This window comes from Molossus molossus, unplaced genomic scaffold (assembly GCF_014108415.1).
Source record: "Molossus molossus isolate mMolMol1 unplaced genomic scaffold, mMolMol1.p scaffold_m16_p_1, whole genome shotgun sequence".
Lineage (NCBI taxonomy): Eukaryota > Metazoa > Chordata > Mammalia > Chiroptera > Molossidae > Molossus > Molossus molossus.
Genome location: NW_023425344.1, coordinates 33,376,236 through 33,448,324, shown reverse-complemented (window position 1 = coordinate 33,448,324; position 72,089 = coordinate 33,376,236). Strand labels below are relative to the sequence as shown.

The 72,089-nt window shown below is 34.0% G+C and overlaps 1 protein-coding gene across 1 annotated transcript; it reads left to right on the top strand.

The window, feature by feature from the left end:
* The first annotated feature begins 19,563 nt into the window (after nucleotides 1-19,563).
* Nucleotides 19,564-69,067, top strand: GABRG1 (gamma-aminobutyric acid type A receptor subunit gamma1). Its single transcript, XM_036261652.1, has 9 exons — nucleotides 19,564-19,809; nucleotides 35,275-35,423; nucleotides 45,729-45,796; nucleotides 57,193-57,413; nucleotides 58,389-58,471; nucleotides 58,729-58,866; nucleotides 58,985-59,137; nucleotides 61,062-61,273; nucleotides 68,593-69,067. Exons 1-9 carry the CDS (start codon nucleotides 19,706-19,708, stop codon nucleotides 68,860-68,862), a joined length of 1,398 nt encoding a protein of 465 aa, XP_036117545.1. The 5' UTR covers nucleotides 19,564-19,705; the 3' UTR covers nucleotides 68,863-69,067.
* The last annotated feature ends 3,022 nt before the right edge of the window (nucleotides 69,068-72,089 follow it).

The following is a 72,089-nucleotide window of genomic DNA, read 5'->3' as shown; positions in this document are numbered from 1 at the left end:
CAGCTCCCTTCATTTCTGTAACTTTTGGGGAGATATTTCAGTGTATGCTTAAAGGCAAGAACTCTAAAACCCGACTGCCTTCTTTCAAATATGATTCAATCACTGGGCACTGTGACTTTGAGTCTCTTGCAGAACCTAATCTCTCTTCTTCATAATATAGAACATTCATTTTAGGGTTGTGATGACTGTTTAATCATAATCTTATAAAGCAATGGTGCCTGGCAAAAATTAAGTCCCCAGTAAATATTTGCTTTGATTTTAGATCCAAATTCATCTATTTCTTTCTTTCTCTTTAATTGTTGTCAGTATTACAGATGTCCCCCACTACCCCTGTGCCTTTCATCTGTTTCTGAATGCCAAGTCCTGAACGTGCTGGAAATAAAAGAGTTTTGGAATTTATTTGGCAAGAAAATCAGACCTAACCTCACCTGTGCTTATTTAGAAACAAGCTCTTTCTTGAACTGAAATAATACTATTATGTTATTTGCGAATTAAAGTGTATATTTACATTTCTTTGCTAAAATAGAAATCTTTTAAATACTGAAATGGTGTCCCAAATCCAATTAGGGATGTTCCATAATATACTACATATATTATCATATTACCTTTCTGTAAAGTGAACAATTCTGAAGTTAAAAGCACATCTGGCTCCAGGATCTCAGGAAAGAAGCCACTGGTAGATGTACACTTACACCTTGGCCTCAGTGTCGCCTTCTTGTCAAAGCCTTCCTGAATTCCAAAACTGACTTAGACATAGTTCTTATTGCTACTATTGTGCCTTGAATTTAATCCATCACAACACTTTTAAACTATTTTATTTGCCTGTAAAGTGTGTGATTTAAAAAAAAAATTTTTCTTTATGGATTTTAAAGAGAGAGAGAAAGGAAGAGGGAGAGAGAGATAGAAACATGGATGAGTGAGAACATTGATTGGCTGCCTCCTGCATGCCCCTCATTGGGGATTTGGCCCACAACCTGGGTGTGTGCCCTGACCGGGAATCGAACTGGTGACCTCTTGGTGCATGGGTTGATGCTCAATCACTGAGCCACATCATCCGGGCAAGTGTGTGATCTTTTATCCAACATAGTACCTGGGACCTGGTAGGGATTTAGTTACTATCCATTGCAGACTATCTGAATAAACCTGTTGAGTAGAACATCTTTATACCAAAACCAAATAGTCATCTTGACACTTAGTGCTTTTCTAGGTATAAAATTTGATGCTAGGATTGCAACAATGAATGAAGCACAGAATCTGCCCTTGAGTCACTTATAACATAGTAGTTGAAATAAAAACATTGGCATGTGATTCACTTTCAAGAGATTTATGCTCTGATTGTGGAATGCACAGCATGCTGTGGGTGGGTTAGGAAGTGTCTTGGAATTCTGGCACTATTTTCTAGAAAATAAGTCATTTGAGCTGAGGGTTGAAGGCAGTTGTTAGCTCTACCAAGAGAAAGTGCTCTGAACAGAGAGAGCTAATGAGCAAAACACAAACACCTGAAACTGCTAAATGAATTTGCATCAGAAACAAGAGGAATTCCAGAGACAAGCAATAGTAGGAAAGGAGATTAATGAGTCAGAGTCCATTGACATCTCTTAGAGATTATTTAATAATATTGCTTTTCATTTGTAACTGAGAAATCCAAAGAGCAAGTACACTGTGCTTGAGAAGAATAAACTCTTATTCTAGACTTCCTGATGAGGGTCTCATAACTTGACATTTTCTTCAAACTTAACTTTTAGCTAACCATAGTTATTTTATGATCTAGTTCTAAACTTAGGTTTCCTTATCTGAAAATTACACTGTTCAATCTCTGCCTCTTACAAGAACGACAAGACAGGAAGTACATAATAATTTTTGTCTAAATAAGTGACTATAAAAAATGCAGGCAAAAAGAATGTCTACATCATTATCAAGAACATTGTGGCCATAATTTTGTTAGCAATATTGAGGTGGTGTTTAAAAAGTTCAAATCACTGGCCTTTATCCTGAATAAAGGATAAGACTAGTATTTACTAGACAATATTTAATATGAAGAATTGGACTAGTCACCTTTATTGTAATAAAAAGGAGGAAAATATGAGCAGATCTAGATCTCTGAAAAAAATCATTTACATTGTTGACTTTTACAACCCCTGTATACAGTGTTCAACCTTCTCCTATTCAAAATACAGCTATTTGCCCAATATTGACATGAGGTATTTGAGTTAGAGTCAAACAATAAAAATATATAGGGGTAAACACTGGATCCTATTATAGCTTCTGGCCTCAGACTTCTAACCTGGAATTGTAGGCCTCTGGTTCATTACTTCAAAATTGTGCACTGAAAATATGGATTTTTTTGGTATGTTTAGAAACAATTTATTTTTGCAAAGACAACAAAGAATGGTATTTTGCTATATGACATCTAGGCATAATGTTGGCTTTTAGGATTTAAAAATAATCCAGTCAGAGAAAGAGAAGTATCACATGACCGAATGAACAACATAAACTGACAAACAAAATAGGTCCAGAGACAGGGAAGCTTGAGACAGGGATCTCAGTCTGAAGTGGGAAAGGGGTAGACAGAGAGAAACAAAGAACCTACATGCATAGATGCATGACCGATGGACACAGACAACAGTGTGGGGAAGGCAGTGGGGGAGCAGGAGCAGAGAGGAGGGTGTCAATAGGAGAAAAAGGGGGGACGTCTGTAATACTTTCAACAATAAAGATAAATTAAAAAAATAAAAATGAATAAATAAGAAGAACCACCGTAAGTCACAGGCCATGCCCCCATGATACCACTAATAGCCAAAAGAAACTGGTTGTATTGAGCTATAATAGAAAACTGGACAAATACAGAAACTTACACTATCTATATTTTTGTGATGGTAACTTCAGTGTGTGCTTGTGTATTACTCAATATTAAAATGAGGTTATAGCTATAAAGTGCTGAAAGGAGAAGGTAAATGGGGTACTTATTTCACTGAAACAACAGAGGAAGGATCATTTATTTGGACGTTACCTTCAAAGAATTAGTTATCAAAAGTGTGGGGTAACAACCATGAAATTAGTTTCACTACCAGGTTTTTTTCTTTTAAATGTTACTGAGTCAGTAGAATATATGTTCCACAAGGGCAGTGACTTTGTGTATGTGTATTACACAAGGAATCTCGGCCCTGCACACCCTGGAAACGGGCAGGCGGTAAAAAAGAAAACCAAACTTTGCACAAATGAGCCAAGAATGACAGAAAATGGGGCATTTAATAGAGAGAAAGGAGGAGAGTACTTAGATGTTTTTAATAATTGTCATACTTAATGAGGTGGGTATTAGTTTCTTCATTTTACAAATGATAAAATTAAAGCAGATCTGGAAAGTATCTTACCTAAAATATGTGTAAATGTATTTATATACACATATTATATACATATTATACATAAATATGTGTGGACATAGGCATGCGTTTGTCTGTATATTTATCACCTACTTACCGCTTACCTGTCCATAGGCCTACCATCATGTCTAAAAGATAGTAGATGCTAACAGATGCAAATATCCTGTCCTCTTATTAAGGGTCCTATATTTACTATGCAGTTTAAATAAAATCTTCAAGTGAACTAATAACATCTTGAAATATACTACTGTAAGGTCACAATGTGATTTAAACAGGAAAACTGCCTCCTCCTCTCCCCACCTCCCTTCCTCTCTCCCTCCCTCACCTTTCTCTCTCATTTTTATAATGATCATTGATTAGTCTAGCTTTCTTTTCCAATGACTCAGACAAATATTTTTGTGTCTCAAAAATTATAGCCACTTTACTTATTCAGTACTTTTATTCATTTCATGAAAAAAAACGAGCATTTCTTATATTTCACACAAATTACATTGTAATATATTTTTCACATTATTTGAATTTGTGTCAAGGGATGTGTAAAGGCCAAGAGCTTAAGAGATAGATGCAGTGAATCAGAGAGCTAAGGAGATATAACATTAAAAGTAATATATTCATTTGATTGTGCTAACCTTTCCCCACAGACTTTGAATAAAATTACTTCTGGAATGAAATGAGTGTTCAGAGGCGTTAGGTTGTTGAGAAAATGAGGTCAGTATATAAATGGTGGTTAAATGCATCCATATAAATGATGACTTAAAATTTCAGGTATGCTTGGAGGAAGTATTCATCAAGTCACATAGAAGATTTTATTCTAAAACACAGGCATCTTCACATTTTCTATTTTGGGATTATTTAGTAAGGCCTATTGAAATATCTCATATCATTTTCAGAACTTATTCTTTATAAAACATTCAACTACCTTACTATCATTTGTGCTCATTTGGAAGAGGTTTATGGTCCTTTTGCTAAATACTGGTCCAAGAAGTGGAATCTGATTTATCTTTATTTTCCAAATAATGAAAATATTACAAATTATCAGAAGAGAGACAAATCCATTAGATAAAGTGTCTTACTCAGAATGATTATAAACTGCTTATTAATACAGCACTGGACAGAAACTATACAAATTTAAGTTTTTTATGTAATGCAATGCTTTGAAACATTTTTTATAGAGTTAACTTAAGTCACGGCAAATTATTTTTTAGCCACTCTCATACTCAAACATTTTCAGGTCAAGTTATGGTGCTCATTAAAGCTATCCCTATATATTTAGCTCTTTTTCCAAGTAAGATGTGGCTAGGTGACTTGCTTTGGCTAATGGAATGTGTTTTGGGTTTGTTTGTTTTTTCTCAAAAAAATTCAGTGCATGGTGAATCATATCTTACCCCTCCTGCTACAGTAACCTTGGGAACATGTCAAGGTACAGTCTGTCTGTCTGAGACTCTAAATGATTATAATAAGCAGAACTCCTCTGCTGACCTCATTGACACATGGAATATAAAGAAGTGAACTAGTTGCCCAATTCTATAGTTTGTTTCTATAATATAATTTAGCCTTTTATAAGTGACATATTGTTATTTGGAAAAAAAAAAACGTTGGTATAAATGACTTTTACATATATTTAAAAACATAACAACAGTTGCACATTAAAATTATTAGTAGTTTTATGTAAAAAAATAAAATGATGCAAAAGTGATTAATAATTGTGAATTACAACTATGCAAATTAAAATACAGTCTTCTAGTTAGCTGATTAAATTCAACCTGACAGTAATTGTACATCTACTATAGGACAGGGACGTAGGAGGACTCAATCTGCACACTTCTCCTTTAGTTATTGACAGGCAAGACTCTCGTTTATTTTCAGCAAGAATGCAGAATTTGATTTAAACAAAAAAGTATTCACAGTGCAAAACTTGAATTATTGCATTCCCAGATTATTGTATTAAGAAAAAGTCAACCATTGTTTTCAGTGTTATATTTTTTAATTAAAGCATAAAGTCCTAATTATCAGTGATCTAATTCCCCTAGTTAAAATAGCCAGGATGAGTTTGTGTGTGTTGATTTCTCAAAACTTAATAGAAATCCTAAATCATATGTGTATATGTTCAATAAAATGCTTAGTATATGTCAGTATTGATATATGATATATGTTATGTTTTCTGATATGTACATATTTAAATATATGTTGTTTAACACATATACACTAAATGCTCAATGAAGTGCCATATACTATGATTAAATATAGCTGTTGCTCTTCTAAAAATGCTCATTTTTTCCATGACATTCTGATTTTACAGATTTATGAAAGAGGTTTTATTAACCATTTTATATATTTTAATATTCAAAATAGTGCCTGATACATAGAAATGACAGAAAGTACCAACTAAACCTGACTGGAGTTTAACTTCTTTCCATATCATAAATTTCCCCCAAATGATAGCAGCCATTTATATGCAGAAAATACCCAAAGTGACAGACTCCTGCCGGCTTTCCCCCGCCACCATTTTCACTCTAATCGTCATCATTTCACAGAAATCACCATAGTAACTTTGACTGACTTATTGCAGCCAGTCCCACTGCTTCCTGATAATTCTACATGAAATCCTTCGAGTAACCCTCCTGTCTCCACTCTGCACAAACAAAACGAAACAAACCCAATGCCAGGCCTCTGCACTCCTAAACCGGCCTCGGATCTTTGTAGAACTTCTGCGTAAAGCACGGTGTGGACCAAACAGCCTCTTCACCAGTGTGCAGGCTGCTGAGCATCCAGCAAGTCCTCACTCTCCCACGCACAGCTGAGTTCCACGGGAAGCAGCGCGTTTCCCTCATTCAACCCCTGCCCAGCCTTGATCCCATAAACCTCCTTTGGTGTTTATTATTTCAGTCTTTTTTTAAAAAATTTTATTTAGGTCTAATAATTATCCCCAAACTTCTAGGAAATTCATTATGTTTATGAGTGAAAAGGCAGGTTTACTTCTGTAAATGCCTAATGTAGGTTTGCATTGAAGTGGTATGAGCTGATTTCCCAGTCAAGACTCATTCCAGAATCGGGAGGCTGGGGAGCTGTCCCGTTCTCTATGTGACCTCAGTGAAACCTGGGGTTCCTTTTGGAGTGCCTGGATGGAGCACGGGAAGACTGGTTATGTGCCTTCTTCATTGCCAGAATGAGTGCGGTGTTATTCTTGGGACAGCGGCTATTCGGGGAGTTCCACATTCCCAGAGGCTCTCTTCTACATATTCTTTTAGCTCCCCACACCCCCACTTCACACACTCAACCCATTTAGACAGTTGTGTTCTTGTAATGCATTTAACTTCAGGGTGTGGTGTATCCATTAAATAGTAACTCTGAGAATTGGCTGCGTTATTTTCTTTTTAATTCTCACCCGAGGATATGTTTTATTGATTTTTAGAGAAAGAGAGAGAGAGAAACATCCATGTAAGAGAGAAACATCCATCCCCTGCTCTGTAGGGGCCCCCACCTAGGATCAAACCCACAACCTAGGTATGTGCCCTGGTTGGAATTGAACCCTCAGGCTTACAGTGTACTGGATGATGCTTCAACCAACTGAGCCACCCAGCCAGGGCTTGACTGAGTTCCTCTTGATCACTTATTTCTTGACCTCATTTTTGGAATATCATGAAATTCCTGCAGTGGCTTCCTCTTCTATGTATTTTACATTGTGGTCGGTTTTCTTCAATTTGCTTTCTTCATTATTATGATCCTAAAAATTACCTATGTTCTAAAAGCTTCCTTTCCAAAATATGTGGGCTAGCCCTGGCCAGTTTGGCTCAGCGGTTAGAGCATCAGCCAGCAGACAAAAAGGTTGCAGGTTTGATTCCCTGTCAACAGCACATGTCTAGGTTGCAGGTTTGACCCCAGGACCCTGTCAGGTCGTGTGGGAGGCCACCAACTGATGTGTCCTCATCACATTGATGTTTCTCTCTCTCTCTCTCTCTCTCCCTCCCTCCCTTCCGCTCTATCTAAAAATCAATGGAAAAATATCCTCTAGTGAGAATTAACAAAAAATCACCTGGGCTATTTGTGGTGCACTTTTGTTTTCCTTGGTTATTAGGAAGTTTTAGTTAACAAAAACAAAATTTATGCCATTTCATAATGTATAGGGAAGGAGGGGATATATAGGTTTTCTTAATCTTCTGTCTTGATCCAATTATTGGAATAACAAATCTCAATTTGTAAAATAGTGCACAGTCCTAGCACACAAAAGTAGTATTTGGTTTCTTGGATATTGTAGATTAGCCCACTTGAAACTCTATTCCAACCTCCTTCTAAGTACTAAAACTATGTTTCCTGGATTTCCTAGGAGCTAGGATCTGGGATCTGATTTTAGCTTTACCAACCAGATGAATTAGTATGAGATTTGAACTTGGAAATTAGCCAAATAGGGTGAGAATTGTTCAAAGGTTGATTTTTTTTTTTTGGCTACTGGGGAATTAGTGACATGGGTCTGAATCCAACATTCCAGAGAGGGATTCCTAATTCCTAGTTATAACTGCAAGTCAGTGTGTTCTTGGAGCTAATAATTGCAGCGATGATTTTCTTATCCTTCAATTTCCTGATTGTGACTGAAATTTAGGCAGTCATTCCCAAAGGGCTTAGCCTTGAGTCTGTTCCTAAATTCCTTTCTATTTAACATCTTTAAAAATGTTAGAACAGTGCCTGGCACAAGTTAAGCACTCAAGAATCTTAGGGGATGATTACTAATTGAATTGTTGTCTTCTGCTTACTATATAGATAGCCTCCATCAAAGTAAAAGCTCTTTTTGACTTAATCTTCTATACAAAATTTCTCTAGATGACTATATAAGCACAAACAAAATATATGAAACAATCAAAAGGTGTGTTTTTCCTTCATAAGTATAAACTATAAAACCTATGTGAATTTAAATTGTACATTTGAAACATACAACACAGATTTTATTCTATTTCCTTCTGAGTGAATAACTTCAGAAGAATGTTTATCTTCTATATCCATAAAAGTTCAACTATATTTACGTGTATTTGATACCATTGTAATTAACCTAGTTATGAATAACTGGAAAGGAGCAAGGGCATGTCTAAATAGCATAGGCACGTCACCTGGGCAGCTCTCCCAGGAAGCTGCAGTTTGACACTCCCCAGGGAGCCACCAGTCTGTTTCCCGCAGAGCGCTGGGAGAAGAGACTGGGCGTGGGGAGGATAGACATATGCCCGGTAAAGTTTGGGTGAAATACAGAAGATACTTGCCTGTCAGTCACACCTGGGAATGGGTCTTTGGCCAGAGTACACCTTGCCACTGTAAGGGGGAGAATATTTGGAATCTTTAATCCCCTGAACAAAGAAGTTTGTTCCCTTGCTTTCTCAGCCCTCTTGTGCTTCCAGGATTCTCGTTGCACAGGGCATGCGCTCTTGGCTCCCCTGCATGCGCCGCAAGGCCCGCAGCCGTGTGGACCCCACACAACGGACTAATGGACTGCAGTTAGCCTGACCCAGCTCCACCATGGAATGGAATCTCTGGGCACTGGCTTTGCTCTTAGCTCTACTGAATCTCCAGCTGCACTTCTTCCAGGACTGGACTAAGGGAATGGGACCTTGCAAACCCAGGGATATTATCCCATGAAAATAAAAATCACTCATCCTCCCCTGCCAGTCTCAGAAATTCTTTTTCTCAAGATATAAGGACCCTACCCCCAGCACCCTGTGAGGAAGAAGATACCCCACTTCCACCAATAACATACTCATCAGGATATACGATTATTATAAAGGGCACTAATAGAGAAGAATTAAATATGTATGATCACATAGAAGCCAAGAGTACAAAGGAATTATCAAGTAAAACACAACCTATAACTCTTTTAAATAATAACAAACCTGTTACAGCAATTAAAAATTTTTTCATTAATATTTTAAAGATTTCTGTTTTTAACAGAAAATGCTTATTGTATAACTTGACACTCATTAATTCATGAATATAATAATAATTTAATTTGATTAAAAATATTTTTTGCAATCAGTTGAAGAGTGATATATGGAATTCAAAATATACCACACTTGAGAAAAAAATCATAAATATTGAATGAACTTTCTTGTTTAATTTACTTCTTTAGCAGTTGCAACTAGGTAGACATTAAAAAGAAAGTATTGCCCTGGCCAGCGAGGCAGAGGTTAGAGCATCAGCCCGTGCACCAGAGGGTTACAGGTTCGATTCCAGGGCCCTAGTCGGGGACGTGGGGGAGTCATGTGGGAGGCAACCAATAGATGTGTCTCTGTCACATCAATGTTTCTCTCTCTTTCTCTCCCTCCCCATTTACCTTCACTCTCTCTAAAAAAATCAATGAGGCCCTGGTCAGTTTGGCTCAGCGGTTAGAGCATCGGCCTGCAGTCCCAAGAGACCCAGGTTCGGTTCCGATAAGGGCACGTACCTTGGTTGAGTTACAGTTTGTCCCCGGCTCTTCTTGGGTTGTGTGGGTGGCGACCACTCGATGTGTCCCTTTCACGTCGATGTTTCTCTCTCTCTCTCCCTCCCACTCTATCTGAACAAAATATTGAAAAATGCCCTCGGGTGAGGATAAAAAAATAAAAGTCAATAAAAAAAAATATCGTCCAGTGAAGATTAATAATAACAACAAAAGACAGTATTACCTCTGCTGTCTATTTCTGTAACCATGCCCACCTCAACTCTGGCGATTAAATGCTTTGACTTGGTCTCTGCCTCTCCGGGATTTTCTCATGTCCGTTGAATACAGAGATACCTGGAATCTCATTATCCTCAATGAATTTTGGAAACTCATTTTGATGACAATGGGGTCTACAGGTCATAGCCACCCCGGAGCTCTTCAGGCCTTCTGGGGCTCTCCTGACGAATACATTAAGGTGATGAAAGTAAACTTGGACAAATGTGGAGACAGATCGGAATTGGTGATCAGGACCAATCCATGCTACCATGCATTTCTTTCTAAAACTTTGGATACTTCCTTTTCGGTATCACAGATTTTTTAACATTATTATTTGCTACCTTTGAGTAAAGGTTTAATCAACCATTAGAGCAAACTCTCTTAACTCCATGATTAAACATATTGAATCCAGAATCTTTGCTTTGAACATGAACTCATTTCAACACATTTTGATAATATATTATTCTAATCCTTATACTGTGATCCACCTTCTTAGAATTCATTCCCATAAAAAAAAATTCTCAGATGTCCATCAATAAAACAACTCCTGGTGCACATAGCACCTCCTCGTGGGCGAAGAGGAAACCTGCGGATGAAAAATGGTTTCCTGATACATACAAATAGTTGTTGCTTCTTTGTTGGACCAAGAGCTACAGTGAGACAAATGAGGATGGAAAAATGCAAGTAGAAGGAAGCTCTTTCTCCGTGGACTTTAATGGCCATAGGAAACTATGTTATTCTTTAACTGTTAGTCAGACCTACGTAAACAGACACATTGTGGGGCTGTAAACTGGATGAGTGGCAGTTAGGTGTTGGATAGGAGTCATTCAAACATGCCCTGGGGGCTACTCTTTCAATACCACTCCTGTTAGTGAGACATTTTAAAATAAAATATATTGGGCTATACATGAAGCAAATGAGTAATTGATATAATAAAACTCCATCAAGACCTTTAGGTTTTTATTAAATGTCAGGCTTTGATAAATCTTCAAGTGCTGGACCTCTTTCCTGTAAATGCCTCATATCCTAAACAGGACTATATTCCTTTGAAACATGGCTGCTTACGGGTCATTCTTCAAACCCCTTTCTCACCTTTGGCATTTTTATGGGCCGGCCCTTTAAAATAAAATGTGAAAGGTCTCCAGAACAATAATGCCCTGGTATGTAGTCACCAGTGTTGGTTAACCTGAGTGGGGGAAGATGTTCCTGGCAAAATATGATCAATTTCCTTTAAAGCAGAAATCATGACTCATCTATCATCTAAAAGACAATATCACATAACAGTTCATAAAATGAGCTTTGAGATCTGATTCTTTAGACTGAAATCCCAGCTCTGCAACTTACTTGCTCTGTGACCTAGGAACCTCATCTGTAAAGTAAGGAATGATAATGGAAACTGCATCACAGGATTGGGGTAGGCTTTTAATAAGTTAGGATATCGAAATCAATTAAGATGCCCAATGTTTAGGAAACTGTGAGGACTATATAATGGTTAGTTCTTGATATTTTGTTTCTTTGTCATGCCTTTTTATTGTCATTTTGATCATCAAAATGTAATAACAATAAAATCAATAACTAATAATTCTATATCACTTAATAGTTCACAAAGAGTTATACTAAGGTTATTTTGTTTACTATTTATACTCAGTTTGGTAGAAATAAATGTCTGTCCATTTTGTAACTGATAAATCTAAGGTTGAGACAGATGTGGTTTGCCAAAGATCAAAAAAAATAATTATTTCAGACAAGGTTTAAATTTATGCTGCCTGACTCTACATTCCTTCCTGTTTCACATATAACTTAATTGCATGATTCACAAGCTTATGAGCATTTATCCACCTCATTCTAAATCCTTGCCAATTATTCAGGGTTATTATGTGTTAAGCACTTTTATATTATTAATAATATTATACCAACTCAGCAAACTTTATATCAATATTCTGTATGTTTACAGAGGAAAAAAGGTAAGCTTATAGAAATGAAAGATACTGATCAAAGTTGTAGAGCTAGTAAATGTACAAACATATTAGTTCATTCCTTAATTCATTTATTCATTCACCAAATGGCTACGATAGGAAGCATACCAGACATTGAGTACAGTATAGAAAAAGAAAGGGACAAATTATCTTATTATCAAGGAGTCACAGTCTAGATAAGAGATAAAAACTGAATAAATGTTTTTGGAAAAAAAAAAAAATGTTTGCCCTAGCCAATTTGGCACAGCAGTTGGAGCCTCGGCCTGCGGACCAGAAAGTCCTGGGTTTGGTTCCCACTAGGGGCATGTACCAAAAAAAAAAAAAAAAAAAAAAGTTTAAGAATAAAAAATATATAATTTATTTTGTAGAAAGCTCAATACAATGCAAGTTTTGTTTATTATGGTTCATTATAGTATATAGAAGAGTGCTTGAAACCCTAGTTCTCAGTGTCTATTTCTTTTTAAAAATGTTTATATTGATTTATTTTTTTGAGAGAAGAAGGGAGAGGGAGATAGAAACATCTATGAGAGAAATGAGAGGAACGGCTGCCTCCTCCTGGGGATCAAACCCACAACACAGGCATGTGCCCTGATGGAATCTAACAGGTGACCTCCTAGTGCATGGGAAAGTGCTCAATCCTCTGAGCCACATGGGCCAGGCTTAGTGACTATTTCTTGAATTAAATAAAGCAGTGAAATATAAAATATAACAAGTATCAGAAAGGAAAAATATGGAATGCTATTAGATGGCATAATTGAGGACTGAATTTGAATTGGGGCTTCTTTGAAGTTGTGCCAGTGAATTTGAGACTAAAAGGACACAAAGAAATAATAATATCAAAGGTGAAGTGTGAGGTATAGAGAAATCATTTGCAAAACCCCTTTCAATGAGTCATGGCAATGAAAAAATGGAAGGAATGTCATTGCAGCTGAAACACATTGAGGAAAAGAAAGAGCTGCCAAGGTGGAGCATGGATGGGGGATGGGAGGGGCCGGATGCTGGAATGTCTCAAAGGCCATGATAATAATATTACATTTTTCACCTATGGTAATAGGAAATCATTGAATCGTTTGAGCAGAACATGATCATATTTCCACTTTTAAAGACCATTGTGATATTTATTAAAATAATAAATTATAGGTAGACAACATTGGGAATGGAAGGTGTTACAGTAATCTAAGTAAGAAATGATGGCTGTTTGGATTAATTTGACAGTAGAGATAGAAATCTGGATAATGATAGTAACAATAGTACTATTTAATAGTATTAATCAGTTAAGGTTAACTGAGCACTTACTATGTGCAAGGCACTGTTCTAAGAGTTTTATGTTTTTAAAGGTATCTTTATTGTTGAAAGTATTACAGCTGTTCCCCCTTTTTCCCCTCCATTGACACCCCATCTCCACTTCCCCCACAAGCTTCACCACACTGTTGTCTGTGTCCACTGGTTATGCACATATACATATAAGTTCTTTGGTTTATCTCTTCCTGCCCCCTCTTTTTCCCTTCCCTCTGATGTCCATCAGTCTGTTCCCTGCTTCCTTGTCTCTGGATCTATTTTGTTCATCCGTTTATTTTGCTCATTAGATTCAACATATAAGTGAGATACTTCTCTTTCTCTGACTGGCTTATTTCACACAGCATAATGCTCTCCAGGTTCCTCCATGCTGTCTCAAAGATTAAGAGATCCTTCTTTACAGCTGCGTAGTATTTCATTGCGTAAATGTAGCTGTTCTAAGACCTTTTAAATTGATCAGATTCACAGAAATCATATGGAAATTAAGTCACTACAAAGTAAGTGTCTTATCCTTACAATTATTAGTAGAGGATCTTGAGTTTGAATCCAAACTATCTTATTTATGGGTCGATGGTCACTGCAATCTATTTATAATGGAGACATTAGAGATCAGATTAGAAAATACTAAAAAGATTTCATGATAAATTAGATAACACATACATTCAGTAACACTCTGAGGTTTCTGGTTCAACTAGCTGGCTGGTATTAGTTGGATATATGTGTCTGAAGCCCAAGAGAAATTCCTGGACTTGGACTATTATTTGAGGAACTATATTTCAGTTTTAAAAAATAGTGTATATAGCTTAGGAAATAGATGAGGTTTTCAATGTGAGAGTGTGATACAAAAAGAGAAGTAGAACTGATATTTGAGGAACCTCAACATGTTGAAGTCGGGGAGAATAAGCCTAAAAAGAGCTGCTAAAGAGCAGGAAAATATATCATAACTTTCAAGAGTGTTTTGAGAAAGAGGCATAGTTGACTGGACCAAATGCAGGTGAGAGATCATACAGGTAAGTATGAGAAACTCTTATTGGAATTAGCAACATGGAGGCATTGGTATCATGGGGCCCAAGTCAGGCCACCCAGTGTAATGAGTGATTGGGTGGTAAACAAGAAGAGTAGGATGGCTCTTAATGAGAGTAGATGATGGGCATGGAAGACAAAAAAGGTAATGAGGTTAATACAGGATCTATGTGCATTTGATGTTATGCATGAGTACGTTTGCATGTTGGTGGGAAAATCAGATAGAAAGGGGAAATATGGAAGATACAAGACAGAGTGGATATAAGTGGCAAAATTTTATATTTAGAAATTGTAGTATAGAAACAAATAGACAACAACAACAAAAAGGGAGAACACGCCCTGGCCGGTTTGGCTCAGCAGTTAGTCGGCCGGCGGTCCAGAGAGACCCGGGTTCGGTTCCCGCTAAGGGCACGTACCTCGGTTGCAGTTTGTCCCCGGCCCTGGTTGGTCGTGAGGGTGGCAGCCACTCGATGTGTCCCTCTCATGTTGATGTTTCTCTCTCTCTTTCTGTTCCCCTCTCTCCCTCCTACTCTACCTGAACAAAAAGTAAAAAAATGTCCTCGAGTGAGGTTTAAAAAAAAGGGGAGAACCTAAGGTTAGAAGCCATAGGTCCATTGCTTCCTGCCCCCAAGGACCAGCTTCTGGACGCCCTCCTGGCTGCGCTCTGGAGGCCAAGTGCTCGATGTTAAGGAGAATGGACAGATTTACGAAGAAAGTGGTGTGCCTTCGGTATTGAACTCTCAGTGCTGGCCCTTTCCTCTGTTTAAATTAAATAAAAATTTAAATGCATAAATGAAAGTGCCTGAGTTTGTTCATTTTGATCATGGCAACCTGTAAATAGGAAAGATGATTCCAATGATCTTATGGTGTGGAATAAGTCAAGCAACAATATTTGAATTTTGTCTATTAAAGATGGGCACTTGAGACCTATACTATTGAAAGAGATCCTGTAATGGCTACACACTATATATATATATATATATATATATATATATAATACACACACATATAGTGTATATATATATTTCAATTATATTTATATCATAGAACAAATAAATAAATTTATTCAATTTTACATTGAATACTTATTCATTCTCCAGATATTTATGAAGTGATTATTATTTGCTAACCACTGTTTTGAACAAGACAGGTGATGAACATAAATAAAATCCCTGCCTTCATGGTGCTATGTTCTAGAGAGAACAAAGTACTAATCAAATATACACATAATAATAAATATACATATATTATAATAATATTTAATATATACTAATATAATACCAGGTCTAATAAGCACTATTAATCTTTAGGACATACAATTTAAAAACACATAGCTGACATTTTGAGAAGAAATACTGATAGCTTTCCAAAATGGTGATTTGTTCTATGATATAAATATGAAGTGGTAGCTTTAAGTGGACAGAGAACTATATGCGCCTATAATTTGGAATCAAGAATAATGTCTTTTGACACATAGAGAAGACACTAAATATCAACTGTTACTATAGAACAGATTATACCACAGACTGGCATGCAGTGAGCAATCAAGAAAGGCTTTTTTGAGCCAGGCCGGTGTGGCTCAGTGGTTGAGCGCTAATTCATGCAGCATAGAGGTCGCCGGTTTGATTCTCGGGCAGGGCACATGCCCAGGTTGTGGGCCAGATCCCCAGTGCAGGGCATGAGGATGCAGTCAGTCAATGTTATCTCTCATCAATGTTTCTATCTCTCCTCCCTTCCTCTCTCTCTAAACATCAATTAAGGAAAACATTTTTAAAAGGAATAAAAGAAAGCCTTTTTGAAAAAAAAATAAAATGACCCCTGAACTCAGGAAGAATGAAGAAAGTCTGAGTAGATGAAGAGCTGAGGGCCTCCTAACTGAGGGAGTACCATGACACGACAATGAAGCATGATACTGAGTGGTATGTTCAGGAACCTGCAGTTGTTTTGACTGAAATACAGAGTTTGTGTCCATAAGAAGAAAAGTACACTGGGAGAAGCGGGACACAACCCAGAATGTCTTCTTGCTCTAAGGTCAAGATTATTAGGATAATGTTGAGGGTGGATGAGAACACCAGTGTCCTCTGGTCCCCTCCATCCTTTCTATTAGACTGTGTATTCTAGACGTTGCTATTCTGCATCAGGTACTGTACTAATGGTTAGAGTGAATACATTAGATTTGTAACCTACTCTCAATGAGTTAATAACAATGGCAACTAACTTTTTTTTTTTTTTTTTTTTTTTTTTAGTAATTTCTATTATACATGTACTGTTTTAAGAAATCCCCACATACTGATTCAGTTAATCCTTAAGACAACTCTAGAAGGTAAGTAGAATTCTCATAACTTGTTTATACATGACGAAGCTGAGGCTCAAAGTGGTAAATCGTGTTCATCATTGTATTTCTAATGCCAGGCATACTCTATGACATCACAGTTTCTTATTTTTCATTTTTTGAATTTATTAATTTTAGAGAGGGAGAGGAAGGGGGAGAGAGAGAAAGAGAGAGAGAAACATTAATTAGTTGTTCCACTTGTTTATGCATTCATTTGTCGAGTTTTGCATGTGCCCTAACAGGAGGTCGAATTGACAATGTTGGTGTATGAGGACAACACTCAACCAACTGAGCTATCTGGCCAGGGCCAGTTTGTTAATTAATATTTTGAATAAATAAATTAACAATGAACTAATGAATCATGCCAAAATCCAACTTTGCTAGAGCCACAGTAGCACATTCATCATCAGATCAGTCTCACTTGCCATTTTGTGAGATGATTATAGGACAATAGTTCTTAAATTTTCCCTCTATGAGACATTATGGTTTGTTTCATGAGTACAGGGTGTCTTCTTGGCTTTTTTCAGAACTCTTAATATATGTCATCCTTTTCCCCCGACCCCCACACAGCTGACTTCTTTTGTATGTGCCCCTAGCAGGGGTCAAACCCGGGACTCTGGTCCACAGGAGGACACTCCAACCGCTGAGCCAAACCGGCCAGGGCTCAGCTGACTTTTTAAATCAAATGAAACAAGCTGTCAGGGTCGAGACATGGCTGATATCCAAAATCATCATTTCTTCTTCAGGTTCTTGAGGAGTCAGATCCCTTCTACACACTTTACAGTGAATTATAATTAACTATGAAAGCAGAATAAGATCAGTTTCCCAGGAGACATACACTATAAAAAAAGAAAAGAAAAATCAAAGAAGAGACATAAAAATAAAGAGTCAGATAAAAGTGCTTGAAAGGAATGAAATAAATTTGAATAGTTCAGCACAAAATTGGCACAAAAACAAACAAACAAAAAAGAACAACAACAACAAAAAAAAAAACACTTGATTTACTCCAGTTCTTTATCATTTACTAGAATAAACAGGCAACATATAACTATTCAAGGGGGTATATACTTCACCTTTCCTCTCCATTAATTTCTCTTAACTATTCTCAGTATCTTTCAATTCCATATGAAAACAATAAGTAAGTATTTTTGATGGCAGAACCATCAACTACTATTGTGTGATACTCTGCAGAGCCATAATCCCATTACTATATGAAAATATCTTACCAAAACGCAAAGAATAACTAGATATGGATCTGTTATTCCTTATATATTTCTAGTGAATTAATTCCTAGTTCACCAGCTAATCAGATCAGTGAATTAGTGTGTGCATCCAATAAAACAGTTAATTAGCTATCCACAGTGCATTCTTAATTGAAGCAGAAAAAAAAAAAGAAAAAGAAAATAAAAACCTATCCAGATTTATATTGACATCAACTTTTAACTAAGTGTATTCACCTCAAAATCAATTATAATGGAACTTTATTGTTATATAAATGATTTGGTATTAGCTACCTTGACAAATGTGCTTTGTAGAAGAGAATTATGCTGCCTAATTAACGTTTAGTAGAAGAATAACAAAGAGGTCAATACCTATTTTCAGAGGGACTAAAAAGATGGAGAATCAATCAAAGAGAGAGAGGGAGGAAAAGCCCAGCATTGCACCATCTGTTATTCTGGGCAAGGAACTATCTGTAACCTTGTTGCCTCCAACCCAGTTCCTCCAAGTGATTTCAGAAGGTAAGGTAGCAACAGTTACCCTACTGTCTTGCACAAACACTGTTACTTTTGCCTTGAACTGTTTGCAGGGTGATAAATGCTTTGCGGTAACTACGTGGTAAATTGCAGTTCACCCCTGAATGTGGTCACTTCCACGTGGTTGTGGGGTGATTAATGAGACCGCCAAAGACCCCGACCCCAGACATCTTTGGTGGGAAGCAGGGGTTTAGGAAGGCATAAAAGCAGAAGATGGCTGGGCAGCGAGCCTGCTACCACCACCATCACTGTCTTTGCCTGTACAGTTGTTCAAGCTGCCAGAGGCTTTCTGGTTGCCACGGCAACTGTTGAGCTCTGCTGCAAACTCAAAGCAGAGCCTCTGAAGTTAGACACTAAACACTGGAGCTCAACAAATGCAAAGACAACTGGGGAGGGAGAGGAGAACAAAATTAACCCATGCACTAGCTCTACAACCCCTGTGGCTCATAGGACCTTTTTAAAATCAAATTTTGGTTTATGTTTTTATAAAATGAGATAGTTCGTGCCTGGCATTATTCATTAGTATCATCTTCTGGTGCCCGGAGAGAGGAGACTGCAAATCATCTCAATCATAAAGACGGAGAAAGGAGTCAGGAAACGCTATTACCAGGAATGCACGGAGCACGCCCATTCATTCATTCGGTTCCATGTACACCGTCTCCCAAGACTCATTGTGCGGGGCATTCCGCCAGGCGCTGGGCTGCAGCGAGCACGGAGACACCGCCCCACGCTCAAAATGCACGAGAATTTGCAAAAATTGGCAGAACCTTCGCGAGCCTGGGGAGACCAGTTAGGTACCGCGATCTTCCCGCGGGTCTGCGAAGACAGATTCAGAATCCGAACGCAGGAGAGGCAGTGGACCCCAAATAATCAGGCGGGAGGCAAGGCCAATAGGAAGAGGGAGACCTCCTTTCCCTGGGGAGGGAATCTGTCAAGGCCACGCAAACGTTTCCCCGAGGCTGCGAGAGAGTAGAGATTTGTTTTTCTTTTAGAAAAAGACGGAGCCCTTTTCCCCACTGGGCTCGATTTCTAGTAGGGGGAGACCCGCCTCTTGGGGTCGTTGATTGGCCCAAATGTTTTTCGGATAATTTATGCCAGTATCCTCTCGATCCGATTGGCTCTCCGGCTCAATTCCGCGGGGAGTCGCATCCTACCTGGTCGGGGGGTGTATCGCCTTCCCACACTCTCTCTTCTGATGCTCATTCACCAGGCTGCAGCCTAGGTGGGAGGAAAAGTCCTGGTTTGGGAACTGAGCCGAAGAAGAGATTCCGATGGGTTCTTGGAAAGCTTTTCTCTTCTCCCCTTTTCTTCTGTGGAATCAAAGTAGAGGGGTGAGGCTGGTGTTCTTGTTACTGACCTTGCATTTGGGGAACTGGTGAGTAGCTGGAAACTGAACACTGTCCTTTGGTCTCCACCTCTTCCCTCACGTTTCTCCGTCTTTAAAAAACCATTCCAAGTTAAGTAATTTGCATTTCAGGCACCTGTGCATACTTTACCATCATTTTCTTTTCTAATTAGGTCTACCCATTTTCAGATAGAATGAAATGAACCTATGTGTGAAGCATGGAGGTTAGTCCCGTTGTTTTTTACTTGAAACACGGTCAAAACTAATAAAGACTCAGTTACTGGGAGTAGGGAGGAGGAGTAGAAATGTTTTTACTACTAAATTTAGCAAATAAATGTAATTGATGAACTTTGCAATGATTCTGCATTTTAAAGAAATAGTGATTTTAGAAACTAACAAGTTTCATAGCATGGTATGTATGATGCTTTTCTATATACTAATGATGTTGTTTTCCTTACCCCATCCCTCTTTTTTTGCTATTCTGGGGGGGGGGAAAAGTTTTACATCAAGAAAAATTATAAATATGGCTAAAATCTAACAGGTTCATGTGTTATATTTATGTTAGAAATGACGGTGTATATTTTATTATGCCAGATTCCAATGATTTCTATTTTAACTGGCTGCCTACACCTAAATAAAAAAATGTATGGTGATATAAATGATGTCCTGGCTGTGTGTGTGTGTGTGTGTGTGTGTGTGTGTGTGAGAGAGAGAGAGAGAGAGAGAGATATTACCAACCCCAAGCCTCCAATTTAATAGGTCTGTAGGTCTGCTTGGGTTGTAATGCCTTTCAATAAAACTTCTAAATCATTCTGGAAAAAAAATTAATTGCTCAGGTATTTCATCTAACTATAGCAGTAGTTGATGAATGAAGTTAAGTATATTGATTGGGACAGAGACCTTATAAAGATCTTGGACATACTACTCATCATGTGACTGTATTTTATATAAATGTACGTTTAAAATTATATTATTGTATGATGTGATTCTGCTTAGAACTCAAGAGCAAAATGCAGTTGCTATGCAGATGAAAACATGCCTTTATAACTACTTGCATCATTGCCAAAATGAAGTATTATGATTACTTTTACTATATATCAAGAGTAAATTTTTTTGAATACCAGCAGATAAAACAAGTATGTTTCCTCTATGAAATTAGAGAAAAGAATGAAGTATGCTAAGTAATATTAGACATGCCAGAAAATGTATGACACTCAATGCTTTTTTAGGTATTATAGTTTTAGTTTATTTACCCCTTTTCTTTAGAAACTTAAATATTTTGCATGAGCACAAATATACTAATTGATTAATTATTTCTTATATGTAAGTTTTGTCATAATGGCATATTTATTTGACTATATTATGGAAAAATTATAGAAGAAAATTTGATAAAACATGTATCAATACTCTCATACATCTTTATAATACAACAAATGAATCTGTGTTCTCATAAATAAAAGCAGATTTAGCCAGTGGTTTTCTGAAATAACAATGTGTGTGCTCCTTTATCATTATAAGTGTAATCTAACAGACAAGCTACTGAATAAAGGACATAAAGAGATGGTTTATTTTAAACATTTTTTTTTGTTTTTGATAATACTTACATTATAATAATCATAATTGGCCCCAGAATTCTCTTCAAGCTGCTCAGAAGTTAAAAAGTTGTGTTGGAGTAGACAGAGATGAGTTCTGGCAGTCTGGGTACATGATTTTATCTGTCACAAGTCTTTAACTTCTGAAGACTTTCTTCATCTAGGCAATGAAGGGCAGTAGTAGATCATTTACCATTGCTTTAAATTTTCACCTGCTATATGTTCAAGATTTGAACTGAAACATAAAAAAACTCCATAGTTGTTTTATTCACTTTTCTTAGTACTTTTCAAGAGGGAAGTTCTAATTGAAAATCCCATGTACTTTTGATACCATATGCATGAGTGTGTGAGACAGAGGTGTTATGCAGTTCAATAGATAAATAATTCATTTTATCCTAGTACTATAGATAATCTGGATTATTCAGCCAGTAGACAAATATTTCAAAAATAAAGCTACACTTTGGTCTTATAATTAACTCTTAGAGCCTCAACTATGAGAGTTTATGTCTTCACTTTCTTTTAAAGTAGTTACAGTGTGGTGAACTTTTCATCTTTTTATTATTTAGTTGTAGATTATTGATGTCAATATATAGAAAGCATTTATATTTCTATTTTCCCCCTTTCTTCTTATTTTGAGGACCCTTTAGAAAACTAACCATAGATGTTTCTGTTTATAAGAATTTTGGTGTCTTATACTGGTTTCTGAAATAATCATCAAAGTCAACTATTGTGAGATTTACCAAATTGGAAACTATTATTTCTTATATCTCAGCAGAGACAAGAGCTTATTTCCTCATTAGTTTGTATCAAGAGCACAAAGGAGAGACAGTATATTGATTTTTATATTGCTAAACAATGAAATCCTATCTCATTGTTGCCACTGAAACTACCGTCATGATTCCTGTGTCTCATTCTCCACGAGGCTCTATGGCATCTTGATAAGTGACTTAAAATCTCTTAAGCTTGATTTAACTTATTTGTAATGTTGGGGGGAAATCTTATTATAATCAGGTTTTTAAAGAGTTGAAAAGTGTTTTGATATTTCAGCTGTTCTGAAGAGCAATTTATGGTAACTTTGACTAAGAAGTTATAATTTGGAGAGCTCAGGAAAATATCTTGTTTTGATTTTTTAAAACAATTTTATGACTCAAGAATATACAATTTAGCATACAATTGCCCAGATAAAAATATTCAGATACACTTTATAAAATTTATAATTTCAAGTAATTTCAGCATTACATTTTATAGAGGTAGTTTTGAATGAATGCCTTTTTATTTTAGCCATGTAGACTTTTTCTTAATTTTCTGATACTAACCATAACCATACAAACTTGAGGGGAAAATAACTAAGCATGATTTTCCATAATTAAATTTTCAAAGGAGTGAGAGACAACAATTTTGAAGCTAAAATTCAAGTTCTATAATTGATAAATGCCCTGTGTATAGAGTGTTTTAGGTATGCCCTTATTTTATTTTCTTACTTATTATAACACACTTTTGACTAGGCAATGAAAGCAAATGTTTGACCTTTCATTCAAACATTAAATAGACCAATTTAATAATGTATATTTATATAAAGGTGGTTGAAATTTGTCTAAGAAAATAATAGTGAAGGTGAAGTCTACAAAGGGAGGGAAAATAACAAGGTAGGAAACAGAAAAAAATTACTCAAAATATGATAAATCACTGTCATGGGGTAAGGGGGATAAGTGGGATAAGTGGACATAAATTGAATGTACTGGCCTCAGGAGAATAACTCACATATGTGCATGGGACCAGTAGAGAATTCTAGACCTTCTGATCAGATGTAAATTCTGGTTTCAGCTCTACCCTTTCCACCAGGATGATTTCAGCCAAGTCTTTGAGGCAGAGAATTCTCATCTGTGAAAAATAAAAATGACATCTACCTTTTCAGATTGTATCAAGATCAAGATAAAACATTGTGGCCCTGGCCAGTTTGCTCAGCATTTGCAGCACCAGCCAGTGGACTGAAAGGTCATGGGTTTGATTTTGGTCTAGGGCACATACCTGGCTTGCAGGTTCAATCACCTGCCTTGATCAGGTTCATGCTGGAATCAACTAATCGATGTGTCTCTCTCACATTGATGTTTTTCTCTCTTTCTCTCTCTCCGTTCCTCCCTTCAACTCTATCTAAAAATCAATGCAAAAATATCCTCCGGTGAGGGTTAACAACAACAAAAGAAAACACATTTATGGAAGGAATATAGCACTAAAATTTTAATTAAAACGACATAATAGCAGATCCTCTGTGGAACCACATTGATTCTAGTACTATTTATTCTATAAATAGTGGTTTTAAGTGCAGCAAAGTAAAATCCTTGGAGTCTTGTGCATTAATATCTTTTGACTTGAAATAGATCATTCATTCTTTTATAACAAATACCTATGGCATGCCTGCAACATGCTAGGTTTATAGTGATGAATAGACTAGACATGAGTACTATGTTTATGGAGCTTTTACTCACTTCAAAAACCTAGATTTGTGGTATCAATCAAAATATCTTGTAGTCAAAATAATGAAATATACATTTAGAACCTCAAGGATAAACAGAAGAGTCTTAATTTTTAAGGATAGGAGGTGCTGATGGAATAGATCACAATCAATGGAAGAAAACTAGAGTCATGAGATTTCTTACAGCATTAATAGAAGACAATGGAGTAAATGTCTCCAAAGTTCTGAAGACAAATGTTCACCCTAGAAGATTATACTTAGAAAAGTTACCAAACCAATATGAAGGAAGAATAAAGCCTAGATACTGTTATGCTCCTCATTTTACAGATGAAAACCTGAGGCAGAGCAATTTTTAAGAATTTGCTAAAGAGCTCAGCTAATGTGGCTCAGTGGTTGAGCATCTACCCGTGCACCAGGAGGTCGCTGATTCAATTCCCGGTCAGGACACATGCCCAGGTTGGGTCCCAAACCCCAGTGGGGGACATGCAGCAGGCAGCGAATTGATGTTTCTCTCTCATCCATGTTTCTATCTCTTTCTCCCTCTCCCCTCTTCTTTCTCTAAAATCAATAAAGAAAAAAAAATTAACAACAACAACAAAAGAATTTGCTAAGGATCACCTTGCTGATAAGTGCTGAATCCAAGATTCAAATGCATGTATTCTATGCCCAGAGTATGCAGTCTAAACCAACACACCTCTCAGATTACAAATACTATGCAAATCAAACCAAAAGAAAAAAAAAATGACTGTGGATGAAGGAAACAAAGGGGAAGGGAGAGAAAGAAAAAGGAAAGGGAAGGGAGGATGGTGTACTTGATAGAAGCACAGTAAGTATAACAATCTACTGTGTACCTATCACATATTCTGAATATTATGTATGGTACTAGATTATTTATTTGGATAAAAACTAACAAACTGGAGTGGAGTACTTAATTTATAAAAAATCATAAGACAAAGGGTTAAAAGCAAGACTTTTGGAATTTAGGTAAGTTTTGTTGAGCAATCTGATGGCTACTTATTTTTGATGATCTAGAATTACAGTTGAATTTCTTATGTCTGTGAGAAAGAGGCAAATCATAACCAAGCAGTGAAAACTGTATGAAGGGATTTTTCTTTTAAATCAAACACTCTGTAACAAAATCAAGGACATCTTATCACAGGGCTGATTCAACAAAAGCTTGCTTGAGTTCTTGTACTCTGTGGGAGGCAAATGACAATATATGGTATTTTTCTAGAACCGAATTCTATCAGTACTCAAATACTTTAACCAACTGAAGCCCCATGTTTCAGAAGGTACTCTTAGCTATTAATTCACTCAGTAAACATTCATTGAGCATCAGCAACAGTTTAGTGCCTACTATGAGTTAAGTAAGTAGAGTTCTGGGACCTGAAAAAACTGTGGTAAGCAAGACATAATCCCTGCCCTAATAGGTTTGTGCAATATGCCCAGCCAGGGTGACTCACTGATTGTGGGCCAAATCCCCAGTAGGGGGCATGCAGGAGGTGACCAATTGATATTCTCGCTTATCAATGTTTCTATCTCACCCTTCCTTCCTCTCTCTCTAAAAATCAATCAAGAAAAAATATTTAATAGGTTTGTGCAATGTACATAGAACTGTATATATGCTAGATGCACAGGACAAAGAGGGCAGGGTCCCTGCTCCCAGTGAACATAAACACTAGAAGTTTATGTTTAAGTTTAGAAAATGCTATAAATTCTATTCAGAATTCTAGATGAGCTACAGTGGTGACACCAAAGAGGCTGGCAAGGAGTCTGGGAAAAGTTTGAATAGTCTTAGCTTTCATGGGGATAAGTTTGGGTCGATGTTAATGAAGAATAGAAAGAGAGAGAGAGAACATTGCTATTATGTGGCCCCAAAGGCATGGTCTCAAAATTTGGTAGGCCCTTTGGAAACAATATACCTATGTCTTCCAGATCCTTTACTCTGGTCATCTAACATGTGACAATATGATGGTAACATGCTATTAAAGCTTATAGAATTTAGTTTAATGATAAACTTCTGAACTATAGGAATCCTTTTATCTCAGATACAATGTATTTAAAGATTCAATATTTCTCCTTATTTTTAGACAAATATATTAAGTAACAAACATAAGGGTAACACAGCAGTAGAGACTGTGCTGTGCAGTAAGAACATAGAAGTGAAGTTTACAATGGGCCCTGCTTTCCAACCTGCAGCTGGATGAGCAAATCAGCAAGTCTCTGATTAAAATACAATGGCTGTTAAAAAATCAACAGAGTTAAGTTTGAAGATCTCATTGGCTTTATTAATCAATTTATCAGTTGGGCAGTATCCTATTTAGTATCAAGAAAGGTACTCTGAGGGGTTGTACAAAATGGAAGATGTTTACAGAGAGAAGGATAGGGCTAGGAAATTATTTACACAAGAATAGAAAGAATCATTTTTAGACCCAGACATCTTTATTTATTTATTTATTTGAGGGGAGGGGGACAAACAAGGGTTTTTTTGTTTGTTTGCTTGATTTCTTTTTGTGCAACACCAAGTGCAGTGAGCATTTACTGAGCCCTCTGTACAGTTTGCACTATTCCAGTTGTAAGGGGGATCAGCAGAGCACAGACATTTATTAGACACGAGTTTAATAGTTTTATACACACACACACACACACACACACACACACACACACACACACACAAACAGTCATTAGGAAAAACAGTAAGAGCAATAAAGATGATTTTCCTCCAAATCAGTAAATGAATCATTTATGTCTGCAATTTCCTGCATTTTGGATGGCTGATTTTCTGTCTAAAGTCTTCTAAGTCTGAACTTTTGATATAATTTGAAAGGTTTTTCTACTCATTCAGAATGCCTCTTCTTTCTGTGGAGGATGGTAAGGGCTCACATGACAGATTCTCATGGGTTTGACCAGGAAACCCAGACTTGATTAAGATTATATTTCAGGGAAAGTTTGAAACAGCAATAATCCAGGGATTATGCTAAGATTTGGTAAAAATGGACTTCAGCACAAGTGATGCCACTCTGAGCCGGTGGTTTCCTCTTTAACATGGGTTTAATATAAGTATTTTAGTATTGGTGTGATCGGGGTGTGATTTGATTCTCCAAATAGCTTCAAGTCGGCTAGAATCAAGGGCTCTGGCCAAAGTGTTAGATCTTTGGGCACATTTCTAAAACCATCACGTATGGTTGCACAATTTGTGAATTGCTTAAATGCAAGGACATTCTTCAGCTCTCAGTCACCTTAGATATATATAATTATCAGAATAATTTTCAACACATGTAGCAGAGTTTCTTGAGTAAGGATTACCTGTTCCACAAAATAGCCATATTGACGAGCACAAAGTAGATTTTTGCTGGATTATATTTGTGTTCCCCAGACGTGTTCTACAGATTAATTTGTTGCTCTGTACAGGTGGCTTATGCATGTGTATTTGTTTCCACCATTTCCTTAGTTACAATTCTTTCCAAAAAACCTTCAAATTGTCATAACTAGAATTAACAAGACAGAGTGTTTTGTTGTTATTGTTCTGCTCATTTATATTCTCCCTGTTTTGAAGTGAATAATCTGAGAGAATCCTTATGTCAATAAAAATATTTTATCTTTCATTTTGTAATCCCAAGATTTAGGTGATAAGGTATATCTTCCCACATTTAGAGGATCTAATTCCCATTTCTTTTTGTTTTTTAATTCTAAGATATTTTAATATGTTTTATCATATAACAAGTCTCAGTATAATGCTCCACTTTGTGAAATTTTAACAGCCTTGCCGAATTGATCTGATGTAGAAGAGCATCAAAAGCTTAGAGAATGTGAGTGTCAGGTAAAGTTGCATTGTTTCTAAGTCCAATTTACGTTCTGTCAATTTCTATGGATATGAATTTGAACAGTGGGAATTTGATGTTCATTTTAATATACTTTCAATCCATTTGTCATTTTTTAAAGACTATAATGAATGCCTGGCTGGTGTTGCTCAGTGGTTATGTGTCAACCCATGCACCAAGAGGTTGCCGGTTTGATTCCTGGTCAGGGCACAAGCTCAGGTTGTGGGCCAAATCCCTAGTGGAAGGCATGCACGAGGTGGCCAGTCGATGTTCTCTCTCATTGATTTTTCTATTTCTTTCTCTCAATAAAGAAAAAAAAAAAAAAAGAGACTATAATGAAAATTATGCTGTCTTTACTTTCATCCCAAAAACAAGAAAATTGTCTCAAAAGGACATCCTTGGATATCCATGAGCCCCCTGAAGATTACTCAATGGACTCACGGTTTCTAATTTCTAAACTTTAAAAAATATATTTTTTTAAGTTGATTTTTAGAGAAAGAGGAAGGGAGAAGGAGAGAAAAACATTGATTGGCTGCTTCCCGCACCTTCCCCCCACCCCTCAGGGATCAAGCTCAAAACCCTGGCATGTGCCCTAACCAGGAACCGAACCAGTAATTCCTCAGTGCACAGTCCATGCCCAATCAACTGAGTCACACTGGCCAGGGCTCTACACTTTTATAAAAAAACAAGTTGGCCTGCCTAAGAAAGTAAATAAAGAAAACAAAAACAATTCTCCAACAATTGGCAAAATAAATTGTTTTACTGCTAGTATTTTCTGTGATATTTAAGATCAATCCCTAAACTATAGAAATTCCATATCTGATGACCAAAAGTGTTAAGAAAAAAACTTTTGCTTTATTTTATAATGTTTTGTTTTATTCTTTTTCTAAAAGTGTGGTACTGTAATATTGATTTAAAAAATTTATTCTGATATCAGTTTGTCCCTTTTCTCATTAACTAAGAGAATTGTACATTCTTATCCTTAACATAACTAGACTAGACTATGTTCGAATAGATATAGGATTTGTGTAGACGCCTTTTATAAACCGACAAGGAAGCACTCGGTGCCCAAAGCGATGCTTATTACCACTTATTTCCTCACTTGAATGTCATTTGGAGGGTTCTACCTACCAAAGAGACTACATAAAATTTACAGTGGATAAAGATGTCTCATTTTATTTTTTCTCTCTCCTAGATTAGTGTTCTGAATCACAAATTGTGAAATCATTAATGTATAATCTAATTTCTGTTCTAATCTATACACATAAAATATATTAAATTCTAATTTTTTCTCTACAAATAATTTAGACCTTATTTTCCCAAACAAATAATTTAAGTATTTTCTGAGTGATATATAATAATTTTCATGTTGTGTGTATATATGTGTGTATATATGTATATATATATGTTTTTGTTAAAAATATATGAGAAAAAAAAAACCCAAACTGTTTTTCACATTGCCATAGTGTTTTTGACTCTATAATATATTAAGGACATTTATTTTATTCTATTCCTCATGATCACTTAGAAATTTGGAGCCTATACTTCCATTCCAAATGTTTTCCTATGTTCACACAGGCAGGTGTATACACATTTGTGCATATGATTTTTATGTAAATGAAATCTAACACCTGTTTGGTCATATACCTAATATTAGGAGTTACTTTTAGATTAGTATATTTAGTTGTACCTCCATTTTACTGATAATGTGCTATTCTGTATTACAGAAAAATCATAATTTATTAAATTGTTCCATACATTCTATTTTATCACACATTATTTCTGTGTACATAGATACATATGTACATCCCTTTAATTTCAATATTTAGCTACTATTGCCAAATTACTTACCATAAAACAATTTAGTTTTCACTTAATGCTTACAAAAATGCCATTTATCCATATTATCACTAGTACCAGATGTAATGAAACAATGTTCTACCAATGCAATGAGTAATATTTGTCACATTTTAAACTTATTTTCCCTTGATAACAATAAAAATTAGCATAATTTTATCAATTTTTGCTCTTTTTTCCTCTCTGACTATTGTATTACAATTATGTTGTAAATGTCTTTGTCTCAGTGTACCCCGTGTCTCTGGTCTTTCTAAATTGTATGTCATCCATAAGTTATTTTTTATTATTCTACTTTTTATATATATATATATATATTTTTTCCTTTCCTGGTTTGGTTACATGTTACCTAGAAAGGTTTCCTCATCCCAAAAGTCAAAAATTTTCTTTCAGTATCTTTTTTAATAGTTTTATATTTAATTTATTATATTTTTATTTTTAATATAATCTGTAATTTCTCATATAAATAAGACTCTAATTTATGTTCCTCTAAATAGCTTGATAAGCATATCAATAGAATTTACTGAATAATTTATTTTTTAGATTTCTAAACTGACTAGTCACTTTTATCATACAGTAAATTTCTGTTCACTTGGATCTGACTTTAAATGCTGCATTTTGTTCTCCCTGATTTACTTATGTATTACTATAATATGGAATTGATTACAGTAACTTTATATATATATTTTTTGTATTCTCACAGAGCAAATATTATCTAACAAAACTCTCAATAATTTATTCTAAACATGCTTCCTGATTCTCCTACTTCGCTATAATGATTTTAACCTAAGACCAATGAAATATGGGATTCTGATTAAAAATTCATTAAATTTATAAGCTAATTTGGGAATGTTATATTAACAATATTATTTAGCAAAAACACTTACTTTAACTTTTTTTCCTGTTATTATCCTCTTCAATTCACTTTTAAATTTCTTTACATAGACTTAAACTTGCTCTGTTCTATTTTTTTAAATTATTTTCATTGTGAAAGAAATCAATTTTTTGTTTGTGATGCATTAGTAACAGTATTAGAAAGCTACTGTGTTTTAAAAACTAATTTTATACCAGGTAAGCTACAATAATTTAATTCTCTTATTATGGCTAATAATAATAGTTTTCAGTGCTTATTTTTTTCATTCTCTGTAATTTTTCCTGTAAACAGCAAGATGATGTTTAATATTCTTTCCGTTTATTAATTTATTCAGTGAACTTGTTTTTATTGGACCTTCTCATTTGTCCAGGACTGGACTAGGTGCTAATGATGCAACACTGAATGGCTGGCAAGAGTGTAGAGAAGACCCCACATAAATAGAATAGTCAATTAAGATGCAATGTGATCAACTTCCTGGTGGAGTTAAGCACTGAACAGCTTGGAAACACATAGAAGAGAACAGCTACTTATTTTCTTGGCTTGGCTCCCTTTTCCCTCCTAAATTTCAAGGCATTCCTCTCTCTGTGTGTTAAATGATCGATCCCATATTCCTTTGTGTTAATAAAATAATCTCTGAATTCAGTGGACTATTTACTTTACTTCTCTAAAACTCTGAAAGTTCAAGTTGATCACTCTGTTATGTACTTTTTCTCTAAAACTCTGAAAGTTCAAGTTGATCACTCTGTTATGTCACTTTTTCAGATAGTTTATTTCCCTACCAACTTTTATGAGAAACAAACAAGATTCAGACCTACAACCCTAGAAAGAAGTTTTTGTACAAAAGAATTTAGCAACCACAATATAAAGGTGAAAAGAAAATAACAAAATCTGTCTTTTTTTTAACTTTCTTCTTTTACTTTTATTTTCTTTGACCTCCAGATCTAAAATCAGTGCTTATAGCTACTCTTTAGCAGCTAGTACTTTGTAGGCTTTGACACTTAGGGTATCTTCTCCTCTGAAACATACTAACAGGTATGTTTCTTTACTGAAACTTGTACTTGACTGCTATGCTTACAGAAGCTGATGTTAACAAATGAACACAGTTTAACTTGCCATGAGCAACAGATCCCATATGAGATCTGGCTTTGGAGTTTCATCTGCTTTTTCTTAATGGATTAATGGAAGAGTCTTCCCCAGGGGTCAGAACCAGGACATTCACAGTCACCTTTATATGAACTATATTCAGGGTGACTATATAATTTATCATCCAAATTAGCTCACTTTGCCAGTGAAAGAGGGTGCTTTCAATAATTATTCCAGGAAAACAGGTGTAAACCAGATCATCCTGGGTAAAACGCTATGAATGTTTACCCTATGTGTGAAAATAGTTTATATTAATTGTTTGACTTGCTTTGAGTCTAGTGCAAACACCGGACTCCTCCAGAGAACTAGTGATTGGGCTGTCAATCACCTAGGTCCCCATGGCAGGAGAATCGAGTTGTGAATTTTCAGGGCTGCCACTATTGATTTTTTGGCAAATTATAAAGCTCTGCTTCTCTCTGTAAAAGGCTGTATTTAATTATTTATTTTTTTATGATTAGAAATTTGTTTCATAGCACTATCTCTGTCTCATGGTGTATAGAAAAAGAGAGGCATTAATGTCAAATTAACTCGATTTTATGTATTTATATTACAAAATTATACAGAAAGATTATGGTATACTATTAATATACAAAAATAAATAAATTTTGTATGTCTCCACTATTGTAGCACACTTAGTGTATTTATTAGGCTGCTTTCCCATTAAATCTTTAGCCATTTTATACATTAGTTTTCACAAAAGTAAATTGTTATATATTATTTTTCATATTAAATTATGAAAATAATTTTACTTTTGACACTCTTCACAATCAACTGCAACCATTGTATCATATGAATACATCATAATTTACTTAAAACATACTCATAATGTTTAAAACTTGGCTACCATAGATAATACTGTGATAAGCATCTTCGTATATGCTGGTTTTCTGTACCATTTGATTAGTTTTCTCCTTTATTAAAAATAAGATTATGTAGATTAGGAATGTAATGTTATTTGTCTCTGTATTTCAGCACTTAGCACATTTGCAGTGCATGGTATTTTCTCTATAAATGAATTAAAGCATTGGATTGGATATAGAGCACACTCATCAGAGAGTGTGCGATTCTTTGAAATTATTATTGTAACGTATCAGAACTCAAAGGCAGAGACAAAGAATCCTACCCATGAACAATCCCAATGAACTTCAGATTACTTGGCATAATTGTTGTGTGTGTTTATGAATTAGGAATAAAGATAAAATAAGTCTGGCTGGTGTGATTCAGTTGATTGAACACTGACCCATGCACCAAGAGGCTGCTAGCTCGATTTCAGGTTAGGGCACATGCCCGAGTTGCTGGCTGGATCCCTAGTAGGGGGCATACCAATCAATTAGTCTATCTCACATCGATGTTCCTTTCTCTCTCCCTACCTCCCTTCCATTCTATCTAAAAATAAATGTAAAAATATCCTTGGGTGAGAATTAATCAAAAAAATTTAATAAAACATTTTTAAAAAAATTTTTAAAGAAAAGAAAGATAAAATGATATGATATTGTGGAAACTTCAAAGGAAAGAGGAAACACGTCTTCAAATTAAATCAATATTGTTTTAAATCCTGGCTTGTACTATTTAACAGTGTATGTCCTGAGAATTCTATGAACCTATTTCTCATGTGTAAAATAGAAATATTAATATTTATTTCACGGAATTACTCTGGATTAGATGATATATGTGAAAGGAATTTAACACACAGTTTCTGAAACAATGTAGGAACTTAATAGTGCATATAAACATTTAGTAGTAGGTAATAAAAATAAAACATCAATATTTAAAATAGTTAGTAAATTAAAATATTAAAAAACCTAAATATATTTACACTAATGATAAAATTATGTGTATTCATCATTTAAAAGAAGTTCTTGAGCATGTCTAGAATTTCTCAATGTTACATAAAATAATCATTTTCCCTAAATGAACACTCGAACTCAATATATGTAAATATTGCAAAAATCTTTCAGCCTATGGTAGACATTGAGACATCAGGTATGTTATATAAACTATTTTTTAAATTAAGACAAGTAGGTTTTAATCACCAAAATAATACCAATGTGATATTTAAGGTACTTAATTAATAGTTTGAAGATAATTTAAAAGTTTAGTAGGAAAATGTGGAAAAGTTCACCTTAAAACATTTTTTTCCTGTTATTGACCAAAATGAGGAAAGATAGCTGTGATATCATCAAGGGCAATTTTTACTTCTGAGCTAGCTAGGAAAAGGGGGAAAAAATCACTAGGGGTATGTGCTTTCTTGAATACTACGATATTGTTACTGTAAAAAAATACACATATGTAAAGAAAATCATACAACTGTACAAGTAGTATATATTTTTTGAAGTTAAATATGGCATAAAAATACATATACATGAGCACTTCATTAAAAATCTGTTAACTAAAATGCACCCTAGTAGTTTACATAGAAATAAAAGTTGTATACTGTAGTAATAAACTACCCCCAATTCTCAGTGGCTCACAACACTAAATGTTTATTTCTTGCTTAAGCTACATGTACATTGTATGTCAACCGTGGCTCTGTCCATGTTACCTTCACTCCCAGAGTGAAGTAATGGAGTAGCCTGTGTCTTGAGTATGGCTAGTCTTCTGGCAGAAGGACAAGAGATATGTGGGGAACCATGAACTGACATTAAACCTTCTGCTCAGTAGTGACAGAAGCCAATCTTTGAAATATATGGAAATAACTATTATATTATGAATTTCTGTGACTTTACTAGTTTAAGTGTTCAGTGTTCTCTTTTTTACTGGAAAAGTGAGGTTTACTAAAGTAGGGTGTGTTAAGAGTAGGATGATCTTCCTCAAATAAAGATGGAGTTCCTGATGGGTAATAAGGCCTGTTACTTTTGATTAATTGTAGATGAATGTCTATATTACTGCATTTTCTACCACAATTCAGAAGTCAGCTGAAGTCTTATGGTTGTTGAACACACAGGTGTAGCCAGAAGAATTAACTGGAGAGTTAGAACTTGATTCTGAGTTTTGCTAATAAATAAGGTTGTGCTTGGTCAGTTCCCCACTATCTTCAGTTTTCTCATTTGCATTTTAAAGGCAGTGGGCTATTTGATGCCTAATTTTCTAACTTCTCATCCTAAAATTTGAGATTCATGCCCCCAAAATATGTGGAGGGCGAGTCACTCACCTTTGATCTGCTGATAAGACAATCTTTGAAACGTTTTTGGAATGTCTGGGTTCTTCAGATTTAAAAGGAAAAAGCATAGATGTATTCAATGCTTATTTCTTTATACTTCAACTGTTTCAGCAGTCATCTTTCCTTACTTCTTGTTTTGTATACAAGCATTGTTATACATTTTGCCATACTAATCATTACAACTTTTCCTGTATTTATTTATCTTTTGATTTTTATTTTTGGTCTTGGTGGTTTAGAGTCACCTCATATGGTTGTCCAGATTGTGTGCTAAACAAATCTAACAATACCATTCACATTTCAGTGCATAATCTCCATGGCTTTTAGTGATAATTGTGGGGTGGCCAATAATTCTTTTATTATTTTAATCTTATTTGTTATATTTTTGTAACAAATTTTTAATTTTTGAGTGTTCTTATATTAGTAGAGCTCATATGATGAAGACACTAGTCTTACTGATTATATAATATTTCTAATTTTTCTCCCACTCTAACAAAAGTATAATAATCTTCAACTATTTTTCGAAATACACAATTTGATTGAACTTTCTATCATCCTTTTTTATTTTGGGGATTATTTAGTGTTGATAAAGCAGATGATGAAGATGATGAGGATTTAACAGTGAACAAAACTTGGGTCTTGGCACCAAAGATTCATGAAGGAGATATAACACAAATTCTCAATTCGTTGCTCCAAGGCTATGACAATAAACTTCGTCCAGATATAGGAGGTAAGTTTCAGTTATCTTTCTGAGACCTGGGGGACTGTGAAAACCATATTTACTGATGTTATTTAATTATAGATCACATATTCCCCGAGTGGTATCTGTCAGACTGTTGGGTTTGACAGTTATTAATTGGAATGACAGTAGTTTGAGAGGTTCACAGTCTGATGTAAGAAGAAAGGCACGTAAACATTTTTGCTGTAATTATTTTACAACTGCTACAGTGATAGGTGTAACAGCAAAGTTTAATGAAACTGAGAAGCAGAGAGATATTTCATAAAGGAGAATATATGAAAAGTAAGCAAGAATTTTAATTTTGTGCCCATGTCACACAGTTTAAACTGGTGTAGTATTATAAGCCTTTACATTTTATATAGTATATATAATCCTATTTTGTTCTTCTTTAAGATTGTTATCCTAAGTCATTTCCATTTATGTGTAAATGTTATAACATAATTAACTTCTAAGCACCCATCCCCACCATAAATCTTGAAAACAAACAAAAAAATCAGCAAATATTTTTTTGAGATTGCATTAAATATATGGCAAATTATAAGGAAATTGAATCTTTACCTTGTTGAATTTTTATCATATCATATTTGTCATATATTGCTCAATGTATATATTTATGTTTTATAAATGTTTCCTGTGAAGAAGTATTAAGTCTATTTTACTAGATTTAAGTATATGTGTTTGAAGTTTTGATGCACATGTTAATACATTTAAAAATTATTTTCTAATTTTGTGTTAGTAGTATAGAGAAATTAAATAGATATTCTATTATACATTCTTTCATATGTCCCCATCATATTCTTAGCATATTTTTTCTTTCTAGCACATAAGACATTCCAAGCTCATCCTGATCCAGCAGTGAAATTCACCATTTCTCCAAGGAACCCTCTTTCCTTTCTTGCAGAATGCTATTTAGGACCACAATCTGGGCAGTAGGTGTATTCATTAATATTGAGTGTCATTGTTTATTGACCCACTCAGTGGGCAGAAGTAGAAAATATATATTGTGCACACACATTCACAGGCATCTGTATTTCTATATCCCTTTGTACATGTATTATAAACTATGAATTCATACTGAGAGCTCTGATTCTAATCTGAACACTGCAGGGTTCAGTTTAGCTTTTCTCCTTAGTTTTAACTTCTTTTTCCAATCAATGACACTCTTGACACACATTTATCCATCATATGTTTTATTATAGGTTCAATTCCAGTAAATACACATGTTTAGAATTGTAATACATGTCTTTGAAAACAAATTAAGTAGAATAAGATATTTATATACAATTATTTTTTATTTTAGCTTTGTAGCATGCATTCAAAATACTGATCCTCAAAGTTACTTAGGCTGTTAATTATTTTCATCTCTGTTCTCTTCAATGTGGTTGTTATTCATTTTCAATACAGTTGGTTCAAGTGTCACTGGTTATAGTCTACTTAGAGTGGAATTCATACATACTTGTATGTTTTTTTTATATTTAATTTCCTGATCCATTTGGATTTGTTGTATGGTATGATGTATGAATCTAATTTTTATTTTTTCTAATAGGCTTTTCTGTTGACTCAGCATCACTTATTTTAAAAAATCAATCTTTTTTTTTTCAAACTTTATTTTTTTAGAATTTATTTATTTTTGTTAGAAAACAATCTTTGTCTCTATTATTTGAGATATCAACTTTATCATATATTACATTTTAATAAGTAATTTGGTTATATATGATCTTTCTGTTTCACCCTCTCATCTGCTTTTCTATTTATTTGCCACTATAATTAGATTGATAATAGAGATTCAACAGTATACTGAAACTAAAACATTTAGTATTAATGTCTTGTGAGACCAGTCCCTTTTCATATTTTCATTGTATGTTTCCATTTTCAGTTTTTCTGGCTATTCTTGTATTTTTAAAAAATATATGAACTTTATTATCAACAAGTTTAGTCCAATAATAAGGAAACTTGGTATTTTAATTAGGAATTGTATTAAATTTATAAATTAAATGTAAAGGAACTAACATTTTTATAACATTGAATCATTTAATATAGGATCATGGGCTGACTTTCCAATTCTTCATGTTTAATTTGTACCTTTAGGGAATATTTTAAAGGTTTACTCATACAGATTTTTTATATTCTTAAATTGATTTCTACCTATTTATTTTTTCTGCTGTAAATGGTATTTTTTAACCATAATGTGCTCTAACTGGTTATTGTTGTATATAAATCTTATTGATTTATAAATGCTCATTATATATCCTGCTACCTTCCTTCTACCTTACTTATATATATATATTTAATTCAAACATTGAATATCAGAGTTTTCAGTATATGCTATTATGCTATATGCAAATAATTTTATTTTTTTCTTTGCCAGTTCATGTGCAACTCATTGAGGTCTCTTATCTGATAGTATTCACTAATGTGTATGAATAGTGGCGACTGTGGATAAGGGATAACTTTGTCTTGTTTTAGACCTTAGTGGAAATCACTGTAGTATTTCTTCATATGCACATTCACATTAAGAAATTATCCCTTAATTTCCTTGCTTTTATTTTTAAATCAGGAATTGGTATTGAATTTTGTCAGTCTTTTTCAGCATTTCTGAAAATGATTGTTGGTTTTTTCCTCCTTAGGACTATTAACATGGTATATAATATGAACTGAAACAATTTGCTTACCTGAATAAGCCCTGTTGGTCATCATATATTATATACTTAATGAGATGTTGCGTTCTGTTTTCTAATATATTATTTAGTATTTTGCTTTGGAATTCATGAGTATTATATATCTTCCATTTTATTTTGGTGTACTATCTTCATCTTTTTAGGTATTATGTTTATGTTTGTTTCATGAAGGAGTTTTACTTTATCTGCAAAGGTCCAGCAATTTATTGGGCATTAGCAACATCTGGCTTTTGGAGGGTCTGTAGAGTTCCATTGTAAAACCACCCAGGTCTTACACTTTTGGGGAATAATCACTTTGTTTTCTTATGGAAACTGGTTAGTTAATGCTTTCTAGTCAAACAGGGTGGAATTGGTAATCTGTATTTCCCTAGGAAAATAAAACGTTTTATTAAGATTTTCAAGTTGATTTGCAAAGATGTCTTCAAAGTAGTCTTTTAGAATTTTTAAAAAGTTATTGTTTAAACATTACTTCCCATTTGTTATTCCTATTTTATATATTGTATTATTACCCCCAGACATTTTTTAATCTAGAAAATTAAGGATAGTGCTTTTTCTATGTTGGTAATGCCTCCAAATCTAGGATTTTCATTCATTAGTTTTCCTATTAACTGTTCCATAATTTCTACAATATCTTTATTATAACCTTCCTTGTATTTTATTGTTTTACTTTTTTGTTCTTTTTCTAGTTTTTGAACCCAAAATTTAATGATTTTCTTTTATTTTTTAAGTTTTTGCAATATTACTATCTATGTTTCCTTTTTTCTCCTGTAGATTTTGCCTCATTAAGATAATATTTAATTATAATTGCTTTGTGTCTATGTGAGACATGGACTCCTTGAACTATAATTAACATTTTTATTTTAATATTTTAGATGTTTTCTGTTTTTTGCCTAGCTTACCTTGTAACTTTAACTTTCTTAATGACCTAAGTCTTTGTTAGTTTTTTTCAATATTTTGCTTTTGATTATCAGTTGTTAGTTTTTAACTCATACCTATTGTCCACACCACAGTGAGCTTTTTCTATTCTTCTCTTCTCTTTTATCATTTACACTTAGCATATTTTTTGCTTTGCAAGAACAAATAACAGTTTTAAACTAGTTTCACACTTTTATCTCAATCTTTGTTTTAGTATTTAATATGCCCTCAATGTGTTAAAATGCTTATTATTAGTATTTTTTTTTTTTTTTTGCTGAAGTTTTCTGTCATTTCACACTGAGAGGTTTTTCTATGCCAAAAACATGTTTCCATTGACTTGTGGCTTATAGGACTGTTTGACTGGATGTAAAATTCTTGCTAGAGTCTTTCTTTCACTATTTTTTCAGTAGGCTATTTCAAAGTTGAATCACTGTGTGTGTGATTTTTGAGACATTTGACACCAGTCCAATTCTCTTGTTCTTGTCATTTCTTTCATCTTTTTTTTTTTTTTTTTTCCTCACTGAAGTTTTTTGGAACTTTTATGTTTCAGTTGAATGCTTTTACTAGGATGTGTCTTAGAGTTCTTCATTTTGGGTAACCTTTCTTCTAGGCAAATACTATGTCTTTTTATAATGCAATTTCAGGTTTTCTTTCATCTCTGGAGAGATTTGTTTACTTATTTATTTATTTATTTGCATTGTAGTGTTGGTTATTGGTTCTCTTCCATTGTTTTGATTTTCTTTTTCATGAGTTTCAGTTACATGAATGTTTATCACAGTATTCCTGCTTTCTGTTTGCCAAACATTCTTTGTGAATTCTTTCTTTGTGGCATTTATATTCTCTTTATTCCCTCTCCTGCCTGTTCTTCTCGCTCTGTGTTTTAGTGTATTTATTCTTGGTCATCTTGTAGTTGTCTTTTATTCCATTTCTTTCCTAACTTCAATCAATTCTCTATTCATTTACTCGTTTTTAAAAAACACTTTTATACACATATTTTATTCTTCTGCAGATAATTCTGAGGAAATGTTGAGAGTGAAAACAATAAATGTCCTGTAAGCACTGCTTTTGCCTTTCACAATTTATTCCTTTGTAGCAATTATTGGACACCTGGAGTAGTGATAATGTTTAATTTTTTAAAATTAGGCTTTGTTCTAGATATATATTTTTTGTTTTTGTTGATACCTAACTTAATTCCATTTTGCTCAGAGAATATACTGAAGTATGTTATTCATATCACTAAAATTATCTATCTATTGAAATAAGTGTATTAAAAATATCTAACTTAAACAGTTTATTTATTGAAACAACCAGTCAGTACACACACACACACACACACACATTAAAACTCTTTTAGGTACACACGGATTTAAGATTGTTATAAAATTCCTGTTGGCTAGCCGACTTTTTCCCCCTTAATATTGTCTTAATATTTTTCTTTTAAATAAAGTGATTAGAGCAAATATATTAAAATAATTATTTTCTATATTATTTTAACTCTCCTGCTTTTACTTTTTTTTCTATTTTGCTAATTTTGGTAATCTGTTATATACTCATATTATTTTTTCTTTTACTTTTTTCCTCTTTTGGATTTGTTAAGTATTTATAGTCTTACCTTTATATTATCTCATTAAGAATACAACTATTTATCACCTTTAGAGGTTAAACTGTGTATTTTTACTTGATTAAGTTTAAATATAAAGCAGTAACTTTATCACAGTTCAAGGACGTCACAAGCCATATACTACCTAGATTCCAGTGCTTTTTTTTTGCTATTCTATCCATGTATTTTTGTTCTATATTTTGAAATGCTGAAGACAATATTGTTTTTATTTTAAAGTGTTTAAAAACAACTAACTTTCACCAAGAAATTACCTCATTTGGTATTTTTTTCTTAATGTTTTTACATTTAAACATATTTCTTATAGTATTTCTTTTGGTGAAAGCCACATAGCAACATATTATTTTAGTTTTTACATAAAAATATTTTGTTATTGTTTTCATTTTTTAATAATATTGTCAATGAATATCAAAACCCAAGAATGCTGTTATTTCCTTCCCAAATGTTATAAGCATCACTCCATTTTCTTCTGATTTTTATTATTTTTGTTGAAAAACCACTTTTCACAAATAATGGTGCTATTTTCAAAGTAAAATATCTTTAATCTCTGTTTTTAGAATTTCTTTGTCTTCAGTTTTTCTTTCTTTCTTTCCTTTTCTTTTCTTTTTCTTTTTTTTTTGCCATTTTATATAATGTCCCAAGATTTTTTGTTTTGTTTTTTGGTATATATTTGTGGTGTTCATAGGGTTTTTGAATCTATGCCTTAGAATCTTCAATTGCTTTTGAAAGTTTAGTATTCAGACACTTCATCTGTGTTATTTTTTCTGTGACTCCAACTGCAGATACTTTTGACATTTTTCCTGTGCTCTGTATGTCTCATACACTTTTATATAATTTTCATGATTTCTGTCTTTGTGTTTTAATTTGTTCTTTATTATTGATCTCTTTTCTAGTTTAATAATTCTCACTTGTAATATTTGCACCTGATTTTTAAATTGACTTTAAGCATTTTTCCATTTTCTATCTTTTAATCTATTTTCTTTTATATATTAACTGTAGTTATTTTAAAGTCTTTGTCTGACAACCACAATCTTAATCTTTGTGTGACTTTAAAAAAATTATTTTTCATTGAATGTCTTGATTTAAGGTCATTTGTCTCCTTCATTTAATGTGTGTAATTTTTTACTGAGTGCCTGTAGAGTATATTTTAAATGATTCAGATGTTTTATTTCTCTCAAGAGAGGACTTAAGTTTCTTCTGGTACTCAGATTGAGCAAAAGAAAAGCACCTTCATTTACCCCAAACTAGTGGTTTTTTGTTTTTATTTTTTTTGTAAAACTTTCCTTTCTCCTAAGGCATAGCCATTTGAAGTCTCTCAACTGATAGTCAGAGGTTTGTACCTATTCATCTGCACCTTTTCATCCACATGTTTCCAAGTGACTCTTCGTTCATACATAACCTGGTGAGGGAGATGGTGAATGTTAGTTGACATTTTCTTGTTAGTAAGACCTGGAAATTAGTATATGGACCCACATATGACATCTTTGAGTTGAGAACCCCTGCTATCTGTATTGGACATATTAAATATATAATAATAATAACATATTAGTCATAGTTCTTTCAAAGTCTGTGTATTATAACTATAATATCTGGATCAGCGGGGTTATTTCTTTTCTCTTTTTATGTTTATTCTGGAGCAATAAGAAATGACTGTTAAATTTATTCCCTAGGATTAGAGATTTTAATTGGCCTGAATTAATTTTAATATTCAAAAGTGACCATAAATCTTTGTAATCTGCTAAAGATATCTTTGAGTAATTGGAATAGGGCATCCAAAAAAACATGGTTAAAACAATCATTAAGAAAATATTCGAAAATTTATTTTAGCTTATATTCTGTTTAATAACTGATTACCCATCTCTGGAGGTCTCTCCTTTTCATTTGTGCCTTAGCTGTATGGAAACTGAATATTTAACCGTCATTGATCTCACTGTGTTTTTTCAAAAAAAATTTTTTTTAATCCTCAGCAGAGGATATTTTTCCATTTTATCTTCAAGTAGGAAGGGAGAGAGGGGGAGAGAGAGAGATAGAGAGAAAGAGAGAGAGACTGATGTGAGAGGGTCACATTGACTGGTTGCCTTCAGCTCTACCCAACCAGGGCTGGGGACAACCCTCAACCAAGGTATGTGCCCTGGACCAGAATCAAACCCACAAGTCACTGATCCACAGACCAACACTCTAACCACTGAGCAACTGGCCAGGGCTCTTTCAATTTTTTTTCTTCCTCTTCCTATTCTCTGTATTTCCTATAAGCTACCTGAGAGAAATTTCTATTCTTTCTATATACTCACTCCCACTAAGGGTTTATCTATGTATATTCTGGGGAGATACTTAAAACAAATTGCTTAGAGCCCTGACTGTTTTTGCTCAGCGGTTAGAGTGTCAGCCTGCGGTCCAGAGAGACCCGGGTTTGGTTCCCGCTAAGGGCACGTACCTCGGTTGCAGTTTGTCCCCGGCCCTGGTTGGGTCGTGGGGGTGGCAACCACTCGATGTGTCCCTTTCACGTTGATATCCCACCCCCCCCACCCCACCCACACTCTATCTGAACAAAAAGTGGAAAAATGTCCTCGGGTGAGGATAAAAAAACAAAAACAAACAAACAAAAAAACAAATTACTTAGAATCAGAGTACAGAAAGAGGCCTTGTGAAAGCAATCCAGTGTTGCCTCTACCTGACTTCCATCTACTGGAAATGTTATTTGCTGAGGTGGTACGCTGCTTTCTCAGTCATGTCATACTATCACGAAGAACGAGATCTTTGATTTCTGTGTGCATTGATGAATTAACCATAGTTGATGCCCACATCCTAAAAACCACCTGATGAACCTGCAATCACAATTTCCTTTTGGCTTCACTTTTCCACTTTTAAATTGAAATATGTTGTTTTCTTTTTAAATATCACTAAAATCCTGCAATTGAACAAATTTTGCACTGATAAAGTCATAGTGCTAAGAAAGAGTACTGACTGAATTTTTGAGAAATCTGTATTATAAGTGATTTCAACAACAAGTATTGCTGTTAGTATGAAGCAATAAAAGTGTTGAGTCACTGTTTAGTAACATACAGTTTTCTGTTGTTTTCCTGAAATATTTTAGTACACTTTCAGGTTTATTCCTCTTTGTGTTTGGGGGTTGAAGTTTAAAGAAACCAGGATAGATCACTCATACCAAAACTTTCTGCACTGTAATGTGAAAGTATGTCCTACATATAAAAATGTCCTCAGGAATCATTAACTTCTTGGTGTAGAAGTGTTCAGTCCTTACTATCATGAACTAGGGGCCAGAGTCAGTATTTGTTAATTTATCAAATGAACTGAAAATATCTAATTAAGTAAGTTGGGTATGTTGCACTTAATTGCATATAAGTGGTAATAAATATACTTAGGAGTGAAACTAATAAACCTATTGCCCAGTTATTAATTGGCTTTCATAAAAACCATTCTGTACATCTAGCTATAATTCACTTAATTATATTATAGTTATTGGCTACAATTCATATCTAGTTGAAATAAATGACAAAAGGTTAAAGCAACTTATCTCAGAAGTCATTAGACTAAGTTAGATTATAAAACCTTCTATAAATCATATGACTTACTTTTATTTAAGAAATCTAATTGGTGGATAGCAAATCAAATTACATTGTCATGTATAGGTCTAAAAATGTATAGTTTTATACTGAAACTATTTCTAATAAATTATTTTTCTAGCTAAGAAATAGATACAACATTTAATAAATTCTTTGCTTGAAGAAAAACAAACTATTAAGATGTTATGGATTTCTAAGTGTATTTTTTTTAATCGCAGAGGATGAAATTAAAAGTAGTTATAAAATCGGACAGGCACTGTTTTTCAAAGGGCTCGGGTTTTCCAATGAAGCTTGCTGGCCTGGGAGCTTGGCCAGACCGGAGGTACGAAGACAGACATAGAACAGAACCAGGATGTGGACAGGCAGGCTCGGCTAGATATCAGAGGAGGAGGTGCGTCCTGCCAGGTGGAACATGGTGTCTGAATTATAAACGTGATAAATACTAGGCCAGGAAGGCAAATCAGATAAAGTTTACAAAGGAGAACAGAGTAAATATTACTGACAACATGCTGCTTTGGAAACTTTTACACTAGAAGTAGTTTTCTTGGCTTCATTTCATTTGCATTTTCTCTTTACAAAACACTCTCTATATGTTAAATAAAATTTTTGCATGATTTTCTCCTTCTTGTCTACTTTATAAACCTTTTATACATATGCATCAACAGGTATTTCCTAAGTCATCAAACCATTTATAGTATATTTGGTGAGGAAAGGGAAATACAATAAATTATGTGAAAATGTTTTTCATAGCAAACAAAAAATCTTATAAGTATAAATTTTCATTCTAATTATTATGGTAAACCTCATTATAGGAACCGAAAAATACTTGGCAAAGGTTGAAGGGCTAAATCATAATCAAATATGGCATGATTATGGATATTTATTAATCATATTATTTGATAAGTATCTAAAATGCTGACATGTGATACAAATTTTGATAGGGTATCATAATACTGTTTATACCATTTAAAGACTTACTGGGAAAACACAAATGGATGTACAAAACATGAGGTTCATAGTGACATCCACAACATACACTCTGTAAGAACTAAGTAAAAATCCACCTTAATCTGGAGCCAACTATGAACAACTTGTAGAAATACTGTTAGCAAGGAAGAACAGGATAAAGAAAAATAATAGGCTCTAAAGTCTATTCAAATTCTTAAATTCTATGACTATTGTAGAGAAAATTATGTAGCAAGTTTTATCAAATTAAATTCTTTAGTTTTAATAAATGATTTAATATTTTTAAAACATTTTTTAGGTTGTGCAGTGGAATGTTTTCAGTCAAAAGTGTTCAATTTTGGTTGTATAATCAGTTTGCAAACTGAAAAGGTGTTTATGAGTTTGTAACATTTTACGTTTCTTCATTTCATAATGAGGGCTGTTTTATTATTTAAACAGTAAACATTATTACTCATTTAGATTATTTTTAAACTAACTTATATTTAACTCACCTTCTAGTCATATCTTTGACCATTATTTGTTTGATATTTTTCAGTGAGGCCCACGGTAATAGAAACTGATGTTTATGTAAACAGCATTGGACCAGTTGATCCAATAAATATGGTGAGTGATGAACATTAAAAACAAATACTCTGGCATAGAATTCTCAAGTATATACTTCAATAATGGAATGAATATGTAAGTGATTTATTTATTATTATATTTTTTAATCCTCACCCAAAGATATTTTTCCATTTATCTTCAGATAGAGTGGGAGGAAGGGAGAGAGGGAAAGAGAGAGAGAAACAGGGATATGAGAGAGACACATCGACTGGCAGCCTCCTACACGACCCTGACCAGGGCCGTGGATGAAGCGCAACTCATTGAACCGCTGACTATTGGTCTGCAGTCCGATGCTCTAACCGCTGAGCCAAACCGTCCAGGGCTGTAAGTGATTTCTGATAGCTAATTCTGAATGAGTTGAGGGCAACACGTCCAATTACCCTGTACCAGTTATTAGGAACTGGAGCTAAAATATTCCTATATTTAAGAATGTATAGCTTTTTACCTCAGTGTGCTGTATTTGGTAGGAATTATGCTAGGGAATATAAATTTATCATCTGATCCATCAAGAGTGGATCCCTGAAGAACCGTGGAAGAAGATGACCTGACGGGCTGAGGGAAAGTAGTCAGTCAGAGAAGGGAAGGGACTAACCGGCAGAGAAAGGGTCAAGAGAACTTCCAGCAATTCCCTTACCCTGCAGCAGGAATGCAAGGTGAGGAATTAAGGCGGAAACAATGTCTAAGTCCCTTATGAAGGATAGTCTTGTAAACCATAATTGGAAGTTTAGGTATTGTATGAATTATGTCCCCTTGGTTAAGAGAAATGACTGGCAGCTTTCCATTAGGAGCATGTCATAGGCAGGTTTATATTTGGAATAGATTATTCTTACAGCTTATAAAAGATAGATGTAAGAGGCCAGGCCAGCACTAGAGGAACCAGTTAGGAGATTGTTGTATTAGTCTCAACAACAGATCTTGACAGCCTTACCTAGTGCAGCAGCGATTGAAATGGAGAAGACAATAGTACATTTCAGAAATATTAGATGAATGAATTTTCAGAATTAAGAAGTTATTGGTAGTGCATAGGCTGACTCTGAGGTATAGAAATGAAAATGGTAATATTTGAAATAGGGGATATAGCCATGCACCCCAAAGGCTAATAACACATTCAAGAAGATCTGTCCAGCAATAAATAGGAGTTTAAACTGGCTGCTCAGGAAAGAAGTTATGACTGAATATAGAGTAACTGGGGAAGGGAAGAGGGGCAAGCAGTATATACTATAACTTAAAACTTAATACAGCCCTGGCCAGTTTGGCTCAGCGGTTAGAGCGTCGGCCTGCGGTCCAGAGAGACCCGGGTTCGGTTCCCGCTAAGGGCACGTACTTCGGTTGCAGTTTGTCCCCGGCCCTGGTTGGTTGTGGGGGTGGCAGCCACTCGATGTGTCCCTTCACGTCGATGTTTCTCTCTCTCTCTCCCTTCCTCTCTCTCCCTCCCACCCTATCTGTACAAAAAATTGAAAAATATCCTCAGGCGAGGATAAAAAAAAATTTAATACATAAAATCATCCCAAAGAAGATGGAGATGAAGAACACAGATCTAAGGACCAGATGTTTAAATGAGTTCAATGTATATAAAATGCAGGTGGAAGAAAGAGAGGTGCAGGAAAAAGACATGGAAAAGTCAGAGGGGTAGGGGGAATACCAGGGGAAGATGGTATTACATAATCTGAGAAATTAAAGAGCATGAAGAAGCAAGAACTAATAATCAATTGTACATGAGACTCCAGTGAAATTCAAGGGAAGTTCATTTAGGATGGAAAAGGATAAAGTGTGTTATCTATGTTTTATCTTTATATATTGAATGGATAATGATTTATTACTGCTTGAAGGATATAATTAATTCCTCTAATATAACCGATAAACATTATTAAAAATAGGTTAAAAATGTTCTGTTCCAAACCCTAATAATGCCGTTTCTGTGAGTTAAATATTACTAGGGCCCATCCAGTGGTCTCGATAATGTGTTATGTTCATCTCCCTTGACTGTGTTTGCTGTGCTAGCCTTTCAGGACGCCCAAACCAGACACTGCAGACTAGGTGGCTGACCACAGAAATGTATGTCTCCGGTTCTGAAGGAGAATAGTCCAAATCAAGGTTTTAGCAAGTTTGGCTCCTTTCTAGGCCTTTCTCCTGTTGCTGATGCCCAACTTCTCGCTGTGCCCTCACATAAACTATTTTCTCTGCCAGCATATACCTCTTGTCTCGTTGTGTGTCCAAATTTTATCTTCTTATGAGGACACCAGTCAGATTTAACTGAGGGCTAGTCTAAGAACCTTATTTAAATGTAATCACCTCCTTAAAGGACCTTGCTCCAAATACTTTACATCTTGAGGTACTGGGGGGTTAGGGGCTTCCACATGTACATTTTGGGGGAATCAATTCAGCCCATAAGACCATTCAAATATACTTCTTTAAGATGTCACTGATTTTCTCCCTTACATTATTTATTCATTATTGCAACAATTTTGTTTTTTTATAACAGCGATTGAACCACTTTATATCCGAATAATAATTAAACCCAACAGTAGTCTGTGTTCCTCATTCCGATAGTATTATACTCAGGCTGGTTTTCTTCTTACTCAACATGATGTTCACATGATTGTCATTAACTTTCCCAGCTGCATGCATTGACTGTTGTACAAACAGCATTTGGGTCAGGCAGTAATGGGCATGGTTGCTACCTTGTTGGAAATGAATATGGATGGACTGTGGATAAGTGGAATCTGAGAGTCTGAAATCAGAAGCTAACTCTCAGAAAAAAGGTAGCACTAGAGCAAATATCTGTCAAGAATTAGCTACATCTCTGAGATATGGAGAAAAGAATCTTAAAGCAAAGAAAAGGAAAAAGAAATGAATATCAGACCTTAAGGAATATGTACATTGAAGGAGCTATGAAACGAGGCCAATGTAGTAAGTAAAACAGGACGGTTGGCAAGAAAATTGTGATAAAGCAGTGGCAAATAAACCAAGAATAAAGAAAGTTTCAATGAGATTTTTAGCATTAGCTCTGTTCAAATTTAATTCCTGTAAAACCAGTTGATTTCTGTGAATACGAATCACTCTAAATATATGTGTATGTTATTTAACATTATGCAAATATGAGATTTCATAAAGTAATATATTACTAAAATCTTAATTTTCTTATTAGGAGAATCTTCAAATGTTCATTTATAATTAACCAATGCTTAGAGAAGATAAGGCTGTTTAAGCATATGGCAGTTTACATTTTCCTGAATTGTATACTTTTTGTTTTGTGTTTTTCTTTTCAATTTGAATTAATTCATTGAAGAAAAATATATGATCATTAAAATGAAGAGAACTAGGATTCCAGGCTGTATGAGTATTCCAGAGATAGTTTGATAAGGATGGCTACCAAGAGGCATTTATAATGATCTTACTGTTTCAAAGTTTCATGGTACTGAAGATTCATTTTCCCAGTGATGCAAATTACACTCATAATCTTGAATAGTGGTAGTTTTCAAAAAAGCTAATTAAATGAAATTGCTATTAAAACTGGTGATACTAAAGTACGTACAGGAACACATAGGAATGTTTGATAGTGTTTATTAAAAAAAGACGTATTGTGATATAAAGGATTAATAAGGAGCACTTTACACAGAAAAATGTTTTAACCAAACAATACAGAAAAATTAGAATTTAGTTTTCATAACATGAACAAAATTGCTTTGAATGTGAATGAATCATGCAGGCTAACTTGAGTATAATGAAGCAAGCAAGAAGGTAGGTTTTTCAAGTGGAATGTGTGTGTGTTGGGGGTGTGTGGGTGTATAGTTTTATAATCTGTCTGAATATGGTAAGAAATAACTTTTAAGTTTTTTTGCTTTATCTTGTTTTTATCAGCCTCTTACTTGGTAATAAACTCTTCAGATATATAACTTGAGTTACAATATTCTAAATATATTGGAAAAGCTAGTGCTCACAGAAAAATGAATTTCTCCATGAATTTCTTCCATTTTAAGGATCACATTTCTTCATCATGATTTGTACAATTGGCCTTAATGTTTAATATGTTTATCTCTTTTTCTTTCTTTTTCTGTTATACCTCTCCTTCCTTCCCTCTTATTGCTGCTTCTAGATTTAAGAAAATAAAGCCAGAAGCATAGCTTCTACATATCAAGGAAACCCTGTTTATTCCTTTTGCTATATTAACAGGAAATAGTTGCTCCTTACCAAGTACATTAAGTTGAGAAATTATGAAACAGCAAAAGCATAAAAACAAAATTTTTTCTCTATTTGTATAATTGACCTGCATATGCTAATGGAGGGGAAGAAAAGACATTTAGTTTTTCTAGATGTGATTAATTAAAGTAATTGAAAAAATGAATTTATTTTTAGCAGTTATAACTTTATTTTCTTGGTTTAAACAATACTTTAAAGCTTATTACCATAGTTTTAATTTTTTTACTTTTTTATATCATGTTAACATATTATTTTTGGCATTAGATACTCAAATCTATTTTTTTCATGTGTTTTACTTTAAAACAATATAAAATATAGGTATATTTTGATTCAACATTAACAGAGATAAAATAAGAAGTTATAAATAAATAAGTGTTGCTTTCATTTCTATGTTTTGACTCAGTGTGCTCATTTACCCATATATATGGCATTCAAGATCTTAGAATTTAAAATTAAATTAACCTCTGATCTTCAAATAATATAAAAATGGTATTATATTTTGTATAAACAAATACATTTCTATCTCATTTCGTGGTTTTGTTTGTCTTACACTTACTACATATATTATAAGAGGTGTTTTATTGTTCACTAAGACGGACTGCTTGCTTCCTTCCAAGAAGCTGAAACATCGAGACGGGAATGGCTAAGAAGTGACAGTTACAGCAAATCAGAAGAGCAGGGCCCAAGGAGAGGAGCCCATGGCACAAATGATGACTCTAGGCTGTTTTGTTATGAAAGGAATTTCATAAAAAATACTTTGTCCTTATTATAAAAGAAATTCATGCTCAATATGGGAAAGTTAGAAATTTTAACGAAGCAAAAGAAAAAATATTTAAATATTTTAGATTATCATTATCCAATAGTCACCAGAGTTACTACCATTTTCAGAACTCTATGCACATGTACCTGACCAGGAAACAAACTGGCACCTCTCAGTCCATGGGAAGGCGCTCAGTCCACTGAGCCACACTGGCTGGGAGGACTTTATTTCTGAATTAAAAATTTACTTATAAGAAGAGAGTGCCAAATGTTAATGCTTTGCTAATAATATAAAAACGCAGCAAAACAATAACTAAGAAAAAATGTTTAGCACTCTTTGTGATATTTTTTAAATTTTTTATCCTCACCTGAGGACATTTTTGCATTTATCTTCGAATAGAGAAGGAGAGAGAGAGGGGGGAAGAGAGAGAGAAACATCGATGTGAGAGAGACACATCGAGTGGCTGCCACCCACACAACCCCAACCGGGACTGGGGACAAACTGAAACCGAGCTACGTGCCCTTAGCAGAACCGAACCCAGAACTCTCTGGTCCATGGCCCAACACTCTAACGGCTGAGCCAAACTGGCCAGGGCTCTTTGTGATATTTAATATGCTTTTTCTTTTTTTTTTATTGATTTTATAGAATACAAGAGAGGGAGAAAGAAACATGAGTCCGCTGCTTCCTGCACGCTCCCTACTGGGGATTGAGCTCACAATCGAGGAGTGTGCCTTGACCAGGAATTGAACTGGTAACTTCTAGGTTCATGGGACGATGCTCAGCCAACTGAGCTGCACAGGCCAGTGCTTGGTAATATTTAGCATGGTGTAAGATAACTTCAGGGTGTTAATATCTCACCACTTTAGGAGGTCACATTCTAAAATTATGTAGAGTTACATATACCTTAGTAGAATGTTAAAAACCAAACTTCTTTTAAATGCACATACACACATATGCACATGTCCTCAAAGTTGTGTTTAATATACAGAGCTTGTATTTAGAGAGATAGCAGCCTACACTTTGGGGAATAACAGACAAGTCATCTTATCTATAGATATTAACTCCAAAATGTGTTTAATTTCTCTAAAATGCTGCATTTATACATATATATGTGTGTATATTATATATATCTACACACATACATATATTTATAAAATAATATGTATACATATTATTTTGTATAGAGTGGATCTTGCCTTCTCTTTTTTTATCTTTTGCATTTTTTTTTTTTTTAGTCAAAAGCCTAATGAATATTAGATAGAAACACCTCAAAGTAGGGACAGAATTTCAAAACTTTTATAATTCAAACTACATATAGAAAAAAATTAATTTGTTTTTCTTATAAGAAAATTCTAAATTCTCAGGCATTGTTCCAGAAGATTCTGATTCAGTAATTTGGGATGAAGACCTGAACTCAGAATTTTGAAAATGCCTTTCAGGACTTCTAGTCAACCAGGTTTGGCAGCCACTGGCTTAAGCCTTTTCAACTACCAGTTTATCAGCAATTAGATGGAACTAATGAAAGTAACAAAGAAACCTATAAATTTATAAATCAAAAATATTTTTATAAGGAAATGTCACTGGAAGGCACCATTTCCATCTTAGTCTTTATCCTTGTTTTTTTAAGAACATTTTTTTTTTTTTGAAGTTAATGTCTGTGTCTTATGATCAATGATCCTCAGAGTTGAGAAAGATCATAACAGGGATCTTGCCTAGTGCCCTCACTCTCCGAGTGATACAGACTAAGTGAATTGATTAACATCATATTCTAGTGAGTCACAGAACTGGAACCATAACATGATATCTTGACTCCAACCAACCAGCATTCTCTGTATTTCATCATAACTTCTCACTACAACACACACTTTTGATGTATCCCTGTTGGTTTTGTTGATCGGAAAATCATTTAAAATTGTGTATACAACTAAAAGTCAATGCCCTTTTTCTCAATGTATTATTTTTCTTTTGTTTTTTTCTTTAGTTCAAAGGCTCTAATAATGTACTAAAGTTTTAGGTCTTAGATTGGCAATGAATTTGAACTAACTTCAGCTGTTGTGTACTTTAATGAAAATGTGAAAGAAAACTTGTTTAAATGCCTTGACGTTTAACCTTTTGCAATCTTAGCAACACACTGACAATGTCAAACAATTCTTTATTTTCTGCTCTAAGACTATGGACAGTGGCAAGAATCTATAAAGTGGAAAAAAACAAATTGACAAAGCTGCAGATCTTTCCAAAAATAAATATATCATTTCCAAATATAAGGTTTGTCTTGCTTAGATGGGTTTCTCTTGACTGAATGTCAGATTCATCAACTGGCTGCTTTTTCTCCAGCCATTTATGTTGCTGTCTTTTTGCTTAATGCAATGTTGTAGTGATCTGGAAAGCTTTCTTCTGCTTTCTGGATTGTCTTTGTATCACTTCAACTCTCCACATGGCAGATGTTGAGTATTCCATGTGCACATCTGTTTCTATCTCATACTATTTTGAAATAACAGAGTGAATATAAAAATCATTTTGTTGTCTGTACATTGGGCAAGGTCCTAGAATTTATTCAAGGAATTGTCCTGCCATGTGATATTTGATATTAGTTGGGCTTAGTTGTGATGAAACTTTCCAAGACATACATAGGTTACATTTACAAATATATATATATGTGTGTGTGTGTAAAATGAAACACCTTATTGTTTAAAATTTCGGGATCCGAAGTAATGGATTTCTCATGGTAGAATGATAAAACAAACAAAAAAAAGATGATATGCCCATCCCAACAATGGATACCTCGGAGGAGGACAGTCCACCTCTCTTGTTCTCCCATAAATAGGTACATGAAATAGGCAATATTGTATATTTAATCCCATGCAATGATCTTAATGTAAATAACATTTTAGAATTACTTTATAAATAATCATATTTTATTTTGGAAATTCTCCAGTTGAAAAATAAAATTCCAAATTTAATTTACTCTGTGAAATTTCAAAGTTAAATCTGAGAGTATCTTAACAAGAAAGCATGTGTATGGAAATAAATAGTAATCTGCATTTTCTGGAGTGCATGTAGTGTTTGACAGGACTGGTAAATATTTCTCACTTTTTGATCCTTGTGCCTGGAATCTGAATCCACTGACAAATATGCATAAAAAAGGGGAAAAAGAGATGAACAAACAAAACATAAACATTTTTATCAGTAATTAAAGTGGAGTTGTAGAATAGGGCTAGAGTATGAGACCTACATAAAATTGCCAGGACTCCCTTGTACCTGGCTAAATCCAACCTTCAGTTTAGACTTTGAGAAAGTTCATTCAGATCAAGCTTGGGATTCAGAAAAAGAATAAAAGACAAGAACATACGGATAAACAATTTACAATAGTTTACATTCACTCAGTTGAGAAATACGGAACAAACTTCACTAAGAGGTAGAGTGAGTAAGAAATAGGACAAAATGAAAAGACTGTGTGTGTGTGTGTGTGTGTGGGTGTGTGTGTATGAAACATTAACTGGGTAACTGCTACTTCCTAGCACAGCAATTATTCCTTTTAACTTGTCTAGCAATGAAATACATGCATGAGTTTTTAAGTCTTTCTGAATCTATGAATGTCCATTGCTGCTGTTACAGCTCTGCAGGTTTATTTTATATGTAACTTGGCTCGGCTATGGTACCCAGATATTTGTCCAACACAAGTCTAGATGATGCTGCAAAGGCATTTTTTTTAGATGTGATTAACATTTAAATCAGTAGACTTTGGGTAAATCAGATTATCCTTTATAAGGTGAGTGGACATCATCCAATCAGATGAAAGCTTTGAGAAAAGACTGAGGCCCCTTGAGAAAGAAGGCATTCTTTCTCCAGACTGCCTGTCCCTCATGACTAAAACATCACCTCTTCACTTGGTTTTCAGAATGCCCTGCAAACTATACTTGTACCTTTCTCCACATGTCTATAACCCTTAGATTTGATTGACTGCTGTCATTTGGCCCACCATAAAATCTGGCCATGTGAATAGATAATTTAGGAAGAGATTAATGTCCAGGTGGAAAGACCAGATCACATTCAACCAAATTTCATGATGAAATTATGCACCTACAATAATTACCTAGGCAGGTCTGCATTTTATGTAAAGTTTCTTTTATTATTAAAAAGACAGCGGTAGTGAATTAGCTAGTTAAGTGCAAGACACACTGCATAATTGGAAAGCTGACAGTGCAATAATAAGACTACACTACATAAACTTTCATCAATTATGGTTTGATTTAATGGAGTTAGAAATCAAGATCGCTCACCTCACTATCATTTACTATTGCTGTCTTGTCAACTAACTTTCAAGGAGACAGGAAGTCTCATAATGTACATTGGATGTCACGTGTTAAATGCTCTGTTTCTTATTTCCAAATGTTTATCCTGGAAGCTATTGCACTTGTTCAGGATAAATGGAAGTTTCTTTTCATGTTTGTTTTGCTTATTCATTATGCAGATTATTACAACCTCTAAATGGGAACATGAAGTACGAGAACATGGTTTCATTGTTTTCTGGAAATTACACTAAAACAAATGAGTGAAAGAAAAATTGGATTTTTCAATCACGTACAAGACAGTACAAACTTTACTAACCTTACCCCAGTGAGACACTTATTAAGGATTAGCGATTTAAAAGAGCTTGGTATTATTAACCTCTGTTGAGGATTTGGTCAAGACCGATAATTATCAAGACATCTTTCTCTTCTTGATCTGAGATTGAGGGAATAGTTTTGAATAGACAATTTTTCGCATTTCCTCAAGACTCTCTGCTTGGGAGAGTTCGAGCCTTTGGAAGTCATAACTCTTTCAACAGTGACTAGCACTTTTATAAACAGGTATTCTAAAGACGATCCTGTCAGCTGTTACTAAAGAAGATTCACAGCTGCTTGCTAAATCCCACCCCTGGACAAGTTAGCTCTCAAGTGACACTTAATGCCCTGTTAGTTTGGAATGTTGCAGCCAAGTATACCCACCAAGTAGCATGCAGTTCCCTCTACCAACCAATGTTGGGTCTTTGCTTAGCCATAGTCCTGGCACATTTGTATGCCTCTTTCATCATTTTAAGCAGTGTCTGCTGTTTAACTACATACCAACGTACAATGAAATTCTCAGATGTCATGTTGATGAGATACTTTTCCTGAGATCCATCATATCTACTGATGATCTACTCATCAGAATGACGGTGGGCCTTCTTTCCATTTGCATTTATTACTAAAACCAGAATCCGACCCTGGCCGGTTTGGCTCAGCGGTTAGAGCGTTGGCCTGCGGTCCAGAGAGACCCGGGTTCAGTTCCCACTAAGGGCATGTACCTTGGTTGCAGTTTGTCCCCGGCCCTGGTTGGGTTGTGCGGGTGGCAACCACTGGATGTATCCCTTTCACGTCGATGTTTCTTTCTCTTTTTCTTTCTCTCTCTCTCTCTCCATCCCACTCTACCTGAACAAAAAAATGAAAAAATGTCCTTGAGTGAGGATAAAAAAAGAAAACCCAGAAACTGTGTCATCAATGAAGGCTACACTACTGTTAGACTATGAATGGTTAATCATTTATGTCAGTTGAAGAAGTTGCTTGGATAAAGCATAATTTATCCCAAAGAAAAGACATCTGGCCTGAGAAGCAGGAGGTCAGGATAGGCATGAAAGATAACTGTTGTGAAGCTGCCCAGGTAGTGTGTGTGTGTGTTTGTGTGTGTGTGTGTGTGTGTGTGTGCGCGCGCGCGCTTTAAAATATTTTAAAACAGCCCAGCTGGTGTGGCTCAGTGGTTGAGTGTCGACCCATGTACCAGGAGGTCGCCAGTTCAATTCCGGTCAGAGCACATGCCCAGGTTGTGGGCCCAATCGCCAGTTTGAGGCATGCAGGACGGGCCAATGGATGTTCTCTCTCATAGATGTTTCTATTTCTGTCTCCCTGTCCCTTCCTCTCTCTTTAAAAATCAATAAAGAAAAACTTTTTTTTTTTTTAATATTTGAAAATCATAATCTAAATAATCATAATTAATTTGGGGGGGCAAAGAACAATATAAGGACTTTTAGGTTATTTGGTGAATATTTGCATCTTAATTTTTTATTTACTTTGACCATGTGAATATCACAAAATTAATATAATTTCTAACAATAAGATCATTTGCTTTTGTATTTAACGATTATATCCTACATATTATAAATTTTTAAATAAAATTTCCCAAAAAATATGAAGCCACAGTAAGTAGCAGTAATTACTAAAAATATTGGATTATTTTTACATGACTCATGTAAACAATTTCAAAAAATTAGATTATAGCATATGTTTTTTTCTACCAAAAGACAGTTTAATTGCTATCAACTTACAGAAACTTTTTAATATAATAATTCAAGCATCTAAAGAAAACATCTTAAAGAGTGGCTTCACTATTTCATGTCATTCCTCTTCTTTTTATATTTCAGGAATACACGATTGATATAATTTTTGCCCAAACCTGGTTTGATAGTCGTTTAAAATTTAATAGTACTATGAAAGTGCTTATGCTTAACAGTAACATGGTTGGGAAAATTTGGATTCCTGACACTTTCTTCAGAAACTCAAGGAAATCTGACGCTCATTGGATAACAACTCCTAATCGTCTGCTGCGAATTTGGAATGATGGACGAGTTCTATATACTTTAAGGTAATAATGTTTGAAAATGTACAGCTGCTCTAACTTATTTTTCATGCTGGTGTTTGATCAATTTATAAATGTCCCTTTTTTAAAGTTGCAAAGTAAGACATATGGATTTCCTTTTATACACTAAAATCTACTATGGTGCAATATTTTAGAAATTCTTGTTCAAGCTCAGAGTAACACTGATTTTTAATAACTTAGTAAAAACATTCTTAAGAAAGAATTAAATGAATGCTGTTGTGTAAGATTCAAGTTTATTTAATTAATCATCTTGAACATACTTACTTATTATGAATAATCCATAATGGAAAGATGTTCATGAATAATTAAGAGAAAAAAAATTTTCAGACTTAATCATGTACACCCTGTTAATTGTGTGTTTGTGCACACATGAGCCCACAGGTATGTGTGTTGATCTCCTTGAATTACAAATTTTTAACTTTATTTATTTATTTATTTATTTATTCAGTTATTAATTTTTATCCTCACCCAAGGACATTTTTTTATTTTTTGTTCAGATAGAGTCGGGGGGAGAGAGAGAGAGAGAGAGAGAGAGAAACATCGACTTGAAAAGGACACATTGAGTGGCTGCCACCCACACAACCCATCCAGGGCCCGGGACAAACTGCAACCGAGGTACGTGCCCTTAGTGGGAACCGAACCCAGGTCTCTCTGGACCGTAGGCCGACGCTCTAACTGCTGAGCTAAAACTGGCCAGGGCCAAATTTTTAACTTTAAAAAGAACTTATACTAAATGTATACAGATACAACTTAGTTGGCTAGAGAGGAAAATGTTAAATTGTCTTATTCATCTATAAATGTTATAATATTGCTATGTAAGACTTTGAGATTTTAGAATGATTATTTTCTAATATATCAAAATCCATTATTGTAGGCCAAAATCATGTTTGAAAATTAGAGAAAATATTTTTAATGCTTGAAATTATTTTTTATTTTTAAATATTTTTTTCATCTAAATAGATTGACAATTAATGCAGAATGTTATCTTCAGCTCCACAACTTTCCTATGGATGAACATTCCTGTCCACTAGAATTTTCAAGCTGTAAGTGATAAAATACATGATAATTTTCATAGAAACTTAGACTCAGGACCTGTTCATTTAAAAATGTAAAATGAAATAAAATAAAATACAATGTATACAATTTTCTGAAGCGTAGCTTATGTTCAACTGTCTTAGATAAAATAATTATAATGACATGAAGAATTTTAAAAAATTTGTCTTTGGATAATGTTGGTAGGGCAGTAGTAACAGTTGTGGATCTTGTTAATCTATATATTTTATTTTAATTTATTATCTAGATGGATACCCTAAAAATGAAATTGAATATAAATGGAAAAAGCCTTCTGTAGAAGTGGCTGATCCTAAATATTGGAGATTATATCAGTTTGCATTTGTAGGGTTGCGGAACTCAACTGAAATTTCTCACACAATCTCTGGTAAGAAGGAAACATAAATGAGTCAAACAGCATTTGTATTTCAATCTATGGGTTTTATTGCGATCTATACTTTTAAAAATATTTTAGAGCCAAAATAAAACTTTTTTTTTTCTTTCAGGGGATTATGTTATCATGACAATATTTTTTGACCTGAGCAGACGAATGGGATATTTCACTATTCAGACCTACATTCCATGTATTCTGACAGTTGTTCTTTCTTGGGTGTCTTTCTGGATTAATAAAGATGCAGTACCAGCAAGAACCTCACTCGGTAAGACATAATATTATGCTATAGTGTTATGGGACGTTTACAAATATTTTACTATATAAAGTTTATTGTTGAATATATTAGAATATTCCTCTACACTACAATCAAACAAAAATGAACATAACTTTATTGCACTGTAGTGTTGAAATAAATACATGAAAAACAAGAATGAAATAGAATTGCAAAGAACTTGAAACTTTGGGAATTATTTTTACTTTTTTTATTAATAGAGGTCAAGGAAAACATAAATACACAGCAAGAATTAACACATGCAAATTATACATAATCGCTGCATTTAATTTTAGTCAACATTTTCAATCACTTTTCATCAAGATTTTATTTTCTTTTCTAGCTGAATCACTAGTAGGCAACATTATTGACTGGTATGTGTTTAGAAATCTTGAAGTGCCTTGCTCTTACAATGGTGCTAATGAATACTCAGCTGTTCTAAAGGGCAGGCCACTGAAAGGAACAATAATCTTCTGTAATCTGTAAAATGTTACTTAGTCTGTGAATATTTTGAGAGTTCCCCGTAAAATGACACTGATTTAAAAGGTAATTGTAATTCATACTTGATAAAATAGACTTTTATTTTCTTTCTTTGGCAATCTATTTCAATCATCAACATCATATTTTAAAAATGTGTCTAATGACCATACATTTGTTTTTAAAAAAATGATCACTTAAATTCATGTATTGATAAACAAAGATATCTCATTGATCAGTTGATTCATTCCCCAGAATAGTGCAGGAAGTGAATTACATTACTGAAAAGTGTGCCTTACAAAGCAAAGTAAGTTAGGGCCATTGCTTTTTTCAGCAGAAAGAGGTTTTCATTTGGTTTCTATGATAGCTAGTGATTAACTTCACTTCATAAATACAATAAAATGCAAACTACACAAAAGTAGCAAGATAAAGCCTGAGGAACCTAGCTCCATTTTGGAGATGCAGTTCCTTTGGGAGTCTGAATGGAAGTGCAGACATAGTTAGTGGATAAAGTGCACTCACACCTGAGGTTTGTTTCCTATTTAAACAATTATCATTACTTCAAATTACATGTGGTATCAAGGTACATAAATGATCTTAGATTATTTATATGCTACTTTGAAAATGACTTACATATTATATTTTTGTTTTTAAACCTTATTCTTGTGTGTTTTCTAAAGAGAATTTGAATAAATTATTTATACCATTAGGTTTGTATGAAGCCAAAACTCATATGCCATAGTGCCATGAAAGAGAATAGGCAATTGTGGAATTGTGCTTTTGCATGAATCTGTATGTTTAATATTAGGATATGAACTGTACAGATAAGTGATAGATATATCTTGAAGAATATCTCTTATAATTGTGGGTCCTATGTAGTTGGAATATAAAGGTTTTTTTTTTTTTTTCAGTTATACATACATACATTAGAGAATATTTCAAACTAAATTTTAATAGATGCTTAATATATAAATATTTGCAAGATACAGGTAAAGCATTGCTTAAAGGGGAAATTATAGCTTTATAACGCTAATATTAGAAAGGAGGAAAGATTTAAAGTCCATGTTCTAAGTACCCTCTTTAACAACAAATACATTAAATAAATATCTTTCTGTAGGTTGTGGCAAAAGTAGGTTTACAGGCAGCCTCATAACAGTTAAAAATTGAATAGCCTATTCCCACAGAGGAAGGGAAGGATGGATCCGGAGAGTCAACTACTTACAGTCCACAGAATTTAGATGATTAAGATACACAGACACAAAGAACACATCGAACATAATGTAACTATGGTTACCAGTATTTTTTTTTCTTCTGTAAATCACAGTAATCATACGCTTTTGTGTGCATTGTTTATTTCTGCTCACAATGTTGCCAAATCAGATGAAAGAATAAAAATGGTCTGTTAGGTTATTTTTCAACTATGGTTTCCATCTCTCCACAGGTATTACCACAGTTTTGACTATGACCACTTTGAGCACAATAGCCAGGAAGTCATTGCCTAAGGTTTCTTATGTAACCGCCATGGATCTCTTTGTTTCTGTGTGTTTCATTTTCGTTTTTGCAGCCTTGATGGAATATGGCACTTTGCATTATTTTACCAGCAACAAAAAAGCAAAGACTGCTCGAGACAGAAAGCTAAAAAACAAGGCCTCGGTATGTTAAAAATCTTTGTTTCATAAACAGGAATTTACTATTAGATATACTATTCATGTTATACTTACTTCAACTAATATAGGTGCTTGAGGTACCCTGACAAAATAAAAATAAAATTAATATGAAACTGGAGTACCTCACATTGTCCACCAAGGAAAGTATATTTATATTTCCCCTTAGAAAAGTCTCTTGGATCACCTTAATTTTTTTATTTTTTTATCCTCACCCGAGGACATTTTTTGATATTTTGTTCAGATAGAGTGGGAGGGAGGAGGGAGGGAGAGAGAGAGAGAAACATCGACGCGAAAGGGACACACCACTGCAACCAAGGTACGTGCCCTTAGCGGGAACCGAACCCTGGTCTCTCCACACTGCAGGCCAACTCTCTGACTGCCGAGCCAAACGGCCAGGGCTCTTGGATCGCCTTTAAAGACTGGTTTCAGGTGCTGTGAATTTTCACCAAGTGGTAGATTCTTATACCTAAAAAATAATTTAAGACCATTATTTAAAGAGATTCTATGTTTTTGTGAGGATTTGGAGTTTGAACAACAGGTGGCCCACAAATTTAACTTACCTTTTAGAGACAAAGATTCTTCTTCAGTGTTGGTATTCAATTGTGTTTGGAAGACATAGCTAAACAGTTCTTTTCGGTTTCTGCATATTTTATACGCTCTTACTCCCTTTCCAATCAGGTGTCTATCTTCACTTACATCACATCAAGTCAATATATTGGAATTGATTCTAAGATGCTCAAGTGTTGGATGATTAACTATAATTTCTTGTTATAATGGCAATTCTAAAACCTTAGAGTAATATCTAACAGTGATCATGTCGGGCACTCCCCTAACTATTTTGCATGCATGATTTCATATGCTCATCTGAGTACAGTTCAGTCATTTGCACAGGGACATCCTCAGAATGTGAAGAAACCAAGACTCAAACCCAGGTATTTTGTAGTGCCTCAGCTCTAGTCTGTGATCCTTACTTTATATTTCCTTTTTGCAGAGAACGCAGTAAGTAAACATCCGTTTCTCAATATTAGTTTAAAAAGGCACTTCATTGCTGACTCCAGAAAATGTTTTCAACATGGATTTGTTCCAAAATACCCAAATAAATTAGAACTGTATAACATAGCCATGCAGGTTGACAAGGTTATAAGCCTACTATACTGTTTCTATAATGGGGCATCAATTTTCCATATTATCTCCTAACCTTGTAAGTTCTAAGATTCAATGCTTTTCTTCCTTCCCCCAATTTTCATTAATTTCTTTACAAAACTTTGCTATACTTACAAATTATATTTTAGTTTTCATGTTATACTCCTAGGAACAAATTTTTGTGAATTTATTTTCAGATTCCCACAATATTCCAAGAAAGCAGAGTACATTACTGGCAATACACATTTGAGAACTTACATTGTAGAATTGGCTTGTGAGTTTCTCATGCTAACATTACCTTAACTTATGCATAGGACATATTATGACCCCTTAATGGACAGATTATCAAAGGATAATGATGTCAACTTTAATATAGATTTGCAAAATTTTAGATAAAAGAAAATGAAGCATTTCTACCACTTTCCTTTAAACAAAGCCAATCATCCTCTCTGGATTTTCCATTTCATCATTTACTCATCCACAGCTATGTTTAGTCACTACCTTGAAGATTTTACTTATGGAAATTATGAATGAAAGCCAGACGGTGTACAATCTCACATGGATTCTCTAATTTCATTCTAAGAATATATGACGTAGATACTATTATTATAACAGCTAAGGACACTCAACTAGTAAGTGGCTGATTCTTATCACTCTGACATTAGATCATGCACCCTCAGTCACATTGCATGTCACACTTACTGAGGAAGCTGCAAAGTGGAGGGCAAGCTATACATGATAATGTCTATTCATTCATTTATTCACCAAATATTTATTAAGGACACCCATGTTCTATGCACTGTTTTAGAATAGTTATTTAAGACAAAATCTACATGTTGAGTATTTAAAATTGAGCATCAAGCCCAGGAAACAAAATACTAAGGATGAGAAAAAAAAGGAATAAAAATGAAAGTAGAGCTTTGAAGCACTAAATTTCAAATATCAAAAGTTAAATTTGACATATTATAATTGACTACCTGGGTACAAAAAGTACTTTCTCTAGAGCTATCCAAAATAAAGTTCTGTAGTCTTTTCTTTCTGTTCAGTTATGTGATTCATGAGTTCTTTCAATACTAAATGTCACTTTGAGTGAAAAACTAGAATCAGTAATCAAATCTGACTCCCTGCCTGGTTCAGTCATATATTCTTACTAATCAGGTAAGTTAATATGAGTACATTTGTATAAAGAATAGACACCTCCACTTGATATTTTCTCAAATGTCCTATTTAAGAGCATTGTAGAACCTTTTTTTTCTGTTTCACCCATGGTAATCAAATGCACGACCTTGAGAGAAATCTCTTTCTTTCACTGTCTCTCTCTTGCTCTCTCTGTCTTCTCTTCCTTCCTCTGTCCCTTTTCCTTTCTTCTTTTACCTCCATTCCATCTCCCCACATTTTTTATAAGCCCAAAATTCTGAGTAGTTTAAAATGCATCATTTGTCCTTTTCTTATTCTTAAATTACTATGATAATAGTCTAGGACCAAAGACCTTGACTAGAATCACTGAAATGTCAATAGGTATGTTATTAAGCAAAACTGAAATCCCCCTTGTTGAGGTCACTTTGACTACTTAACTGAGAATATCAGAACACCCAAATTTATTTTAATTAAAGACAGACATTTGAACACAATAGATTTTTAGTTTCAATAAACCTTCTTAGAAAAGCTTAAATCAATTAAGGTGCTTTCTATTTTACTCTCCATATAATATATTAGGAGTTCATGTTGAAACTAGAACACAGCCTATAGATGATTAGAAATCTCAGAAAAACATGTTATACTCAGAGCAGTGGCCTGATATAATCATTTGAGAACAGAACGTATTAGTAATCTATCAATTGGATTAAAATGTAGAATGATACTTATTTCACCAACCATGAACAAGACACTTTGAAGAGAAAAATGATAGAATGTGTTCTCTACTTTCAGGAATCTTTTAATGTAGTTGTAGAAAAATACATTAGGCATGCAAATGCAAGATAATAAAGTGCAATACAAATAGCACTGTGATGTAAAAATCAAAAGAAAACAAAGATACTTTAAGGGAATTAGGTGACTGGTTTCAAATACTTTTACAAAAGCAGAATATTTCTGATGTATACAAGTAAAAGATATTTTTAAGGGAGACATTCTTATGGAAATATCTTGATTTCATGCTCCCACATAATGAAACATGGACTTAAGGAGGGTGGAGTGCTGAGAAGACTATACGTAGCTGTTCTGGAGATGGACTTGTAACATATGTACTGCCATGTTTTTGGTCCTGTTTATCATTTCCATTCTTCCTACCTTAAAGTCAAGTGTTCCTATTTTCTGAGCCTCTTCTGAAAAGTAGCTTCCTTTGGTCTACTTTATCAATTGGCTTATTTCCATCTGTTCTGTATCTTTTAAAAACTCATCACAAAATCTGATATGCTGATGGGCAGCTCAGGATCACCAAGACTCACCTTTACGTGTTTAAAAAAGTGTTTTTTCTTTATTGATTTTAGAAAGAGAGGAAGGGAGAGGGAGAAAGAAATAGAAACATCGATGAGAGAGAACATCAATTGGCCGCCTCCTGCATGCCCCGCACTAGGGGTCAGGCCTACAACCTGGGCATATGCCCTGACAGGGAATTGAACCTGCAGCCTCTTGGTGCATGGGTCAATGCTAAACCACTGAGCCACACCGGCTGGGACTTTATGTGTTTTTAACACTAAAGTGTATTTTGTAATTTTTGAAATTCTGACTAATTTTGTGAAAGGAGAGTGGAGAAAATTTATACTTAGTATGGCATTTTCATGCACAACGTTTTAAATAAAAAATTTAATAATAGTAATATTAGCATTACACAATATAGATAACATGACCTAATAGTTTTCTATTTATCTTACTAATAGTTAATAATATATAATTAATTATGTTAGTATATGATATAATTATATTATGTAAATACATATATAAATATAATTTGCACATACATGTTTTATTTACTACTTAATATTGAATTTATATTAGTATCTTGATACTTAAAATATATTTTGTATGTTTAATGATGTTATTAACATATGCAATATAATATTTAATATACAACCAGATTTGTAATAATGAGAATGTAATCTGTTTTTCAAAATGTTAATTTCAACTATATTCTTAGTGACTTTTTGAAATAACAAAAAAAGGTATGTTCTCAAAACTCTCATTTGACGTAAGAGTAAAACTTATTCAGTTTTGTTGTTTCTTTTTATATCACTTAAACTGATTTATTTTTTTGAATGCTTGCTATTGAGGGGAAGAGGATCTTTATTTGAAAAGTTGTATGAAATGGGTAATAGTTTCACTTCAGATAAATAAGGTTTGGAATATTTATAGTCTCTGGATTAATCTTTCAGTAGTTTCTGAGTGACAGATCTGTCAGTCAAAACATTTATTTTATTGATATTTTTCTCAGCACATATAAAGTCTATTTCTATTCATATTCATCATTCATTAAAGTGTAATGTCTTTCAATTTCTGAATTTTTGGTGTTGTGGGGGCAGCAGGAAACTGGAATATTGTCAGTGTCAGGCGTCACTGCTGGGAGCTCTGCATGATTTTGACCACTAGAGATTAGTCCATTTTTTAAATGACACTCTTGCATTTTTCTCCATTTTTCTGCCCTTTGGTGTTTAATTATCATTTTCATGTGCAACTGAAACATTCTGACAACACACTACATTTCCATTTATGGCAGTTCTGAGTGATATAAGAAATGTGTTTTATGCCATATAACCTTGAAATTAAAAAATAACAAACTTGTATTTTAATCATTTTTCACTCTGATTAGCATTTGAACAATGCTATTTAAGTATTAAGTGACAAGGAAATGAATACCAATGTCTCATTTTAGTGCACCACTGAAATTCAGGAGTCAATAAAGTATCTCCTAGTGTCAACCTCAAAAGATCTGTCATTAACATTTAATAATACACTGCCTCTGCTTTTTATGATATATCTAAGCTGGTGGAGTCATGCATTTATTTGTGTTTAGGGCATTTCTCCTTATCTCCAGGCTGCACATTTTGTTTCTAATATGAATATTATGACTTGTCTGATGCATTTATCTTTTTGAAATATCACAAAATATGATTATTTGCTTCCTTTTGCATATACTGAATTTTAATATCTAGTGATTGAAATTCTATATTACTCTTTAGAAATAAAATGGATTTAATGTTAAGTCCATGTTTTAAGAAGTTTTACTTTTCTTTCTTAATATTTAAATCTGTCCATACAATAGTTAATAGTCATGGCTATGCGATATATTTATTTCAAATTTAAGATTTGAAAAGTTATAAACATTTTTATTAGAAATAATTTAGACCAGACTAAAACAATTTTAATAATGTCCGCATTGTCGCTGCTGTTTAAATAATAAAACCACTGCCCGGCCAGTGTGGCTCGGTGGACTGAGCATCATCCCATGGACTGAGAGGTCTCGATTTGATTCCAGTCAGGGCACATGCTTGGGTTGCGGGACATGCCTGGGTCACAAGATCGATCACCAGTGGGGGTTGTGCAGGAGGCAGTTGATCCATGTATCTCTCTCGCATTGATATTTCTATCTCTCTCTCTCTAAAAAACAAAGTCAATAAAAATACATATTTAAACAATAAAACCACTGATTATAATAAGTTGTAAAGTCGGATCTTATGATAACCCTTGAAATATGCAGAAGTTCTGAAGAGTTACTAGACTTGCAATCTTCATTCATATTTTACTTGCCATTTTATTCAAAGGTCTATTAATTTTTTTCTGGTAACATTTTTCATAAGGTCCAGGTTTTTGTAGTAATTTTGTTATTCCTTGCTTTAACACATACTTTATAGCCAATTTTGATACAGCCTCTTCAGGAATCAACACCAGCAATAGCAACAATAAGTACTAGCTGTTGGCAGCTGAATGCTTGCTGTGTTTCAAATATTTTGCTTGGTGCTTTACGTACATCATCTCATTTTATCCCTAAATATATCTGTGTATTGTTGTTGTGACTTGTACAGCAGAAGGCACAGAGGCAGAAGAAGAGCCACACTTCCAGTTCAAGGTCACACAACTCCACTGGGCAGAGCCCGAATTTCTGTCCAAGCCTGTCTGACTCCAAAGGGAATGTTTTAATGTTTTACAGTGTCACGACTTGCTTAATTTTTATATTAAACTGTTTTTATTATTTAGGTATTACTCAGAACTTGTTATCATAAAAGGTTAATTTGGCCTGGCTGGTGTGGCTCAGTGGTTGAGTGTCGACCCATGTACCAAGAGGTCGCTGGTTGGATTCCTGGTCAGGACACAGGCCCAGGTTGTGGGCCTGATCCCCAGTGGGGGGCATGCAGGAGGTGGCCAATCGATGTTCTCTCTCTTTGATGTTTCTGTCTCTCTCCTTCTTCCTTCCTCTCTCTCTAAAGTCAATAAAGAAAAAAAAAGTTAATTTAAAAGGTGTCCCAAATAATCCTGATAATAATAGTAGCGATTATTACTGGGCAAGATGAAGCACTGATCATATAACTTAGGTATGAAATATACTCATCACAGCCACCACAAAAATTTGGTGTTAATATAATTTTAGCTTTGAGGATAACTACATTGGTACAATTAGTCTGGAACTTGAGTTTTTAACTCTTGTTTATTCTTTCCCCCAAATATGATGCCTTGAGCATATCCACTACTACAACTGCATTGTGTTTTGTATTTATTCACAGCCTCTCCACGCTTGCTTACATTATCAAAATGTCATCTTTGCTATTTTTTCTCATCATTACTAAAATAAATAACTTACATAATATGACATAATAGCAAACAGACATTTATGGCATTGTAAATGTTTTAGAGTAAAATATCATGGAAATATACAGCTCATTTTTGTTTTAGAATAAGATTCATGGTCAATATTTTGGCAGATGATCTTTCTAAAGGTAGAACATCTATATCATTTTTGAGGGGTGTTTTTCTGCAAGATCTTTCAAGTGTATGGTAATATTATGTTGTGTGTTACAAAGTAAATTATAATCTAAAAACATTAACATTGAATACTTCTTTGATTTTTTAAAACCAGGATTATTTTTACTGCATTCTTTTAGAGCTTGCCATAAGGGGACAAACTGATCTTTTTTTTAATGCTGTTTTCTTCTTATCTATTATTTTACACAGATAACCCCGGGACTCCATCCTGGATCCACTTTGATTCCAATGAATAGCATTTCTCCGCCACAAGGAGAAGATGATTACGGGTACCAGTGTTTGGAGGGCAAAGACTGTGCTAGTTTCTTCTGTTGCTTTGAAGACTGCAGAACAGGGTCCTGGAGAGAAGGCAGGATCCACATCCGCATCGCCAAAATCGATTCCTATTCCCGAATCTTTTTCCCAACAGCTTTTGCCCTGTTCAATCTGGTTTATTGGGTTGGCTATCTTTACTTATAAGTTATGCAAAAAGAAAATTTACTAAATTCCATATCATTTACTGCACTTCAGTAACATGAAGTTTAAGTTTAAAATTCAGAGAAACTAATGACTAAAATGTGAATATTCTTGTGACCATTTTAAGACTGTCATAAGTAAGTAAAGTAGCAGTTTGCATATTAAGTTACTTGAATTTATGTAAAACAGATTACTTGTAAAATTCAGTCCATTAAAGTACTATTATATATTTTTACTTGAACTTTATTTATTTTACTTAAATCACATCAGGACTTTGAACTACATTCCTTGATTCATATTTTAAAGATGGAATGATTTTAATACATATTTTATTTAAATACAGTCTATATATATGGCAGCCTGTTGTAATGCCTAATATTTATGTAGTAATTTTATGCCTACAAAATATGGTTAATTGGGTTTTTTGCTTTTTATTTGTATGCCCTGTTTGGAAAAGAGCGTGTTAAATACATAAAGCCATGATTTCTTGAGATTTATTTTCAAGATGTTTTACTCTAAGGAAGAAAGTAATTTACTTATAAATGCTTTATTAATTAAAGAAGAACATGCTAATTTTTACATAATTAAAAGGCCAATTTTTACCTATTTTAATTAAGTCTATTTCCTGACACAATTTTAAATAGAACTTCAGTTACATTTATTTATTTTTAATTAAATTTATTAGGGTGACATTTGTTAACAAGATTATATAGGTTTTTGGATGAGTTACAAATGAGGATGAAAACCACCAAAGTCATCTTTTTTGAAATACAAGGTAAAAAGAAATGTTACATTGAACTATTTTATTCTCTGCTTCAAAGCACTTATGCAGTATAAGGAGCTAACACTGAAATATTTAGCTCGAACAACACTGGAAATAAATGAAGAGAGAATTGATCTTCTTCTGTATGTCCTAGAAAAGTGTTCCCTTCCCTAAATTAACAAAAACACTGAGGAAATGTGCTTTGTGGTTAAAGAATTATTACCTAGTAAGATGAGTAATAGTTTATATTGAGGGCCTTGAACATGAACTATTAACATTTTTCAAACTAAAAATGTTCTGAAAACATGGTTTTAAGTGTTTGTTATATATTGCCTTTTCCTTTGCCTAAGTTTGGACCCTGTTAGTTTTACAACTTCACTAAAAATCATTGCAATGTTCTCTTTTCTACGTGGTAACTGACCCAGAAGTCAGTTAAGGGTGCGGTCCCGTGGGGGGCCCCGCTGATGCACATGAGTGGGAGCTCCACTCTGAGGGACAGCAGCAGAGAGAGTCTCACTAATTTAAAGTTGATTAACAGTCTCCAACTATTAACAAACTTGGACTTAAGTTAGGCTTTAATCATTATGTTCTGGTAACTAGTTTGGCATATCAGTTGTTTATAAGAAACCCATATTCATTCATTATCACCCAGTTTTCTAGACAATATCCAGAGGGATCTTGGAGATACATTTAAAAATTTTTTAAACTGTTTCCATTGCTAAGAGCAACTATGAGAATGAAGTTTTTTTGATAAAAGCCTATGTTATGTTAGGTGGATGAAGCTGCCACCTGTACATTTGACACTCTAGCTTTTAACAAATAATTCCTTCCTATGGTTAGTGAATACATGAGGGGGATTCTGTCCTGCTTACACTTATGTTTTTAGAATACAGCTTTTGAAATATCTAAATGCATTGTATTGTGTGCTCCCCAGATATGTCTGAATTTTTTTTGCTATATTTATAATCCTCAAAAAAAAAAAAAGCATAGATTGAACCATAATGCCAGATTATCCACCGACACTGCTCATTTTGAATGGAGAGCCAAATTAAACTTTGGCCATGTAATATATCACTTATGAATTATTCATGCATTATTTTTATAACATTGAGTATTGATAGATATTCTTAAGGTGAACATTAATTTAGAGCTAAATAAAAAAGTACCCATGAAGAATAAAACACTTCACTAAAATGTACTATAACTATTTCCATAAGACATTTCAAAGGGAGTGCAGTTTTAAGCTGTAGCCTGCTCACTGTCATGGGGCAAAGCTAATTCTGGGATTCTTTTAAGTTTATCTGAGCATGACTACATTTTAAAATACTTAAAAATGCTTAATATAAATAGCTTTAAATTTTTCTCATTGGTGTTTCATTAACCTGGATTTAAATGTTAATAATATTTACAAGTGGAAATAAGATTGATAAAAATAATAAAAGATGCTTTTCTATATACATTCATTGTAAATACCATCAAAACAATAACTTTGTTTTCAAAGCCAGTGGTATTTTGAGCAGTTTTATCTAAACACATAGATCAGAAACAGAGGCGTGCAAACATTATTTTTAAAAGTGAGAATAAAAAGGTGAAACTTTTCATGAGAAATTGAGTAGAGCTTATTTTCAAAGGGAATGCCGTTGAATTACTCTTCTTTAAAAAATTTTGCTATTTTGAGAAATGATTTTTTTAAATCCTCTTTCTTCAGTGAGTTATATCTTAATGTATTGGATTCTGAAACTTATGTTCTCTAGCTGTTTTAAGTTTTGTTAACACTAATCTAAAAAAGTGGAGACAGAGGATGGGAAGAATAATTGGAGCAGAAGGATATAGCATTATTTGTAAAAAATGTTAATTTATATAGACCATCCTCCAAATAAGTGACCAGGATCCAGAAGTTCTGAGAAGGGATATTATGACTAGTCCAATTGTCTTCTCTTGGATTTACGATTGCATAATAATACTGTGTTTATTCTTCAATTGCATAGATAGACTTAGACTCACATAAAATTAATAACTAAAATACCAAGTAGTTTCTGAAACAAAATAAAATCAACAAACTTATCTGGGAATTTATAGGGGAAGGGAAAATTTCCTTGGATTCATTTTAAGATAAAGGCAAATTTTATTGAGATGTTTTAAAACCTGATGAACTCTAGGTTAAGGAATAGTAAATTAATGTAAATAAATGAACAATCACCAGTTTTTTTTCTTTAATGTGTTTTCATATTCTAACATCAATATATAGCCATAAAATATGCTATAGTTTTTGCTTAATAGCAAGACCAAAATTGAGGGCAGCACACTTGCCAATGATTTAGAATCAAAAAGAATGGTTGATAGTACTTTCATATCAAGGACCCATAATTTTAAAATGTGAAATTGTATTCTGAGTCAATATATTGTAATGAGATGTATCTTGTACTTTGATTATACAAAAGGAGATTTAATAATCACATAATAAATG

Excerpts from the sequence above, each read along its gene's own strand:
- GABRG1 (XM_036261652.1), top strand. The coding sequence starts at position 19,706 with ATGGGTTCTTGGAAAGCTTTTCTCTTCTCCCCTTTTCTTCTGTGGAAT. Across the intron at positions 45,797-57,192 it reads CAGTTGATCCAATAAATATG|GAATACACGATTGATATAAT; the intron begins GTGAGTGATGAA and ends TTTATATTTCAG. Across the intron at positions 61,274-68,592 it reads AGCTAAAAAACAAGGCCTCG|ATAACCCCGGGACTCCATCC; the intron begins GTATGTTAAAAA and ends TATTTTACACAG.